Source organism: Hetaerina americana, unplaced genomic scaffold, assembly GCF_022747635.1.
Source record: "Hetaerina americana unplaced genomic scaffold, ioHetAmer1.1.p SCAF_6, whole genome shotgun sequence".
Classification (NCBI taxonomy): domain Eukaryota; kingdom Metazoa; phylum Arthropoda; class Insecta; order Odonata; family Calopterygidae; genus Hetaerina; species Hetaerina americana.
In genome coordinates this window covers 35,549,678-35,621,766 of record NW_027287205.1, presented here as the reverse complement: position 1 = coordinate 35,621,766, position 72,089 = coordinate 35,549,678, and the positions used below count along the sequence as shown (strand labels likewise).

The window sequence follows — 72,089 nt, the reverse complement described above, 5'->3', positions numbered from 1 at the left end:
TACAAACCATCTGGGACTATGATCCCGGAGAGAAACACACTTATACACTGCCTAAAGATATTACTCGCCTATGAGTCTTTACTATGTCTTTTAATTTTAAATTTTCTTCATAGTCTTAAGCCGCTTCACGGCCGGACGGATCTCTTCCTCCGTCCTCCAAGTTATTTTAGTATTATTTTATCCGCTTCACGGTCTTGCTGTCACCCGCTTCCTCAAGCCCAAGTGTAATTTTCCGCTGTGGGAAATGGGCGACCCTCGCCACCGCTTCCATTTTGTACCGCTCTATGCTCAGAGTGTGCCGGTGGGCAGTTAGTGCTGTTAGTGACGTACTTTTTTTTTTTTTTCTTTTTTGTAAAAAGCCGTTCCCTGTCGGCTTTCCTTTCTTGTTAGATTAAGAATTCATATTTTATTCCTAGTTTTAAGTTTCACTTTCTCGCAAACCGCACTTCCACCTCAGCCATGTTTCTTTCTTCAATGCCATGCGTTTCTTATGTACAATGACCGGTAAAGGTGGGACTTCACTCACCGGGACGGTTTATACTTGCCCGCTTGGGCAGTCAATGAACTTTTTTGTAAGACAATGCCCCCACTTTCTTCACTCTTTCATCCATCGTCTGTGAGTGATGGTCTTCAACTTCTTGTGAGAAACATTGACTAGTTTGAATATTCCTGTCCACTTCACAGCTTTGTCTTATAGCTACTGAAACGGACTACTTTTTCCATAAATAGGATTGTTATATCATTGATTTATCTGGCTCTGTAACCTTTCAAATGATGGAACTTAATCACACTATGAGCCTCTAATTTCTCATTGCCGCTAGTCATGTGAATCTACTGCTTCCTGAAACAAATAAAATCAAATTAAATAACTATACCGTACAGCGTTATTTACAAATGGATCAATAACTAAGCAGAATAATTTGTATTCAGATATCTCCACTATTTCGCAGCAATAATTACTTAAGAACGTTACACCCACGTATACATCATCTCGTTCAAGACTGGACTGGTTTATTGGGCCCTCGGTTCCTATATTTATGCCATCTTATGGCAGAAGTATCCTTTGCTTGTATTTTTTGTTCCCTTACCGCAATTTTTTTCCATTAACACCATTATTTCTTCGTGAATTAGGCCGACCTTTCAAATGGAGGAACTTAATGACACTAAGAACCTCTCATACATCGATTCCGACTTCCCCATCCTGCTGTGTACGTCATTTATGTGTATTCCTATGGCTTTTCCTTATACCTGTTTCCATGAAAATTAATATTTTTTCACCATATGGCGAGTTTTCTATGTGTGTGTGGTTCACGGTAGTTCAGGGATAAAGCGCTGGACTACTGGCCGGAGGGCGCAAGTTCTATCCTCGAGCAAAGCTCTCTAGGTACCATCAGCTCCATCCAAGCCGTGTGATTTTTCGGGTACCAAATTTTCCTGGAAAACCGTAAAAGGGTGATTCGTGAATAATATTCGGCACACTTCTGTAGCTAAGATCAGTCTCATTAATGGAAATTTCTCTAGTACGCACTCTTCTACTACAAGAGACTTAAATCTACGATTTCCCGAAAACAATTAATACATAGCAAATATAAACAAAACAAAACAATGTATTTATTTTTTACTTGCGTAATGCTTCTTTGCTTCAAGCTATGTGATCTATTTTAACTCAGGACTTTCGCGTCGTATTTTTTGACCTTTTCCATAAGCTCCCTTTCCCTTGTTCAACAAGCCGGTTAGATTTGAATACAATGTGTATATTTGTGCAAGTACTTGCGAGGATATCTTATACATTTATTGTACTTCTTTTGAAAAAATCAAGGTAAATCAACGATTGAAAATAAATGTAAAATATTAAAAAGCAATAATATTTTGATAAAAAATAATATTTAAGTGAAAATAAAACAAGACATAACTTAGTAATTTAACGTACATAAATGTTTTCAACAGGAAATAACTAGAATATAACAGATTATTTTGATACGGAACACTCCCATTCGACACCCTCACTAAGAACGATTTTTTCACCATATCGCTTAAATATGAACTTGTCTGGAACGAACGTCAGAGCATACGGTCTATAAAAGATTCACATATTGCACTCGTTAATTATTCCTATTCCGACCATATGTTGTGGACCGAACTGGAGATGCAAAATATAAGCACAGGTTTTCCAAATTCAATTGATTTCGAGAGCCCCTCTTTCCAATCGGGTAAAAAATGATTTTGGCGACTCATAAACACTTGAATTCCGCGATTCCTCGGGTCTAATTCTCGTATGCACGCCATTCTCTGTACCATTTCCTGTCCCTTCCGTTGTTACAAATATACTTTTTTTCCTTGTTTATCTAGAGTTCATTCGTTCACACATAGGAGGAATATTGGTAAAGTGGCGAGGACAAAAATTAACTTATATTTGCCGTGAAATTACCAAGTAACAGGATTATACCAATGGCTGATGGCTTTGTTGATAGATTTTTTTAACCTAACAATAAAGTAAATGGTATGACGATGCTGTTGAAGTTAAATATCAGCAAATAAGTGCTTTTAAAATGTTATAACAGAAAAAAAAGGTTTAAATTTTGTTTCCTCAGACTTAGCACATTTTAAAATATTAATATTTAACGAAAAATCATTCATCTGTTAAAAGGAGTAGTTATTGTCAGGTAATTTACCAGTTTAGGTAGATTTTTGATGGAAACAACCACCGAGTAAATATTTTATTACTCCCAACAGAACAGAAGCCAATATCCTGCTCTGCAACTAGTCCCTCTTCATCTCCGTGTGCCTCTTTCCTCGATTTATCCCGTCCAATACACCTATCCCATTCCTGCCCTTTTCTCGTTTGCCTAAGATTATCCCCTTTATCACAGTCTTCAACATCTCACTGCCGATCGATTTGACCTTTAACCTTTTTTCTTTTTGCCATTTTTTTCAATTTTTGCCTGTTTCCTTATGAGCTTGGACGCAAATGTAAGCGCTTGAGCAACACAGCATGAATAACTAAAAAAATTAGTGCAATAGGTAATCCAAAATCATTTTGGACAAACGATTGCTTCAGACTATTCTTAATGAAGGAATTTTTTCAAGGTGTTTTCTAAATTCTAAAAAAATGCATAAATTTTATACAATAGAAAATTATTCTGTTTTTATACTTGGTGTGTCGTAGGGTAAGTTGGCTACTTCCTCACACCCTAGCGGTGGCTTGACAGTTATCATGCACATTATCAACATCGACATCGGCCAAAGAGTTTTTAAAGCGGATGCCAAGGGAAATATGCTATTCTAAATAGCACTAAGATTCTCTTAAGTAGCATTGTAAGTTATTTTTTCCAACTAAGGTCACGAAACATTATTCAAGACATGGTAAATTTGAGTCATATGGTTTCAATGCGTATGCTGGTATCCACAACATACAGGGTTCGTCCGGAAAATAAGTGTACTGATTTTTTCCCGCCGCTCCAGGCGCGCCCAGCACCGCTCTGACGGGCTGCGATTGGAGGGGGGTACGTTGGCAAGCGACGCTGAAAAAGGCAGTCGGCTCTGAGCTGTGGTGTAGTGAGGAGCTCTGTTAACGCGAACCTCCACGCTCGACCCACGTCACGGAACGCGATGCCGAAGCAGCGTTATTCCATCAAATTTGCGGTAAAGCTTGGGAAATCGTCTACCGAAACTGTCGGTATGATTGACCAGGCTTACGGGGAGTCAGCCATGTCCAGAAACATGATCTTTCGGTGGCACAAGATGTTCGTGGAGGGCAGAGAAGAGGTCGACGACGAGTCTTCGAGAGGTTCCCGATGATGCCTTCGCGGGAGCGTTCCAGGAATGGGAACGCCGCTGGAACAAGTGTATCGACTCACAAGGGTCCTATTTTGAGGAATATTAGCTTAAGATATGTAAAAGTGTAATAAATTTTTTTTCCTGAGCTCAGTACACTTATTTTCCGGACGAACCCTGTAGTATATTGGAACATAAAAGGGGGAAAAAGAAGAAATGTTTAGATTACTGAGAGAGTTTTTCACTGTGCAGAAATGAAGAACCAGTTCTTTTGAGAATACCTGTATATTCGCCGTATTATTCCTGGATGCATAGAAGGAGGGAAAATATTCGATAACGTCAAATGATGAATGTATAATTATGAGAGATGTGAGAAAAAAAAATCTAATGCCGGAAGAAATCTGTAGACATCGGTAGAAATTAATTGATGGAAGATTTATTTATGATTTTGATTTAAGATTAATTTATAGAAGAATATGGATTATATTCTACCCGTCGTCAGACAGAAGAAATAGCAAGGCATGTGCTGTCTAAATTAATTTAAAAATATGGTACTACTTCATTTCCCTCTCAACCAATCAATTCTATAAAAAATAATTTGAGCAATTTGATATTGAGAGTAAAATATTACGATAATATTCATTTAAATAGTTTTAAAAACAGCATGAAAATATTGACAGTTTTTATAAACGCCACACGTGTTTAAAAGTATCGACGTCTTCACCCAGTATATTTTTTTAACTTGGTATTTTTTATTGCTTCCCTCATTAGGATGACACTTAAAGATATGAAATGGAATGGAATCTGCGATGAAATTTGATTTAGAATTCGTTCTATGCTAATATTGAGGCGTGGTGGTCCTCTTTAAATTAAAAAAAGGGGGTTTCGAACATTCAGTGATGCACGAGGGTTGGTCAATAAATAACTGGCAAAACTAGGTAGAGGCAATAATAATCAAAGTAACTTCCCGAAAATTATGTCACTTTTCTCATGCATATTCACCCTGTACATTCAGAGAAAACCACCCCATCTCCATAGCATTCCAGCAGCAGAGACGACTTTTGTTTGCAGTCGCAGTCAAAACAAGAGTAAACTCTACGGCCTAAAACGGCATCATCACTTCAAAACGTCGTCCCTTCTAATGGTTTTTTAAGGGGCCCGAACAGATGGCAGTCGCTGGGGGCTCCAAATCGGGACTCTGGATGTTCCAAGCGTTCCCAACAGCTCATGCGTTTGTTTCGCTGGCGTTTGTGACTTATTTATTGACTTACTCTCGTAATTATGCCAGTGCTACTTGAGAGACCTGGGTGCGAATCTGGGTGACGCCTGTGGGCAATCTCAGCTCCAACCAAGTTGTAGTATGATATAGCGTGTTACAGAATCTTACTGGAAAACCACAGTCAGCACAGGGAACTGGTAACCCTTATTGCACTCCTCATATACGAATTCCCAATGCCGTTGGCGTTAAAAGGTACTATTAGGGAAGTGGTTAAATTGCATCGAGGGCCAACTTTTGGATTTTTTACTGGGGTGGTGTTGGTAATGATAATAAAAATATTAAATATATTATGTGAGTACCATAAATAAATAGCATTGCCAGTCTGGCAACTCGCTCTGCAGGCTTGATAATATTATTAAATGGTTGTTGAAATGTTTATGGGAACACGAAAATAATCAAAATGTCAGAGCATAACACAATAAAAATAAGCTCAAACATGAATGTAGCACAAATTATTACCTCTACGATACTTATAATTTTAATGAGATTATTCAGTTTGCCAAAATTTAGTAATAAAAATTTAAAATTTTATTAAATGATTTTTAATATTTAAAAATACTTTGCAACCTGGAATTCACAAAAACTTTTTAGCATATTTAGGTTACTGGGAAAATTACCATTATGGCGTTCGCTGTGCAAATGACTACAAATATTGGATGTACAGCGTGAGAGCATCACTCTTGAATCCAAAAAATGATCACTGCAAATCACTGATTAATGTTGAAATTGCACCACATCATATTGGGTTTATAATGCCTTCAGTATAAGATATTTTGGTTACTCTTCCATCAGAGCAGCTTTTTACGACATTCATTAACATTTATTCGGGCATTTCAGAACTGTACAAAACCCTATTTACTCTCACGACACATTACACAGAAATCTCATTGCGTTAGAAATATTGAAACTGAGAATGGTGTCAGTAAGAATGACCAAATTTCATATTCCCCTTTTTCAAATTTTTAAGATAAACGGATTACCCCGAAATTTACGGAATGGACAGAAGGTCGTGACGGAATTTGTGGAATACGCACAGAAATGACCAAACGACAGTGGTAAATCATAAAATTCAGACGGGCGGATGAGGATACGAGAATGCCTCACAGTGGTCCAAAATTGAAAAAAAATCATGAAAAAATTCATATTTCGAACTTTTTATCCTTTGTCGTAGCATATTTTACTATTACTCTAAAGCACATAAATTATAAAACCATAATGGACTTCTTTTGTTCCAAAATGTGAATGAAAGCTCAAAAAAGGCCAAATGCCAAAGGTCATTGTTATGCAAACTCCCTATTTCGAAAATTTTCTATCGATATTGGGTTATATTTGCTTCAATTTACTGAATTTCTCAGCCATTAAATCAGCTGAACACTTAGATATACAGGGTCGGTCCCAGGAATATAAAGAATGAATCTGAGAAAAAAAATTTATTTCAGGTTAAAGTACAAATTGCTAAAATTCTTCATAAGAGCATACTTATGTATCGACAACTTAATGCCAGTGCCGACAGTTTTGGTATGCTTCTTGGAAGGCATCAACAGAACCCTCGTTCAGGAACTTCGTCATGACCTCTTTGACATAATCCAGTGGTCCAAAATGATACTCTGAGGGGTGTTACTTGAGTCGCACTCAAAGACCCATGTCTCGTCATCAGTAGCCACCTATTGTAAACTCGGTTCACTTTCACAGAGGTCCAAGATATCCAAGGCAAGATTGTCACACAAGCAGTCTCTTTACATCACCTTGGGGACCATCCTGACTTAACTTTCTCATGGATAAATCTTCTGTAAGAATGCAATGCACGGTGTTTTTCTGAATATTATACTCTGCTAACATCCTGACACTTGGGGGCCAATCAGAATTTAGCATGTCTCACACTTTTTGCACATTTTTATCACACCGTAATGTTGATGGATGTCCGGGGAATTCCTCATCCTCAATCTCCTCGTTACCTTCCTAGAACATCCTGTGCCATAAAAAACCATCACCTGGGTCATTGTCTCCAAACCCAATTTTCCAAGCCTAATGCACAATTTTATTGCACATAATTGCTCCATGGAAAGTGGCATCGTGAATTCGTGACGTGACCCTCGAGCAGGGGCCTTGCCTTGTAACAATCTTCACACACTAAATGTTAACTGATGGGGGTCGGGTCGTTTTCCCAAGATCTCCCACAACCTTTCCCAACGCAAATTACCCTACTCCAGTCATCTGCATTGGGGGCAAATATTAATTCTGCATATTTTTGGGATAGACTCTTGTGTTTCATCGTAAAGCCCTTGCGTTTAAACCCCGTATACCAATATTAGTCATTTAATTCGTAGTCTACCGACCAATGTACGTTTTGGATGGCTACAACCTATAAATTTATACAGTTATCTATTTACTTTCCGTAGCAAATCTCCAAGCGTCTCTCTAGACAAAAAACACAACCTGACATTCGACACCACAGTAAGTCCCTCTTTGATTCCCTTAATGAAAATGCTCTGCAATCATCCTGTTCTGCTTAATTTGAATTTTTTCCAAAAGTTCTCTCTAATCCCCCACAATACTATCATTTATTAGTTCCTTTTCCTTCCCATCAATGGTACTTTTTTCCATCCTTCCTTACACCTGCATTTCAAATGACTATAAACCTACCCTTATTATCATGCTTTAATTATCTTGTTTCCGTGCCTTAAAAAACACTCTCCATATTAAAGTACTGACCAGCCGTTCCTTAAAATCGTTACTCATCTACCCATCCTCCTTGTGAAAGGTACTTTGACTATCGTAAGTCACATTACAAATATTTCTTCGGTTTGGATTTAAACTTCTTATCTTGTGTTAATTTTATAATTTTTAATTATTAATTTATAGTACCTTATTTTTGCTTTAAGGTTTATTTTAGTTTCATCATAATGTCGAAGACCAGTGAATAATACTTTCTTGCTTGTCGTGCCCTGGCTTGCGTGTTGTTGGATGGCTTTCGTGCTGCATCCCGGGGTGCAGTTTTTTGTTTGTTGGTTTGTGGTATATGTGTTTGCATGAGTGTTGGATGAAGGGATTTTTGCATGCGTGTGTGCGATACTGTGGGTGTAATTTTCCATGTTACTGTTTTGCATATGGTATTGTTCCTTTTTACGGTATGTGACCTAACACCCCCCGCCACACGCCCTTGCGGCGGCTTGCGGGGAATTATGTAGATGTAGATAAAATGTGCAAAATTTAATATTTTCAACGGTTTGTTTTCGATCTAGAACCGCTGTACGTAGAAGCAAAAGATGCATAACGCGAAGCACAGAAGCACCGAAGGCAGGTGAAACGAAAGAAAAAATGGACAGGAAGGTGGAGTTGAGGGAATAGTCGAGATGAAGACGGAATGCGACGGACACATCTCCTGGCCCGCACGTGTCGACGCCGCACGCTAACCCATTTCTAAATGAATGGTGTCAATAATTTCGGCGCTCCATGGTCGTCCCATTTTTTTCCCCTTCTCTCTTCTCTCACGAGGGCGTTCGCCCAACTTGCTTCTTTTGTTTTTATCCCGCCACTCGACTCGGGGATTTATTTCGCATGCATGCACGACGGCGGGAGTAACTGGCGCGAAGTGACCCGCTCGCGAAAATTGGAAAAGTTTTTCGCATTTTCCCTCTAAAGCCCCCCCCCCACCCCCAAAAACACCAAACCACCCCCACCTACACCTTTCCAAAAACTATCTCAAAATCCACCAACCTTTGTTTTTTATCACATTGCCCAAAGTAGTTAAAACGGACGTGAGAAAAAAATGAAGAAAAACTTTCCCGATGATTTTTCATAGCGTCGGTTTAGAGGGAAACAAAAGAAAAACCAGTAACGAATATGCGCCGGACGAAATTATACCAACTCTTAGGGAATAACATTCCTCTTTTTCCGCGTCTACTCCGTTCAATCAGCTAATAGCTTTCTTATACGTACTTTTTATCTTTCAGCATCTTCTCCGTCAAACTCTCTCTTTCCCTCTCTTTCTCTCGGTCATGACTCAAAAGGAAGAACAGAACTCTTTAAGGATAAAAAACAAGAAACTTGCTAATCGGATTACCAGATTTTAAGTTTGCTGTTTTTTCCACTTATACGACGAGAAAATTCATCGACAAAGAATAACATCTATCAGAAAATCTTTAATAGGAAAGATTTCTTCCAAAAGAGAAAGACGGTAAACCCCGCTTAAATCCATGTAAGTGATAAAGTTTCCCAACAGTGGTGGGTAAAATATACTGAGAATGAACAGGATGCGATGAATACTTAAAAAAATTATATTTATTCGAATCCGAAATTGATTTGCGCTCACGATGTCTTATTTTTCCTTAATAAGCCTCCTAAAAGTTCAGCGAGTAAGAACGCTTTGGCCCATATTAAACGATAAAAGGGGACAAAGCCAGCCTATATCCAAATTTAAACCGATAAATTTAAATCCATATTGAAATTAATAAAAATAAAAATTAAATACTATGGAAACAGTAGGAGAAGTTAAATGTCTCAGTATCGAATCTAGGAGAATACACAATGACATCTCTGCTTTTCCATGCTTTAAGATTGAAAACATCTGTACTTCCACATTTAATCACTTTTATAACTATGCTAGTAAAAACAAATTTTTTCGAGCTGAAATGATAGTTGTCCGTAAAAAAAATGGTCTTTTATAGCAAAGAGACCGCTTTTTTTCGGACAACTATCGTTCCAACTTTAAACGGTTCTTGAAAATAGCGTATCTGCTAAAGCGAATACCAACGTAATTCCAAGTTTCTTGCTTTGCAAACTTTCATTTGTGCATTTACTAGCTAGAAAACCTTATAAGAAAAGACTAGTGAGTATTTCGATTTGGATCGTAGCTTTTTACGTGCCGAAAATTGATCGTGATCGAAAAAGACGATAGGCGTAGGTTGGAAACTTTTGAAACGTTAGTGTAGAGAAAGCGATCAAAGGTGAATTGGAAGGAAAGGAAAACGAACGAGGAATTGATGGTGAGAGGGCATTGTTATGATAAATCAAAAGGAGGAAGGGAAGATGAATTAGGAGTGTTTTGATTGGCGATGGGATGTTAAAGACTGTGAAAACGTTGGGCAAACGAGGAAGGGGAAGGAATAGGATTTGGGATATTAAACCGAATGAATTGAGGTAGATTGTATCTAGTGTAATGGTTGTAGTCAGGTTGTGTTCTGATAGACGTAAATAATAATGTAGTGTTGTTGCCTTTCTCCATCCAAAACCTATCATAAAATGTACATTACCACTTAAATGCATTTATGTATATTATTATGCATGTAGCTATAAGAGGACCACATTAGCAACCATAGGTCATGAAGGTAATATTTTTAGGAGCGATATTCACGGAATAATAAAAGAATACTACAATGGTTCGTTAAAAGTGAATACTAATATTTTCCATATCGTACTTGTGGAAGCTGAACCACTGAAATAAATGAATTATTAACGCCAAACCTAGAATAATTTTTGGAGTGAAATTGATTTGGGAAATATCCTTTGATCTTATGCGAAATAAATGGCCAAGCAGTCATACAATGAAAACTGAACTAATATCAGCACATGGCAGTATGTTTAATTTCTCCATTTAATATTTCGTAGTAGCAGTGAGACACTTCGTTTTCCGTATCAGTAGTTCTTCACAGACCGGATAGGAGTTTCTCAGGCCAGCCTTTGTTCAATGCATGGATCCATTTTCACTGAAATTGATCCTGATGAAAACTGAACACTCGTTTCATACCTATTCAAAGTGGGATGTAATTATGGATAGATATCCTGTTACTTTCGTTATTTTAGGAATTCAGGAAAGTTGTGTACGACCGAAGAAGTTGTTGATGAAGAAATAAGATGGTTTCACAGGATATCTGCCACATTTTTTTCTAGAAATATGTATGTAGAATAGTAGTTGTGAAGAGGTTAATTAGGAAGGAAGGATGCAATTTCGTTTATTAATGAATTTAGTTTTACTTTTCTTATTTAAGTTAGATTTTAGGGAAACAAATAATAGCCCTAAAATATATCGGAAATTATATCATCCGGCTGTAATAACTGAAATTCGATTCGATTCGAATCTTTCTCTCGCGATTATGCCAAGGCTAACACAATAAAGATGAAGCGACCATAAAGACCTTAGAAATAAAATTAGAAACATAGTTAAGTTGGCCGAATCTTTTTATGGATATGCGTAGCTTTTAAAAATGTTCGGCGGATGGGATCAATAATACCGTTGATTCGAATACGAAGGGGACAAATGGCATTTTATCTTGTTAGTTAAATCCGTATTACAAACATTTAAAAAATACTGAAGCAGGGTAATCCTGTGTTGGGTGCAATGATGCCGTATTTACTTAACTCATTGATCTACAAATTTTCTCACATGTGGGATAAGATTCTACAAATCAAAGTGAATACAATCCTCCTTAAATAATTTGAGATACTTCCAAGTTTTCCGCGAAGTCAACGGAGGTTTTAATGGAAACAGAGACTTAAACGTATAAATATTTAAGATTGATAAACGATCGGGTTTATGGCATTGACTGTAAATTATACATGTATTCATTCCTAGACCTATACAAATTGAGAGCTTTGAGGAATTATCTATAAAATCGGACGGTATTAGGATTATTTGAATTAAGGAAAGGTGGGTAATGTCATGCCAAATAAATTGGATAGGAAAAGAACGGCTCTTTTTATTTTTACAGACTGGATACTTAAACGTACGTCTAAGCGGTTGATTATTATAATTAAATCTTTAACATGCCGAGCTTTTTAACGATTGACTGTAAATATTCTTACTATAGTATAATAATCATTAATAATACAATTCCTGAACCAATATAGTGATTAAAGTTGTATGCTCCTACAAAAATACCTTTTGCGCGAACACGACCACTTAATCTCGCACCTTTCATCTCCCACGTTGTCTCGTTTTTCGAATTCATTGACACCCTTTCAGTTACATCACTGCTCGTGACAGAAGGGCAGATTGCATTGATGAAGGGAGTGGAGAGGGGAATAGAGAGAGGGTTTAATTGTGGATGGGGGGTAAAGACGAGGGGAAAGGATTAATGAGATTCGGGCGGATCGTAGGGTAGTCCGAAAGGAGGGATTAAGAAAAAAAAATTGAGGGTGCCATTAATTCGGCCAATAGAACGAAAATCAAAGAGAACCGGATGAATCGCTCAAGCGCCAATTAGATTACTCTTTAAATAATTGATATTTTTTTAAAATTCACAACCACCTAAATAGGAAAAAAATATTGTCCTCGTTTTGAAATTGGCTGCGGGCGGTGTGTGTGTGTTGGTCACTCCCTCGGAGTCACTCGGACGAAATATTGTCGGAAGTTCAATTTGCATTTTATGCCTGCCTGACCATTTATTTTTTACAACACGGTGCGGATTACATCAAAGTATTTTTTCTAAATCAATTTCACTTCAAAAAGTATTCTAGGTTTTGCGTAAATAATTCATTCATTTCGGTGGTACAGCTTCCTCAAGTACAATATTAACGGTGCTCTAATTAACTAAAATTGAGCCAAATAAATTATAACCCTCTAGTAACCTAATAGTGGACCTAGGAGGCATGGCTAGTCAAAGCGTAAGATATCAAGAAATAGTACCGATGTATTCTAAGAGTATCTATAACGATCGTTTCCTTAAATTGCGTACCATGTAGATTCCCTCCTAAGTTATCATCACTAGTCATGGATCATAATAATCGTTTGACAAAATTCTGTACTTAGTACTTCGTTCCTAGTACATGCCTCATGAATTCTGATCCAAATTTAAACATCTCCCCGCGACAACTTTACGGGAAAACAAAATAATATTTTTGTACCTAAGGAAGGTGAAAATGGAACAAATTTATGGAGACTTTTCGCCTTCAGATTTTAGCCATCTTGCAATGTCCCTTGTCATTAGCATTATGCTAATGTTATTGAATTTCATTTTTATTTAAATAATTAATAAATTTAGGGTCAATCTACAATAATTTGAAATAATTTGCATCATTACACTTGATGATGCAAAATAAACTTTCAGGTGCAACGTTTTTTGAATATATTCCGTTTCCATAATTTAACGAATAAGGGAATTCGTTTAATTATTGGAAGGTAGTGACAAGGCATTCTAAACTACACTATGGTATAGTTAGTTATTCCTTTCCCAATTAAAATATGCATACGCGTATTTTAATTGATTTAACCGTGAATTATTTAATCATGTAATATACTCTGAATTATCATCTATTGGTACTCTATGAATATTGATGAGTAAATTATTTGTTTCTAAAGGTTGAAAATTGAAAAATAATAACTAGTTTAAATTTTCTACAGTTGATAAAATCGATTTCGGAGCTTTCATCAATTATATTAATAAAATATGCTTAACTGCATTTATGAAACAAGTGTAACTTTCTCCTTGTGTCGCTCCATGTGATTAACAATGTTTGAAAACTGCAATCAATTAATTTATACATATTAAGAATAAGAGTGTAAAGGCCGTTCTACTCGATGCCACATCAGTTACTGATATCTGTACTGAAATCAGGAAGCTTTGGCCTCTCTTTTCGACTTCAGATTTTTTCGTATTCTCACGTGCTTCTCTTTTGATCTTTCGTTCGTCGCCACTGTTTAATTTCAATGCCTAAATTTCAATAAGTATTTAGAAGTCGTAAGGCTAATTTTATTTGCCAAACTATTACAACAGTGTAAACGAAAAAGGGAAACCTGTGAAAGGAATTAGTTTCACATGATAACGCTGAAGAACGATACTGGTGTTTTGACGATGCTAAGCAATGATCAGCTTAATTAAGACCTTGGAAGTTATTTGCACATATACCTCCACCGTAAAATTTGATGCATTGCAAATCTTTATGCGGCTTCTTTGTCCATGGGCGCATTTTAAACGGCGGATAACGAAAACGGACTAACTAAAAAAATAATATGGATTCCAGCGCCATCATCGGCTATGCTTTCTTTCTGCCTCGGATTGGGAATGTCCCTGGTCTACATTATGACTCAATTATACTCATAAGTGCTGCATTATCAATGTTACTTTTCCATAAACTATGTCTTCATGACTAGACAAAGCAATCAGATGAAATCTAATGATTCGTTGACATTTTTGCGTAGACATTTACGTTATGTTGAAATGTGCTTTGAATTTCTGGGGGTGGAAAAAATAACTAATTCCTAAATTCTTCTACCTCACTTATAGGAGATAACTCGCAAAAAAATAATCGAAATTTAAAAATAGGTTCTGCTTAAGTACTCCTATATGTAATACCTAGAGAAAAAATCTGGTTGATTCACAGTCATCATGCATTTCTTTTAATGCTGTTAAAGTCACAATCACAGAACTCACTGGAAATTATCCGACGCATTTAATTATATATCTTTGCTCAAAAATAGCTACCACAATGCATGAAACGAATAATGACTTAATTAATTTTCTGAATACATCCTTCAAATTATACGAGTAGTATTTTTTATTGTTTAACGTTATTGTACTTGTAGTTAGCAATTCTATTACAAAAAGTACTCTCCCACCGCTATGATTACCAGTCATTCTTTACACCTTACTGTTTACACGATAGAATTCCACTTTTTGGCCACTTTACTTTGAGGGTATGAATTTCCCGAATCGTTTCCTTGCATAAGCTGCATCTTTATTTTTGGCGTTAATTGACCGAAATGAATGGCTGGTACCCCTCGAAAAGTACACCTTTGCCGCTGGAGCACTAGGAACACCGGGAATCCTGTCTCAAACATTTTTCGGCCAAGGTGACTCATTTTAGTGTAAATGTGTGAGTGAGAATGGGAAAGAAAACGCAGCATTAGGGCTAACCCTCAAAGGATCAGGTAAGCACTTCCGTTTTCTAGTATTTTATTGGCCACCTTGTATATTTCTTGATGGAGTGTCGTTTTTTGCGGCGCAGAAATAATTGTTGTTGAAACAACATGATTGGCATACATTGTAGGCATTTGGCATGTGGGAGTGGAGAAGGATGGAAGAGTTGAAGTGGACTGAAAGGAAAATAAACGAAGAAGTTCTAGTCATGGTTGGGAAAGAGACGAGAGATGACTGTTTGGAGAAACCTAGAGAGGTCAGGAAAGACGGATGCAGAGCATTTTGATTGGCAATGGGTCGTTGAAGACTGTGGTACAAGGGAGAACGTTAGGCAAGCAAAGAAGGGGGTGAAGTTTAAAATAGGCATGCTGGACGGAATGAATGGAGGTAGAATGTAAGTGGAGTTGAAGAACAATTTAATCTCACGAGAAAAATGTCGGGAGGAATCACAAGGAGGCAAGAAAGACGGATGCAGAGAATTTTGATTGACGACATCGAAGCCCGTGATAGAAGCCCAGAAGACGTTAAGCGACGAGGAAGGGTTAGAAATAGCATAAAAATTTTGTATGGAATGAAGGGAGGAAGAAGAAAGGGAGAAAGGAATTATGCGGAATTAAAAAGGGTTTACGGTAGCGACTGGTGTCATGTTGTGGTTTCTTAGGAGAGGAAATAAAATTTATGCTGTTTCAGTTTGCGTTCATCCAAATACTACCTTAAACGGTAAAATAAAAAATAATAATATAATTACTTCATTGGTTTATCCCCTTTGATTATCTGTCTTCATTGCAAAATAGAGACCTTTCAGTTTTAGTTCATTTCATTATTCATTTATTGAAGGAAAAAACGGCTAAGGATACAAGAACGGCAATTGTGAGTTATAACAAGTTGTTCGTGATTTTAATTGATCCCCATTAGGACTTCGTTTTGAAAGAATATGTTGCCACGGTGTTAACGAGCGGCCGTCGTGGTCGTAGAGGTTCGTATCTCGACCACTTTCGAGGGAAAGTCTTCCTCTACCGACCCAGTTCGGCTTATTGAAGGAGGAACCATTGTCTTCGCGTTGGATAAGCGAAGAATAGCCGCGGTTTCCCCACTGGCCGTGGAAACTTTTAATAAGCTCCTCTGCGCATGGAAATGTGGCTACCCATCCTCTGCGGCAATTATCCCACTTCCGCGGGGAATATTTCCGTCGCTAAATCAAGATAATGAGATCCGTAATTGGAGCGGAGAGTGTTGGGGGAGGAGGAGAGCAAATGGCCCAAAAATCAACTCCCCTTCGGTTGCTTAGCGACAGTGCCCACATCTTTCATCTCCAGCATCTCATGTAGCAAAGTGGGCATTCATGTATAGTTCAAGTCGGTGCAAATATTATTCTCAAGAACGGTGGTAGTTAGTTTTTAAGCACTTGATAAGGTGACTAAAAATTAAAACAATATTTTTCTTCTGCGCATGATGAAATTTTTATCATGTGCATTCTTCTTGAGTTTGATAAATGGTTACTAAATCATTAGGTTCCGAAATATTTTCTGTATTTGTGTCTCATGCATCGTGCGTGACTTTGTTTAATCGTGCACTGTGCATGCCTGGTGTGAATACACTCCCGCCTCACACCTTCCTGGTGGCTCGCAGGGTATTAGGTATGTGCAGATGCCTATTTTAATTTAGACTTATAAAAGAAATTCAATACTTTTTAAATGTTTCAGTTTATTTATCCTCGTAAAAATACCCAGCGGCGTTTTAACTAAGTTGTAGTGTAAGATGCGACAGGACTATTCCATAATTACAAGAAACGTGGGGATTGGTTTGGTGCGCCTCCGAATGTACATAACTTCCATTTTTAGGGCCCGGATTGGAATGCTAGCTAATTCAGGGTTTTGCAAGTGCATTCCGATCCATGCTTGGGGTGTCTTTTTCAGCAACGCTTGCAATTTTCTGACTAGCTGAAGGACAAACTAAACAAAACAGTCTCGGGCTTTTTCTTCGTGGAATTCTCCCTAAATGGAAGGTGAAATAGCAAAGATTTTTCTCTCTATCCTCATCATGTAAGAATTCCACCAAGTAAAGCCCGACCCTATTTTTTTACTATTCCTATTGTTATGCGGATTTTGCAAAGTTTTTTTTCTGGCCTCAGCATGGAAAAATAAAGCTACATCCTCAAAAAACCTAACCGATTGAATCATATATCCTAGTTTTTCTGCGCCTTTTTATCAATTTAAATAAATAAAGATATACATATATTCTTCCAGAATTATCGGAAATTTTTAAGTTCAGTTAGTGAAATAGGGGTATCGTTGGTATAGGAATATCGTTGTGTATATGCATGTAACACGCGTGTTGGGACTGGAAAAAGTCATTCCCGAAAAGAGTAATTTTGTGAAATTTTCCTATTCGATGGTATAAAAGCTATGGTAAATGGCATCAAGAGAAAAGAGGGAAGAGGATGCCATGGACGTGCAACGTTACCAAAGAATGGCAAAGGTTAAATGGACTGAGCGAACCACTAGTGAAAAAAAAAATCATTCGAAGACTCGGCGGAATAGTCAGTTGAAAACGCAGCAAAAAGGGAAGCGACAATCGAATTGGACATACTCTCCAAGTTAGGATCTGGCACGCCTTGGCAAGCGAGTCGGGTACGAGGCTAAAAGGGTTTCCGTCCCACTTGCCGAGACCTGGACCATCTCCCTTTGAATTTATAGTACAACGCAGGTTTCGTGACCTTGGTAAGCTAATTACAGGGAGGCATTTGCCCACCCACACTTCTGAAATCTACAATCCAAGCTGGTTCGAAATAAAGTTTGCCATCCCCTACTCTAAGTCTCTCGAGCACATTAATAATGGAAGGAGGGATGACCCGGGAGTACCTGAATGGAATGCATTGAGGATTCGCTGAGAGATGTGAATGCTAGAAACCAATCAGGGATGAAGAGGTCAAGGCCTAAAAGGGAATGCACTGGAGAGCTTGAGCCTTTGAATTAAATTCCGCTTATATGTTTCAGTGCCCGAGATTTGATGATCGCAACATTTATAATGGCAACGCGAAGGCAGTGGGATTTCTAGGTGAAGTACAAGGGGGAGATATAATTTTTTGGTTCCCTTCCCTAGGGGTAGGGGTCCAAAAAAAGGATTAGAATTCGATTGAAACCCTTGGAGAAAAAAAATAATAAAAATAGAATCGCGGGACGCAAGAAATATTTTACGTCCGAGGGAATTGGAAACGTCGGATGGATCCCGGAATGAGTGTAGATGGAGTTGGGGGAGAGAGTGAGTGGTATGGGGGGGAGGGAAGGGACAACTACAGTCGACGTACGTTTAATTATGCAACGCCCAGAAGGCAAATAAACAACACACATCTCCACCCGACCGAAACGGACGGCGGGTGAGTTCCGTTTTTCGTATTATTTCTTTTTCATCTTTCATTTGTTTTCTCTTTTCGATCGTGGCGTTGTCTTTTTTTATTTATTTATTTATGTCCCAAGCCACTACCCTCTTCCATCAACCGATCGTCAGTGGCAGAAGAAGATCCGTTTAATCAAGCAATCGTTTTTTCCCTTGCCATGGAATATAGCCGCGGAGGAGGGACGGAATAAGAAAAAAAAATGTCTCCATTGAGAGCGGATGGAAAGAAGTGAGAGGGGAGGGGTATTTTATTTGGGTGAGGGAGGCAAGGGGATTGGGGGATGAGTGGAAAGTGAAAAATTCGACTTTTCATCATTAAAGGCCCGTCCGGGGAATGCGACCGCGGTCGCCGCCGGCCACTCGAAGCCGCGTTCGCTGGACCTCTCCCCTTCCCAAGTACCCACTCCAAAACCCACAGGAAATCCAGAACCCTTTTAATCACGCAGGTTTTGGGGAAGTACGTACTCCGGGACGGAGTGGGAAGGGTTTGGTATTGGTGGTGGATGACTTTTGAAATGATGCCAGTAGTACGGTTCGTATACCCGCCCATTCATTTTTTATATGACCCGTGCGTTACTCACATCGGCGTGCTTGCGTCATGGTAATTATCTTAAGGGATTTAAAAAAATTTCCACAACAAGGTGAAAATGTCAACCCTGCCCTGTTCACACACCAAAGTGATTACTTGGACGAGGTGAATAATGCATTTTCATTTGATAAATATTTATACAAATGCGTTCATTCTTTAATGTCCACGGGTATTTTTATCGAAACTTTTTTCCAATTTTTTTTAATGTGAATTTATTGTAATTCTCCTTCAGGTTGCTATTTTCAACGGCTTGGGTACTTTCAGATCTATGAATGATTAGATTTTATATAGTTTCAATTAATCTTATCATAAAGAAACAACTGAATTAATTGGTAAACGAAAGGAAGATTATGTTAAGTAATTAAACAAAAACACGACGGGGAAAATATTTTTTTTGGGCCAACATTGGAATTTTGAAACTCTATACCAATGTTTTGGTCAATTATGGTGACAATCAACGGAAGTGAAAATTCGAGAACGTGGAAGAAAACAGTAACAGAGTACTTCGAACACCATGGGCAGTGCTTTGCTACTGTTGTCTTACCCGTGGTCAAACTCTCACCCCTGTTGATGGTCACCTAGTCGACCGAAATATTGGTATAAGGTTCCAGAAAATCAATTTTTGCCACAGAATTGGTACCTTACAAACTCACTGCCAATAGTTCATATTTCGTTCCACCTGTCACTTGTCTACAATATCTTTCATAAGTGACTATTTAGCTTTAAAATGTTCTGATTTCCGACGAAGACACACACCATATGTTTCTTGAATTGAAAATTCAGACTCGGAATTAATGAAGTGGCATATTAATACGAAGTTTATCCGTTATTATTATATTAGGCTAAATTATATAATATTGCAACCTCAAGAAATTAAATAAGATTTTTATGACGGAATGGTTAAACGGAATAAAGGGAGAGGTGAGTATACGGAAATGAAGATTATTGTACTGTTCAAGATCACGGTGTGTTTTCCTAGGAGAGAGAGAGAAATGTATCTTTACATCCTCTATTTCCATCCAAAACCTACGATAAACGTTAGAATACCAATAATATCAATTTGAAGACGTTATATTACATGGAATTCACAAAGCAAGTGACGCGAGTAAACTATTCATTTTTCAGGGGAAAACATTAACACCAAACCATTAATGTAACATATATACGTATAACATGAGTTTTATTCTAAGAAGCCACAAAAAAAGTGTATTGCTGCAGTGTAATAGAATTACTACCTTGTTTAATTTTACTGGTGACATTAAATGATCTGTAATTAATGAGAACTGAAAAATTCTTCAAAAAACTTAAATTATTGCTTCAAAAATTAGCTACATATCTTTGTTTAGCCTTCTTATTTTAAGAATACGAGCTACATTAGCATTACATAATGAGCGCACGAACAATGATATTGGTCTAAATCTGGTTTCCCGGGCTAACAAACCAAATTTCACTCGGTAATCCGTCTAATGTATTCTCTTCATTTTATTTTGAAGAAATATGACGCTTAGAGAGATAAAATGAGACAAATCATTACAATAATTCATTGTAGCGTGTACCTCTTTAAGTTTGACCTGTCTCATTTCCTTCGCCAGTTCTTCATGTGTAATTCCCGCATATCTTCATGTCGTGCAGAGAACCGACGTCTTTCTCGGTTCGCCTATTTCCTTTTAGCCATTTTTTTCTGATATTGCGTATTTGTTGACCTGACTCCAAACCATTCGTTCAAAATGATCGAACCGCTGTCGTAGAGCACTTTATTCTCACATAAACGACGCGTCAAATTCTTATACAATACACTTATCCAACTTTATATTTCCCCGAAAACAATCTTCAAGCGCTCCACACTCACTACACATGATTGGATAGCATTTTGTGGGAATGCCAGGACTAATTTCAATCAGAGCTCATATCGGGGATAAAAAAGTTTTATAATCATTAATAAATATCAGGATGTTGTCAGGCTAACGTTTTTAGCGAGACATATTTCTAAAACAATGTTTTTAAAGTTTTTATCTGTTCTCAGCTGTGAAAATATTCGATATTTCTTTAAAAATGACGTAAAATCTATCAAGTCAACATCCATACTAGTAAAAGAAAGGGGGAGAAAGAATAGAAGGCATAATCAGTTAAAGGAAATAACTGCGGGTATTCCTGGAACGCTCGTCAGCCATGACTTGAACCCATTGGCTGACTGACTAATTAAAACTTGCTCATCCACAAAGTAAAGTAATTTTGGAAATTCCTCACTGATATTCTCTTTTATATCTATTTTCTTCTCTGACTCATACACCATTTTCTCCAAGTAGACGTTGAAAAGCACATATAATAATGGGTTCCCAGTATTACCCATTTCCCCAGTGTTGCCCATTCCGCCTTCTAGACGCACTTGAACAGTCTAATAAAGGTGCAATTTACAGATAAGTCGCCTATATCCTCAGGCATGCCGTGTTCCTCTTCTACTATCATTCATTTTATCCAATTCACTCTCTCAGACCTTCTCTCGAACTCTACGAAACCGGAAAATACATCCTAATAGTATGCTATATTCTATGATCTTATATTAGTGACATCATAATGGCTATGGCTTCATTACTGCTGCATTCCTTGAGTACTCATTTGCACTGCTCTCCATCCTCTTGTCATCTTAGTACCACTTTATCTGAGTGCGAAATGAAACGAATTATTCCTTTAGTCTCCACATATGGTTAAATATATTCCTTTTTTTTGAGATAGAAACTGACTTTAATCAGACAAAATCTTCCGACCAAATTCTTCTCTCATAAATGCTACGAATGAACCCAAAAACTCTCTTCTTTCCACGTTCTCCTAAACCACAGAAGTAGTTCGTCACTGATGTTATGTATCCCTTTTACCTTATTAGATTTTAATTTCCTTTAATTTTTTTATATGCAAAACTACATATCTAGTCTTATTTAATCCTCATCTAAGTCACCTTCTATATATATATATATGCCTAACTTTGCTCGCCTAGTATTTTAACTTCAAAGGTCCTATGTGGATTGTTTTCATTTCTCTTGAATCTCTCCCAGTTTAGTTTGTAAGTTTTCTGCTATATCTTTAATATTTTTTAACCACTTTACCTTCTAGCTTCATGATATGAGTAGATACTAGTAGATATTTCACCTTTCTGTACAACGAAACCATTTCTCTCTTCTCATATAGTATGTCTCAACAATTTCTCGCCCTGCATCATTCAAATAATTTAAAGTCCTTGGTTTCTTGGTTTTTGAAAAATTAAATGCTGCATTGAACACAGTAATCAACCCAAAGGTCGGTTTGGTAGGTGATGGTAGAGTTCACCCAGTACTAAGCCCTATACGGCGTGTGAAATTCACACATCAGAGTAAGGGGGCCACTTCCTTTACCTGTGCCGGTTATGGTTTTCCAGGAAGATCTAGTACCCGAAAAATCACACTGTAGCTTCGGTGGAGCTGTAGGTGCTCAGAGAGGCTTCCCCGGGAATCGAACCCGGGCCCACTGGCCATCATTTCAGCGCAAAATACTGTATTATATCGATGAAAAATATCTGGTGTTGCATGATTGGGGTAATTTCACCCTAAAAAATTAATTTGCTGTATGTGTTTTTGTATATAAGCTACTGTATAACCAGAAACATGTATGAAATAATAATTATGTTCGTATGTTTGATGTCCTACCACCCATCACCTCACCTTCTGAGGCCCCTGCGAGGTATTGTAAAAATGTAGTTGTACATGTGTATTGGGGCTAATATCATGCGCCATTGGTGGTGGGGTGTAGTGTGAATAAAATTGTAGGTCTAATGTATTTGTGAATTGTCCGTCCTGCATGAGTAGAATACGACCTGGTAATTAGTGACTGCGTTGCATGCGAGTCAATCCGTTCTAATAGTATTCCTTATTTGTCTTCTTATTGTAGCTAATGGAGCAGTTACCAACCGAATGATATTCGTTATATATGCAACGGCTATTGCATGAATGGTGCTTAGTCACCATCCCTCTATTTACCCTTTTGGTTTCTGCACGAGGTGCCATGTGTTTGTGGAAGAATTGGAGTGGAAGTACATAGAATGGATGCTGACCTAACACTTCATGTCACCACACATCCTCGCGATGTCTTGCGACGTAGTTCATTGATGTAGATATCCTTGACGCCTCTCAGATATTTCTCGTTCTTCAGAATGAACTTTATTCCAAAAAGTTTCATTAAATAGCAAGGCAGTAAAATTAATATGGATAAATTATGCTGTTTTTTTAAGGGACTATTAAATAAAATGGTTTTTAAGAAGTCAGGAGCGCTGTATAGGGTGAGAAGATTTTTTGCCACCATAAAACGCGACCGCGTCTTTAATATCCTAGGTAATATTTGTATTTAAAGAGTCAAATTTTCGGCAAGGAGAAGCTTCCTTTAGCGCAGAACTCTGTACCTTCAACCTCGCGTCACCAAATAAAAACCACTCTTAAGAATTACTTGAGTTTCTGACATAATATGTATTATTTTTCAAAGATAAAGCCGATCTCCTGAAATTCGTCAACAGGTTGCGTTAAACTCGCCACCCAATATCAGTACAGCATAAATATTTGTCTCGTGGATTGAAAAAGATTTTACAGGAATAAGACCAGGACCTTATGGCTGATAAAGAATAGATTAATAAACATTTCATGTGGAACTTTGTATTATAGGCTCTAATGCTTGGTCGTTTTGACAAGTAGATAAAATATTAATCGGTGGGTTTTGATACTTAGGAGAGAAAGAGAATGCAAAAAGTGAAATGGGTAGAAAAGAAAACAAACGAAGATGTTCTGGGTATCGTAAGGTAAGAAAGAAATTTGATGTGAGAAACTCTGAGTATTTTGAAGAATTTTTGACCTGAGGGTTTGTTGCAGGATGTTTTATTCTGAGGTGGGATGTTGAATAGGTTGATAGAGGGTAGTTTGGGAACGAATGTCGGGCAAAGGAAGCATAGGAACATCCATCTACATTATAACCAACCAGCGGCCGCAAGTACTTGCTTGAAGTTGGGGTCATACCTTTGGCCATATGCCAATACCCTAAACGATTTATTTCTGTGCATCTGCCGCACAAATATCGTTCGGTAAAGCACACCGATACCAAACAATGGTGCCTTAATTTCACCCCTTCACAACCACACGTGCCTTAATAGTGGAGTATCATTATCGCAGTAAGGAATGAAAAAGAGTAGAAAAATATTAAACCAAACAAAGTCACTGATCCGGAAGGAATACCCCGTATACAGTTCAGTTGCTTGCTGAAGGATCCGCATTAAAAAAAATGAATTTGCTCATTGACAGAAGGTTTAGTACCGGACGCGACTGGCAGCGCGCTCATATTTACAGACCCATCTATCTTGCTCCTCTGCACACCCGGCGAAGGGAAGAGCCCCTGTAAATACAGACCGATTTCATTAACAGCGATATTTTGCAAAATCCTATTACATTTGATTGTTAGCAATATAGTTGACTCAACTCACTCAACATTAAGAACGCAGTATGTGGTAACAATCACGATTTTAGGAACAGTAGATAATGTTAAATACAATTGAGCCTTTTAATTCATGCTATTCGGAAATCGGGGAAATGGAACAACCTGTGTTTTCCATAAAACGTCAGAGAAGGTCCCTTAGGAGAAAGGATAAACTAAGATATTAATTAATTACCTAGAGAGTAATCAAATAACCCAGGGACTCCTTATCTAACCATAAACAAAAAGAAACCATCACCATTAAAGTTAGACGTCAGTTCAGGAGTGTCGCAGGAAATTGGTATAGAGCACCTCCTATTACTGATATGCATTAACGACCAAATTTTTCACGTTAGCAACAATCTTAAACATTTTGTCGATGAAAAATTTATTTAGAGGGAAACAAGGAGACCAGAAGATACGGGCTACTCTCTAGTAAATTAGACCAGATTTTGGAATGGTGTGAGTAATAGTGGTTAGAATAAAGTATTAGAATATGCACAGCTTCGAAGTTTTGGATCAAGATAAAATAAAAATAAGTCGTAAATTATAAAATATATAGGACCGAAGTAAACATCTTATACCAGGCCAAAGACATAGGCGTTACACAGAGATGAAACCTTCATGAAGTGTACACATTGGAATATATACATTTACGTCTACAAAATTCCCTGCCAGTCACCGTAAGGATGTGTGGCGGGGGGTGTTAGGACATTACCTGTAAAGTATACAGTAACTGCATGCGAAGCAAACAAAAAAATGCCAATGCACACCCTCGAAAACGCATGTATTCACGGGAAACCTATTTTAATTTATATACATGCAAATACAAACACAAGCAAATGCACCTAACGAATGTCGATTTACTTTAATGTTAATCTCATGACTTTGATTTTGTACTATTTATAACTATGGTCTTAAATGCAATTTCCTAATTTTTTATTTCCCTGGAAACAGATCTACGATGCAAACTACATTCGCATCTTAATCTATACACTACCTCCTAAACCGTCGTAAGAACCTATGGCAGAGGAAGTAAGGTCAAAGGCCATATTAAATTTACTCCAACACTTCCACAAACACATGGCACTTCGCTATCCACTGAAAGGGTACGTGGAAGGGGGGCGAATACTGTAAATATACCATTCATGCTGTATGCGTTGCACTTATTGCGAATATTGTAATATGTAATGCAGTCACTAATAACTAGCTTGAATTCTACTCATGCAGGGCGGGCAGTCATAAGCCTGCATAAAAATATCTACCATGTTTTGGAACGACCTCCCACCACCCGTATACATATATCACGTCTCCATCACTTTTCCATCGCTACATTTTTCAACTATAAGCTTGATGAATGCCTGCTTCTTTAGATCTCCTTCGCAAATAGCGCACACGTATCGGATATAAATAAAAAAATTATATCCACGGTTATATTATGGGCAGTAATCAAAGCTTACATTAATCCAGCAAGTTTTTATGTTTTAAATGATTCTCTGACTAATTGAGCTCTGATAAGCATTTACGGTTTGCTCGTTAATACTATCACGATAATTCAAGTAGTAACCTGGTAATCAATTAATTGCTTTAATTTACTTAGTAACGCTAAATGATGTTGAAAGGAATTACATGAATTGCAATTGCAAAAAGAATATTGTATATATCATACCGATAGTAAGTAGTCAGGCAAACTATGCTATCAGATTTTTGTAATGTATGTTAATTATGTAATAAAATGTCCTTGATCTGCTGAAGAACAAAATTGTCTGAAAAAAATAATAGAAAATAGAAGAAAATAATGAAAACATTGCATCCCTGGTGGGGTTCGAACCCACGTCCTTTGGATTAGAAGTCCAACGCGCTATCCTCTGCGCCACAGGGACCCTATAGAATGTTGAGGGTATTTTTATTGTATTCTTGGTAACAGGATATAGCAGAGGGGAAGAGTTGAGCACCGGTCTCCACGTTTCCCGCATAAACATTTAGGACATTAATCTCTGAACTGGCTTCGTTTTACATTCTCATTGATCTTCTTCATGTTTTATTTAGTTTCTTTACTCGTTTTGAAAACATTTTTCTTGGATATATCAACTTGCCGGTGTCTTCGTATTCACTTCTGATCCCTCGTTAAGCTAATATTTCACCCTTTCAGTCAGGACCATTGAATACCTTATTTATTTTCTTACCTTTCATGGAACTTAAACTGCCCGATTTATTTTATATCTTTTAAGATATTCTACCTTTTTAAATGTAAGTTTTGTGCGGTCCAAAATGGCTACTTTACGTCTAAATATCATGCATACTTCTTCATGTTTGCTCTATATTTTTTCTTTAAATTTGCGTGTTCTTATATTCTCTAAAAATACTACTCCCACCCTTCCATACAGCTTACCCAACGTTCTCCCTTCTTTCGCGGCGATTTTTATACACTTATCATTCAATATTTTCTCCACCGAAAGTCATTGCCTATTTAAGGGTTATGCCAGCAATTTCCTTTCGTCGTCTACTCTATTTAAAATATCGGTATTTGTCTACTTCTCTGCTCGAGTAATTTTCTCCATGACACTCCCTTCTTACGACTAAAAAGCCTCCAACCTACTCTCCACTACTGGCCTCAAGGACCAGATCTCGCATTCAAAAGCCACTACACTCCATGCTAAAGTCAAAACTGGGCGTTTATCATTTATAAATGATGTTCAACTTCAAACTTCCCTCGTCGATTTTAAATGATTTATCTCCTTTGTTAGGAAAAGCTGTGTAAGTGGAAGGAGGTTGCCCATGAGTTATCTTTTCTTAATATCTCGTATATAGTAGTATATAGCATAGTTCTCCAATGAAAATGCATTAACTCAATCCTCTTTGTGATCTATATCAGCAAAAATTTGATTCTACTGGTAAAATTATCCCTTACCCTTTCCACCTGGTACTTTCACCCCCTGTGGTACACCTATTTGCTGAATCGCGAGGTAATTTTGTAGACGTAGACATTCTGAAAAAAATTAATTAATTAATGGAATGGCATCGCTTATGTTCAAAATGGAACTTATATGCATTTAGTCAGTTGTTGCACCTCGTGTATATGAATGCATGTGTGTAGGTGTGTGAAGTTTTATATATTTGCATCAACACAATGTCCCGCAAGCGGACGCGAGGGCTTGTGGCAGGGTGTGTTAGGACACTACCCGTGCAATAGTATGCCAGTACATGTAAATGAAAAAAAACATACTGTTGTATACCCACACAGACGTATATATTCGTTCAAAACTTATTTTAACACACACGCATTCAAGTACATTTACATATAACTAATAGAATAAAGCACATGCATTATATGTATACGCAGCGTTTCATCTTGTTTCCCCTCGTAATTCGATTTTTTTCCATTATGATTCCTGATTTTCCGTGGAAAAGACGAATATTTATATCTATCTGTACTGGAGTTCATCTCCCCCATCTTATCTGTATGGTCTAACTTTGCATGTGGTATTGTTCCTTTTTACGGGTGGTGACCTAACCCCACCGCCACACGCCGTTGCGGCGGCTTGCGGGGTATTATGTAGATGTAGATGTAAACTTCCCAAAAAGTGTGGGGGGCCATAATAATTCCCTTTGATCATATTTAAAGTGGTATGTTCCGATTATTGTTTCAAATCTAAGCCTCGCTTGTTCTCATCACATCTCAAGTGGCTCCGAGCCTTTTTCTTTTAAAAGGCCCGTCACGTCGTTTTACCCATCGTAACGATTTTTGAGGACTTACGAAGTTTTCCGCTGAACTTGATCTAATTCAATCCGCATGTATACTAGCTTTCCAATCTTTTAAAATTACCACCCTTAACCGCCATCTTTAATTCCCCTCCCAGAATTCCCTGCACTTTCCCCCTTCCCCCCTTCCCAGACTCCATGCTTCTCTCAGAAAACTTTGTCTTACTTGAAGAAGGCCTCGGAGAAGGCTGTAAGCTCAAGCAATCTACAATGTGAATATCCTCTATGTGTTATGTGTTACCTGTTCTATTTTGTGTTCTATTGTGCCGTTATATTGCTCTCGTGAGTGCTTCTATATCATATACTATATATATATATATATATATATATATATATATATATACCTGTATATATACATAGACAAACACATATATAATGTAGATGAAGCTAGCAATAGCAAAGAAAGACAAAAATACAGAAACACACAATAGAGATAAGAAAATCATTAGTTTTGGAATGTTTGGTGGCACAAGCCACCTTTCACAAGGCAGAGAATGTTAAAATGAAAAAATGGCAAAATGTGTGGCAGAGGCTGCATGCACCAAGTGGAAAGGGCTTGGGTATAAGGGAAAGGGCGTTGAAGGGGTTAGGGAAAGAAAAAGTAAGTAGTTCATGATGGCAGGCTCCTTATGCTTCTTAATTTAGAGTGTACTGCACGGACACTCCCCTTTACTTGTTTATTCAAGATTTTGGACTTACGCCCGAGAACGCCAAATGGTGTCGACAATAGGACCCCTGACGTCACAGAATAGGGTGCAGGAATAGAGGGTAGAGTGACGAGAGTCTCCTTCCCACCCCCTTTACTCCTTGTCCTTTTAACCACATCCCTCGTGCCCTCAAGGTCACCCGCTGACCACAGAAGTGAGAGGGAGTGGAGGGAGGCGGCCAGCGCAAGTACGTCACACGGCTGCCCACTGACGTCACCGTCCACCTCCCCTCATCTCTCGTAATTTTATCGGCAGACCCTCGATGACGTCACGTAGTCTCACGTGATCTCCCACCCAATCTCCCCCTCCCACATCCAAAATTCCATTTCCGCTCTATGTTCTCCCCAGGATGCGCGGAAGATGAAAATTTTTTGTGATGGCCCTGGATGAGGAGCTCCACTCACACGTAGATAATTGTCCTGTAAGCCATAAGGGGGAAGGGGGGACGTCAGCAACTTACGGAAACTTTAGATCGATGGCCTTTGGGTAAATTTAATATATATGTACATTCCGGTAAATTACTAAATATCAATTGAAAAAAATGTTGATTTGCCATGTTTGATTTTGGATCGCCCCCTGCTATACACGTTTTCGTGCTGCATCCTGGGGTGCGGTTTTTTGTTGGTTTGTGGTATATGTGTTTGTATGAGTGTTGGATGAAGGGATTTTTGCATGCGTGTGTGCGCTGCTGTTGGTGTAATTTTCCATGTTGTTGTTTTGCATGTGGTATTGTTCCTTTTTACGGTTGGTGACCTAACACCCCCCGCCACACGCCCTTGTGGCGGCTTGCGGGGTATTATGCCGATGTAGATGTAGATTATAGCGGCGGCTTGGAGGGTGCCATGTAGAAGAAGTAGAAGATAAGAAATCCACATCTGCATTTGCACGAAAAACCCCTTTGTTGCCACAAGAGTGAGTGACCGGGGTTTGAAGGACATCAGTCCATAGATACAGTATTTTAACTAATGCATGCATTTAAATATAATCTAGCTAATATACTAGAGCAAAGATTCATGTATGTACACATTCAATAGTTGTTTTTTAATTAGATTTTTTAATGAATGCGTACCGTGCGAGGGTAACAAAGGGTACTAGAATCTGTGCATGATGGGGTGCTTATCCCTCTTATTTTATTCCTTTGTTCGAAAGAAGCCACAACCACAATGATTCCTCATGAGTTAGGCAAGGGGAATGGATCCTGGATTGGATGTAGATAAAAATAATTTTGGCCTAACCTTATTCGATGGCGAGATTGACACGGTATAAAGGAAACATAATCAAATAAGTCTGTGGAAGTGGACCACAATCCCGCGGAGCTACTTGAAAAATTAAAAAAATAAGGGAGGAAGAGATTTTATGCCTTAAGTTTAGCATTGAAGACAGCGGGTATTTATTCAGATCACTTTTTGTTCCTACTGCAATAAAAAGGGAAAGGAAACCGCATGTGAGGACTACAGAGCAATAATTTTGATTTCGCATGCAGCTAAAGTGGTTTTTAGGATCATCAATAAGGGGATGGAGAGCAGGGCTGTTGATTAGTTAGGGTTCAGGATGGGGAGAGTAGTACGTGATGCCGTAGTAGTAATGAGGTCACTAATGGAAAAGAACTTAGAATATAATTAGGAAGTTATTGATTTGTACGCAGATTTTGAGCAAGTGTTCGTCAGAGTCAATTGGATAATTAATTAATGTATTGCTGAAAATAAGAGTAATTTGGAGAGTTAGGAGACATCCAGAGTGCTAAGGTGTGAGTGGGGGATGGAGAGTACAGACGGGCAGTTTTAGGAGGAAGAGAAAGGCAGGGTTGTCCATTATTATCTCTGCTGTTCAACGTATGTGGGGATGAAATGGTTACAGTGGGAAGGGAAAAACTGGGGACAGGAATGACAGTCGGTGAGGATGACATAGAATCATGCTATATCCCATCTGATTTTTTGTTTTCTGAGATTTTTTCTGTTTTACCGGTGGTGACCTAAAAACCCTCTTCACAAGCTTGCGAGGTACTATGTAAATGTAGAAAATGTTAATGTTCAAGCTTTATTTAGCCAGTAGGCCAAGGTTTTGCAAACATTGCGGAGAGCGTTGGAAAGTCAGAGCGATAGGTTTGAGAGGAGAATCAAGGTAAATGAACCTAAGGTCATACGGTTTTACGAGAGTAAGAGGAATGCTAACTTAAATAATAAAATAGGAGTTTAAAAACTAGAGCATGGCATTGACGTTTCTTGGAGGTGTTCTTGACCAAAATGGTCGTGCAAAAGAGCTTTTATAAATAGGAGAGAATTGATGCCAGCAACGTTAATCTAAATATACACAATGTACCGCAAGCCGTCGCAAGAACCTGAGGCAGGGGGTATTAGGCCACCATTCTACGTACATTCACTCTATTTCCTCATATCACCTGGCACTCCGCGATCCACCAAAAACCGCGTAGTAATGGGGCGACCGAAGGCCAATCATGCAGAGTTCTTACATATATTACAAGTATAAAACGGTTAGCAGCTATTCCTATGCCTAGTCAAAGAGGACAAGACAATGTGTTGAAAGAGGGCAGGCACATATGCTATTCAGAAACTTATTACCAGTTAGCATTCTACGCATTCCGAGCGGTAAATTCACAAATACAGGGAACGGCAACATATCTACCTTTTTCAAACGCAAAACGCTTCCAAATAAGGAATTTATGTACAATAGGTTTCGCCATAAATATATATTTATCTACACCTCGCCTGGCGCAAGGGCGCACGGCGAGGGGCATTGGGACTCCAGAATTAGATAGTGCTTTGTGGGTATTAAATCTCGTAAACCCCTATTTTCGACAGCGAGTGCCAATTATTTTCTTGAATGTTCCCCCTTTTATTCTTGCCGCAAATAGTTTACGGAAAAAATGCATACTTAAATCTATCAGTTCGACAATCTAACCCTTGAACGTTAAGTAAGGAGATCAAGAAAAGGCTCGTCAAAACATTAATGTGGAGGGAGTGTGGTTTTGAACGGCGTAGAAATATTATCAATAAGGCAAGATAATAGACGTAGATTTGAGATTTGTGATGTGTGCATGTGGAGAAGGATGAAGAAGGTGAAGTGGACAGAAAGGAAAACAAATAAAGTTCTGGGCAGAGTGGGGATTTTTGGTAGAAATCTAAATGAAGCAGGAAATATTCAGTGCGTTTTGATTGGCTATGGGATTTTGAAAGTTGTGATAGAAAAGAGAAGGTTGGGCAAGCGAGGTAGGAACAAGAATAGGATAAGTATGTTGGACTGAATGGAGGAGGAAGTTGGTGGAATCGGAGTGGAACACGCTTTGGTGCGCGATTTCAGACTGTGTTTTTGGTTAAGAGCGGGAGGAAAGAAATTTTGTACAATTGATTTGCCCATCCAAAATCTAACTAATAAGTAAAATACGTACATAATAGTAGGAATCAACAGTAGAATATTTTACAATTACTTCCTCTATCTTCCCCCATCATGCTTACTCTCCTCTCGCACTAATTTTTAATAAATCTACCACATGTTTCTCTTAACCATTTCAAATTCCTCTATTAACGGAAGCACGTCCTAAAACAGTGTGTTTATCATGGTAACTCTTGAAATTGTAAGGGGTTGCAAATAAATATACACGATGGAATTATTTTGTGTCGTTATGTATATTGGATAATACGTCAATTTTATCTATTCGTGTGCTCTGCATTGCTTGCAAAGTAAGCAATAGAATCCAATATACATTCGCTTTAAAAAACTCTGCGTCATTAAACTTTTGGTTGGGAAATGCAATGCGATGGTTGAAGAGAGGTGCTATTTCGCTGTGAAGAGGCCACCTTTGGAATACGCCGCAAATGATATCCTTGGGATAAATATTTGATAAAAGAATTAGTTAAATTTCAGCGAGAATTCATCATAGTCTTCAAAACCTTTTACGAATATACGAGGAATATGACAGGTTTTAGAGGAATTAAGCCGGCAGCCTCTAGAGACATGAAGAGAACGAGCGAGAATTTAAGATAAGGTCATGACACATGAGTTTAACTATGGAACAAAGGGCACCAATACGGCCCCATAATATTTGGGGATGCTAATATTTGAATTACAAGTGAGGAAAAGAATACACGTTACGTATAAATGTGATACATTCGTTGATACATATTTAAATATGTTAGTTGCCAGTATATATGAGCAACGTGTAAGTTAAAATGGGTTTTGCACGAATATACATGAATGCATCTGTGTGGGTGTGAAGCAGTATGCTTTTGTTTGTTTTGATTGTGTTTACATTCGGTTATACGGGTGGTATCCAAACAACCCCCATCCCCTCGGCAACATAAGAGGTAATGTGTGGAGGTAGATGTACAATCATGTTTATGCAAATTGTATTTAGGCTCTTTGAGAAGTAAGTATTTCAGGATTCACTTGTGCGTTTAATTGTAGACATGTCCACGTATTCAATGCTGCAGCAAACCACGTTTTTGTATGAACTGGCGGCGTAGCGTGTTGATGCGGTATATGATGAAATTTGACTCCGTTTTATAATATGGTTACGAAAAACACTTATCTTTTGAATCATTAATAATGAAAATAAATTAGTGGGAAATGTTTTATTTAGTGATAACATTGTGGATCGCATGGTAAAATATGCGTGTTTATAGCATATGTCAAGCGAGGAATATTGTTAACGGTTGTGGTATTTTTCACAATTGCAGAAAAGATTATATACGATTATTCGATAATCGTAAATTATCTTTTCGTGTTTACGTACTTTGAAAGTGAGAAATTAATAAGAAAAGTCTCTCAAACGATAACTCTGGAAATGTATTAATAGCTCCATAGCTCGATGACAAGAGCAGCATATTTCAGTATTCGAGAACTTATTCGGTGTTCTCAAACATCAGTGTGCCAAAGTATCAATGCTACTGTGGTTTGGTTTACAGTGAATCATAGAGTTAATATTCAGCGTAACTTTCTCTCCGCCTATCATTTCTATTCTTAGGGGTCGACTGCTCTCTCAAGACACCCACTCATGCGTGAACTTTCACTCTAGTCGCCTTGAATATTTAATAAGTTGCAGAAGGAGGGTGAGCCTGTATCTGTTTGAGTGGGCTACCGCGCTGTTAAGTCCACCACTCCACACTCTCTCGCTTGTCCCTAGAGAACTTCGCGCGAGTTTTAAGTCAGTTTTAGGCCCGATCAATTCAAGAATGCAAAATCCAGAGTTGGTGACCACTTTCTCGTCTCTCGCGCTCTCCGAAGTAATTTCCGACTTCCTCCAACTTACAGGCGACTCTTTTCCCAACTCCCCTTATCTTCGCAACCCAGGCTTTCAACCCCTTCCGCAACCCCGTTCCCTTCTCCCCTCGCACATTAATTCCTTCGTCAGTCCAATGTCTCCACTCCCACTTTCCCCTCCATGCTCAATTCAAAATTTGCGTCATCTGACCTCGGTAGATCTCCCTCCCTCTCCTCATGGCCCAATCTGATTTTTTTGCTTCATCTAACCAACCCCTTTAGGTTAGTATTGAGCATTGTTATGCCGTAGTGAAGTGGAAACTCAGCCGAAGGTAAGCCAGTATCCTCGTTGGGTTATCTGCCACTTTTTCTATTAGCAGTAAGTTCAAAGAAGGTCTTGGGCTATCAGCTTTGTCTACGCGAGCAACCTTGACCATGATTTGGGCAGGGGTAACATTAATGGCATAAATGTTTTTCATTCTCGAAGTAAGTAAGCGTCAAGGGTATACTGGATGATTGACGTTGTGTTTTTAATGTATTACGGGAATTTCGATTATTTGGAAGGAATTTTATACATTCGTCCATATCAATCTTATCATGAGCCGCGTTGGTCCAGAGGTAGAGCGTTGGACTACTGACCGAAGGGCCAGGGTTTCATTCCCGGTCACGCCTTTCTGGGCACCCTCAGCTCCACCCAAGCTTTCTCATTTTTCGGTTACTAGATCATCCTGGGAAACCATAGCCGGCACTGCCCCCCCCCCCAACCTTATGTGTGAATTTCATCCGCCGTCAGGCTTAGTAATGGGCAAATTCTACCATCACCTACCAAACTGACCTTCGGATTGATTACTGCGTATATTTTTATCAATGTTATCCCCTTTAAAGTAAGATGTTATAAACTTAACCCAGTGCTTTTTCCACTCCTCGAAACACTTCTGGAATACGATCTCTGGTAAAGATTTTAGCTCATTCAGCGATGCGTTTTCAATCCCATCCATTCTCGTAAAAACACGGATCTTTAAGGTACTCTTTATTTTTGGGAACATAAAAAAGTAACATGGAGCCGTGTCTGGTGATTGTGGAGGTTGGTACATCATTACAGTGCTGTTTCTGGCCAAAAGCTCACTAGAAAATGATGAGCGGTGTGTGAGTCGGTGCATTATCTTGCTGGAAAAGCCATGAATTGTTTCGCCTCAAACCCGGACGTTTTATTCTGTTTGCTTCACGCAAACGGCGTTCAAATTATCATCTTTATTGATCGCTTGACCTTGTGGCGATAACTATGCCGTGAACTAAGCGAAATTACAAATTCCCGTTGCTTATAGAAAACACCTCTTGTGCTGGTGGGAGCCCCTTGATTCACGATTAGAGCAGGTAAAACTTCGAACTTTCAGAGAGGGGCAAGTCAGTTTTTTTGCGACACTGGTAGAGATATAATATCCACGAATCACATTTTTAGATTGAACCACCGCACTGAGTCGGAATAGATGCAAAGAAACCGTCGCCGACAGATTTGTTAAAAATTGTTATGATAAGAACACAAGTGTGACAGTTCTTTTAGGGGATTTGGGCTGGAAACCACTTGAAGTACGGAGAGAACAAGCGAGGCTTAGACTTTAACAAAGGTTCAGAACAAACGAGTTTAACTATAACACTGAAGGAATTATAATGGCCCCACATTACTTAGGTAGATTAGACCACAAAGACAAAATTAGGGAGATAGATTCCAGTACAGATAGATACAAATACTCATTCTTTCCCCGAACGATCAGAAATCATAATAGTAAGACACCGAAGTCACTTTAGAAATATTAAAAACATTGAATTTCCCAGTCGGAACAAAATTAAACATTGCAAAAATACCAGGTATATTTGTAGGTGCATGTGTATGTTAGTTGGTAGTTTGAGTGTTTGCATGTATGTGGGGTGTAAGTGTTCTTGCATGAATGTATGCCATGTTTTTTTTGTGTATGTATGAATTTGTGGCTTTTGCATGCGGTTTTTTTTTCTTTTCTAAATTACGGCTGGTGTCCTAACACCCACCGCACACCCCCTTGCGCCGGCTTGCGGAGTATTAAGTAGATGTTGATGTAGATGTAGAAATACCCCGCCATTTACAAAGAAGTCATGCCGCGTGGGTTGCAAGCACCAGGTGGAAATTGTGAGAGAGTGAGAGGATGGTTAAGGGGTGAAGCATGGGAGAAAAATGCCCACTAAAAATTCCTGAAAAGGAAAAGCATGGTAGCGCAAGCATATTTACATGATGGACTTTCTTTTAGAATCTATTTTTACTCAAATTACCTTCATCATTTGGTACATTTCCAGTGTTGCGTATTTTAATGAAGAAAATGCAGTACCTAATTTCAGTGAAACTTCAAGTATGTTGTCTGTGGATGAATTCTTTGATTTTATGGGAAATTTGTGCTTTGGCAACTGCCATCCTTTGGAAGTGATTCTTTACTGATCTTTTTTTGCTGAATATTGTACTATTCCCTCATAAAACTTTGATTTTGATTTCAGCTATGATTTGTAAATACGATATTGAAATATTAAGGTGGTATATGTGCAATGTACCTTTCTTCATAATCATATCTCTATTTTCATCGTTACTTTATCGATGTAAAATTTATAATTCAGTCCAAAGCAGAAATATTTGGCATGAAATAAATTTCTCCGCAGATTTGATTCAGAATACATTTATCAAAAACATGATTGTTGTCTATTTCAATTCATCGCTCATTTCGAATGTAGAGCCCATAGGGCCACTATCAAAATGTAAGTGTAAAAAACTAGTGGCAAGAAAGAGTCATTTTGATGATATTTGCCTAAAAACTAAATGCTTGCTCCTTGAGTATGTGATGTTTTACATTTATTGAGGGCAGGAAATCCTTCACTGGAGAAATATTCTACCTCTTCCAAAAATATATTCGATACTCTTCAATAGGAAATACAAAAATGACGTTAAATTTATATTTCTGGTAATCGTTTGGAAAAGGAAACTGTATCGAGGGAGTTGCGAAGGAAACAACCAAAAGTGCATTTTATTGACAAATTTATATACAAGATACCCTACCAAATGGTCCATGACGTCAGTTGAGGGGGAATGCAACTTCCATGTTCCTTAGTATTTTCGCCAGTGCCTAATCATTTGTAACTTAGCATTTCCTTTTGTGGATTTGTCGAGAATAGTTCAAAGGAAAGTAGCATGTTTGAATCCCCATCTCTCTCTTATTTTCGGACAAATATCTGCCCTGTTTTGTGATTAACTGGGGGGCTGAGTTATATTTTCAGTAGCGAAGATTATTATTATATTAAGGTATTATTATTATTGGCATTCTACCGTTAGGGGTAGACTTGGATGGAAATCCACAAACACATTTCAAAAGCCTCCAAATCTACGACCATCGTCTTGCTTCAACCATATTTCCCTTTCAGAGCAAAACTGCGGTCCGTGCCTAAGTTTTAACGAGACCTTTGTTACAATCCTAAATCAGCGATTAGTTTAAATACAAAAAATCCGCACCCAAACAGACATACATATATTAAAAAATTTCTTATGCTATATAGACGTTGAAATTGGCGTTTACTACTCAATTTATAGAGTTATTGAGCTGGTGGGTCTAGGAGAAGGAGGGATGTCTGGTCAATGTGGTGGGGTCGATGACACACACATAGATATTCAGGCCCATTCCTTCGCCCAATTTCATTCCATCACCCTTGGCTTGCTTCATGGACGATGTAGTCGGAGTACCCGCAGCCTCGCTTACCAGGGGCAAGGTTATATCGGGCCAGCTCGCGTTATATGCTGGCCCCATTCGACATCTCCGTAGGAGGAGTTGGGTCGAAGAGATGTGTTGAGCACAAAAGAGGAGGCGAAGTGAGAGACAAGCCAGGAAGATAAGGGAAGCAACGTGGTGTGTAATGCTCTTAGCAAAAGGTTAGGTGTTGACGGGGATGGGAGAGTGGTGAATGTCAAACCCCCTTCCCCACTCGACCCCACTCTGCATTCCCCAAGAGTTCTATTCCTCATCCCCTTCACGGAGTGAAGCACTCGCGGACCCTTTCAGAAGCCTTTGTCGAAACAAAAGAGCGCTCGCTCTAGAACATACGGGCGGACGCATTCCTCTCCTTGCACTGCGAGGCAGATGGATGCTGCGGTTTAGGTGCGCCGTATAAGCTTTTGTTTCGGGGCAGGGGAAGGTACAGGACGAGGTTGAAAAATGATTACGGTAAGACGGAAAAATGGGTTGGTTGTGTCCCGGTGATGTGGCAATTGGGATGCGCTGGCGGGAGTTGAAATCGAAACCCTGCTCATAGTAAGAAAGATTTTTTTTGTGGGCAAGCGTAATCGGAAAATTCTGTCTCGTTTGAATCAACAAAATACCCTACAAGCCGTCGCGAGTGTGTGTGGTGGTGAATCGCCAGCCATGTATGCGTAATCATTACATTTCTACACTGATATTAGTTCGATCATCCTCTCGAACAAAGTTGGTCTCCATGAAAGAAGATACTGATATGCAAAAACACTCAGTAGCAGGAAATAATGTTATGAAAATGTTAAAATGAATTTATGATGCCGAAAAAATATTTACATCAACATGTTTTTTTGTGGATGTATAAATTTGTGGTTTTTGCATGCGGTTTTTTTTCTTTTCTAAATTACGGGTGGTGTCCTAACACCCCCCCACCACACGCCCTTGCATCGGCTTGCTGGATATTAAGTAGATGTAGAGTACCCCGCAAGCCGCCGCAACGGCGTGTGGCGGGGGGTGTTAGGTCACCACCCGTAAAAGGGAACAAAACCACACGCAAAATCAACACATACGTGAAAAACTATACCCACAGTGGCGTATAAGTTCAAGTAAAAATCATTTCAATTTACACACATGCGAATACATATACTATCAACTGACAAATTACAATTTAGGATGCAGTAAATAATTTATCCAAAAATTTGCAATCTAGAATTTGAAAAGTAAGAAGCCGAAATTCCACTATCACATGGACAGGCAACATTCAACGATATACTCGTATATACCATCAATTCTAATTATCTCCTACGCGAATGCTGTCATCTGTTTTGATCTCTAATGTTCCGAGGAAAAAACGACATTTTAAATTTATCCGTTCTAATGTCTATCTCCCTGATTTTACGTTCGTGATCTCAGCTACCATAGTCGGGACCTGCAATATGTCTTTAACATACTCAGATAAGAGACCCGCCTCATATTTACGCGGTAAAGTTATCCTGTAATACCTACTGTACCTACGGTCAACTAGTGGCTCCCATCCTAATTCTTCAAGTCTCTTGACACTACTACTTTGTTCATGACAACTTTTCATAAACCTAGCTGCTCTACCTGGTATTCGATCTAGTTCCGAAAATAAGATGCCCTCTATGGACGCTGTGACAGTTTATCGTAAAACTAATCCTCATAAACCCATTTCAATATTTTTTGTTAGTATTTATCGTATGAATGTTAATTCCTTTATTATTATTTCCACATACTAATGATTTTAAGTAGATCGTACCCACTCATTCTCTTTTCCAAATAACCTCTCTCTCATTTGTACGTCTGTCACATGCACGAACAAATCTCTCACCTGCACGACTACATCAATATACAGGCGCAGTGAGTAATCCATAAAATTACTCGTAAATATTTTTAATTTTTTCCCCACGTCTGTTATTTCAATTCCAGTTACCAATCCCTCTCATATTCCCCGCCACACGCCCCTTCGGCGGATAGCAGGTTGCAGAGGCCGACCTGTATTTTTTCCTTGCGAACGCTTATTATCTCCGATGTCCTAAGGTGGAGTGGTTATGACCATTTTCTTACCGAACTCACTTTTAGACTATGAATTTTAAGATTTATGCGGGAGATGTTGACTGCTCGTAGGGCTAGTTAAGACAGAGCATTGCGTTTTTACGTCTTTCAATACCCTGCATCCTGTATATAAATTCACTAACGACCATTATCTTCTTGCAAATTCAACTTATTTTTGTAACTGCCTAAGAAAAGAAACATGGAGGAACGATGATTTATGCTGGCCAAAGGAATTCCAAACACGAGATTTCTCCATTGAATAATCGATGTACCATTCAATCAGTATTTCTGACGATTCCTCGATTACCCTTGCACGTGGCATTGCTGTTTTCACGTCGGCGTTGGATCGATAGAAAAGCAACACTCCTATTTTTTCCTGGTCCCTCTTAATTATTGAACATCTATGAATTTTGACACCCAAAAAAATCGTTCATTGCAATTGAAGTGAGTGGCATCGCGTGAAAAACACAGCGCACACTAATGATCATAAATCTCAGAAATGGTTATCTCTGGATTGCTGTTAATTTTAACAGCAGTAAACATCTACGAATGCATCTACACAATATCCTAAAAGCTAGCACAATGGTGAGTGGCGGAAGTTGTTAGGTTACCAGCCATGCATGCACAACCGTTAATGTTTAACGTCTCTCCATTTAAATTAGGTTTGTTTATTGAGTAAAAAGGCTAGCCACCGCTAAATTTCCAATTCTTATACAATCAGACGCAACGTCATATCCTTCATGAAACTATTCTTCATAACCGCAACATTTCTGCACCCCGTTCAGTATGCCTATTTTTTACAGGCTATACCTCGCTTACCCAGAATTCTTTATCGAAGTCTCCAGCATTCCATCTCCCACAAAAATACTCTGTACCCCTCTGCTTATATTACCTAATTTGGATTTATTCCATTGATCCTGTCACCTACCCTAAAATGTTAAGATCATTCTGGATTATTTCCTTTCCGACCATTCAACTTTTTCATCTTCCATGCTCGCACTTCCCTCTTAAGCCTGCGAACTACGCTTATCACTATTCCTGCACTGCCAAGTTTCCGAGACGGACGAAACTACGATTTTGGGGTGGTAGAAGCGCCTGCTGACAAAGAGGGTCCCTGTGGCGCAGAGGATAGCGCGTTGGACTTCTAATCCAAAGGTCGTGGGTTCGATCCCCATCAGGGATGTAATGTTTTACTTAAGTCGGGCGAGGCGAGCTGTACTGTCCATGAGTTTAGGGTAAAAATAATTTTGATAAATATGCGGCGCTGAATTACCTTAATGCTTTTATCGAAATTTCCTGGAGTCTTTAACTTCGCACTTTTCTTCGGGATAGTCGGTACTGGGCCGTAAAATCGGCAAAAAATGGCCTATCGGTACTCTTCAGAAAATGCTGGGAAGTACAGTGTTGCTAAAAACTGCTGACCCTTCTCCAGGATAGCTGTTTTTGGCCAGGTAGGGGCCCGAAGGGCTAGGTCCTGCAAGCTGCCGCAAGGGCGAGTGGCGGGGGTGCTGGGAAACTATCCGTAAAATCGAATGCAAATACATGCTAAACAAATAAAAACATTCTATTGCACACCGGTGCAGATCTGTCATACAATGCTTATTTGCTTCCATATTAACTTATTTTATTCCTGTCCTGTACAATTTTTTTAACTTGCAAAAATACATATGCATACTTCAAATACATATGCAAGCAACAAGCAACGTACGCAAACACTTTCACCATGAATTCACTAAATGTTAACGAAGCAGTTCATGGATGTATTTGAATATATTTTCACTAATATAAAGAAACAGTAGTGCAGAACACCTAAAAACATGAATGCCTACCAATGTAACATAATGATTGATGATTGAATACGTCATTAAATTTTGCTATTTAAGGAAATACTTGTATATGATAGTCCAGAGGTTAGAGCATTGGACTATTGAGCAAAGGGCCGGGGTTTGCTCCTGGGGTCACCATTGCCCCATTGGCCTCATGCAGGCTGTTTGATTTTTCTGGTTCCAGATCTTTCTGGCAAACAACAGGAAGCACAGGGAAAGGAACTGCCCCCCATTATCAACCTGCTTATTTGTAAATTTCTTACGTTACGACGTTTTTGCTATGCAACACGTCTTTTTCAGTGGTCGAATCTACCAATATTCGTGGATTGTTTAATAATTCCTTAGACGATTCTAAATATATCGCTTGAATAATCGGAAAAATTTTGCTTTTATTTAGCCTCATCTACAACTAGACCGCTCTTAAAGTTTCGGATATACTTATCTTACGCGGGGTTTCATTTTCATAGTCGATTGAAGCAACAGTATTTTGTTTACTTAGAAAAATGAAAATAAATGAGTTTCGTGCGGTGATTAAACACTAGTATTTGAAAAGGTTAACACCATAAATGATCAAATATTCGAGTTGGTTGAAGTTCATGGCATGTATGCGTCTGTATTTACGAGAGTTTAAAATTGGATAAATGAGTTTAAACGTGGCCGTACCGTCTACTACTGATTAAAATCGTTCGGGACTACCAGTGGAAGTTATTTCCTCTGAAACGATTGACAAAATCTTCGAAATTGTTTTGAGTGATCCACGAATCCAGGTTTGAGAAATAAATGAGGTCACATGTATATCAAAAGGTAGTACAGTTTTGCACGAGAAATTGAGTGCGAGAAAAATCTCGGCAAGTTGGGTGCCGCGTTTGCTCGCAGTGGGGAGTAAACGAAATCGCGTGGTCAATTGAGAGGATGGTTTGGCGCATCTCTTTTGCAATACTGACACATTTTTGCGTCGATACATAACTCTGGACGAAATATGGATACACAACTTCACTCCAAATACTAAGGAAAAGTTGAAACAGTCGGTTTATAAAGGCGAAGCCAGTGAAATCGACCGTGAGCCGTGAGATGTACGTGGAATCATTTAAATCTGCTACTTTCAAAAGGGAAAAGCAATAATTAGAGAGTGTCAAGTGCCAATATTTGCATCGTTTGAGTGAAGAGATTAATTAAAACCGTCCTTATATTGCAAAAAATAAAATTCTCTTCCATTAAGAGAATTCACGGGTGCACACTTGCGCAGTTTAAACGGAGAATATTAAAATTAAAGTTCGAGTGAATACATCATCCCCATTTTTATCAAATTTGGAATCCAGTGACATTTTTTTGATTTTCAAATGAAAAAACGGCTCAGCGGAAAATAATTCACGTCGAAATAGGAGGCCATCGCTAACACAGATAGCTATTTGGAGAATCCTCCGAATTGGTACTCAATGAACCGCTTTGAATAGCTGGAGAAACGCTGGAAAAAGTGTATCAAACTAAAGAGGAGATTATTTTAAAAAATATTTGCCAAAATAATTGGTTTTTCCATTTTTTCTCAAGTAATATTTGAGCGACTCGCGGATGTAAAATTTGGAGGACGTAGTTGGCGTATTTTCTAAAGAGGAAATCACAATTAGTACTAGGCTGTAGGGGGAGCTATCTGTTTGGAAGGGCATGTTGAGGCAGAGATAGGGTAGGCGTAGGATTGCATGTGGGCGAATGGACGTTTCCATGCATCCGGTGTTTCCTTGCGTTTTCGCATTGCCGTCATAACCCGTTTGTAGTAGTGCCGGGAGGAAATAGAACACGATGATGACTTATACGCTGTGTGCCTTGATTGGATATGAACAAATGACGGCGTCGGTTTCCTCTCGCATCCGTCGCCGAAACCTGAGATGAAAGTTGAGGGATCGGAAACTCCTTCGTCGCCGAAACCTACCCAGCGGTCATCCGCGTGCTGATTGGCTGTGCAGCCTGCGGCGCCACCAATGGCCTGAACGGGGAGGAAACGGAGTATTGAGTTATAAGAGCGGTGGATAATCCAAGATACATACGTATATACGTACTACGTATATGCGGATATACTTACTACAGATATACGTACTTGTATATACGTCTATACTATACCCGGTGAGTCGCTGAAAGGGCGTGTGAGGGGTTGGGGTGGCAAGGAGTTCCTTTCACGGTACTTCTGTGGTTATAGTTTCCCAGGAAGATCTGGTACCCGAAAAATCGCACAGCTTGGTGGAGATGAGGGAGCCCAGAGGACTACTACATCTACATCCAAACAACACCACGCAAGCTGCTGCAAGGGTGAATGGCGGGGGTTGCTAGGTCGCCGTCTGTACAACGGATTAAAATCACATGCAAAACAAACCAAATCATGCCATTTCACGCACGAAGAGGCGTGCGTATACATTCATGCTAAAGCCATTTTAACTCACGCACATGCGAATGCATGTACTAGAAACTAACATACACAAGAGCATGAACCTGTAAATATACCTTATGCCTACGTAGCGTTTAATCTTTTAGTTACAGATAAATCGAATGCCTTTACTATTTCTATAATGACTTTGATGTCTTACTATTACGATTTCTGATTTTCTGGAGAAAGAACGAATACTTGTATCTATCTGCAAGGGAGACTTTCTCCCTTATCTATTTTTTGTGGGCTACTCTACTTAAAACAAATAGTATGGGGCCGTAATAATTCCTTTTGTGTCATTGTTAAACTTTTTTGTTCTGAACATTACCAAATTTTTTATTCTCACCTGTAATCTTCGCATCGAAAGCGGCACCCAGCCTAATTCCTCTAAAAGGCCTGTCACACATGTCCTCTTATCGGAGCAATTTTGAACGAATCTAGAGGATTTTATCTTTATACTTTATCTAATTATTTTAGCAACATTTTCTCCCATGGATTCCAAATGCGGCCTAACCAAAGTGAAATAATACCTCTTTGAAATTTCACATTACACTTCTTCACCGCTCGTTCAATTAAACCGAGATACTTTAAGGCGAACTCAAATATTCTCTTCATATGTACTCCCCTTGAAGGCGTGGTACTGACAACCCTCACAAGTTTAACTTGATCGGCCGTAGTTAGCACTGATCCCTCTGTTTCATAATTTATGCCCTATTCATCAATTTCCTTTACTCTAAAATTTCAAAACTACGCCTTTGCTTATGTGACGTACTAATTCCATTCCTTACACCAATCCGATGTTATGTCTAAATCCCTAGAGAGCTGCTTGCAATTCACTCGGGTCCTTGTATCCTTATGTACCACCTTTTCGTCCGCATTTCATCTAAGATTGCTACAAATACCTGAGCTTAAGTCGTTAATGTATATTAGGAATGGTAGCGGCCACATAACAGGTCCCCGAAGGACCCAAGAAGTTATTTCTATCCCTGGTGAGCACATACCATCGATGACGACTATTTCTATTTCGATATGACAAGAAGTCCCTCATCCAATTTATTAGTTTCTCATTGATATTATAGCGTTTAAGTTTGTGTTGCAATTTATTGTGCGGGACTTTGTCGAAGACTTTCTTGAAATCTTAATATACTGCAAAGAATAGTGCTGTTTCCTCCTGATCTGAGTATATCGTGAATAAAGGCTCAGTTATGTTTCGCAAGATCTACTCTTTTTAAATTTTCCTGGCTTGTATCGACTTAGTTTCTTCCTACTATCGAGATATCTCATAACTTCATTGGCAGTAATGTACATGAGATCGATGTTGAAGAAATGGTTTATTACTTCTAGCATTTTTGTGGTTTTAGCCCCCTTATAGTGGACAATAACAAAATGATTCGTAAATATCTACAAGAATATTCCTCTTGGTATTTTTATTGTACCTTGGAACCCATCGCTAGGGTATTTGGCAAGGAGTGTTAGCACACCTGACTACTTTTGATCCAAAATACTTTCCTCCCTTAGCACGGTCGGATAACGTTCTGATCCCTTATCTTACGAGAAAGAATCTTTAATTTATCGATTCAACAAGTAATCTCTCTAATTTTACTAACATGATCTCTCCTACTGTGGTACTATGGGGCTAAAAATACATTTTTAACATCATTGCTAAAAAGACATCCATCCAGTTAATGCAAGAGATTCAATCTGTAATTTAGCCATCACTCCGTGATTGATTCCAACCTAGCTCCTCTAATAATCTAGATGCGCTGCTCAATTTATCGTAGGGACGCTTAACAAATCTAGCTCGTCTACGTGGAACGTGACCTAATTTGCTAATCAACCAAGCTTCATAAGGGTCCCATGTACTAGTTGCATGTTCTAAATGTGGACTAACGAGCGAAAGGTAACATTGCTCTTTAACCTTCTCGTCACATTTACCCAATACTCTAACAAATTCTAATTTTTAGTTAGCTTGTCCTCATACTCCCCGTAAATGTTTCACTCAGGAGAGGTCGTGAGTGAGAGTAACACTCAAGTATTTAATCGAGTTTACACTTTCCATTTCGGTGTTTTTGATGCAGTAGGCGTGCGGGAGGGAATCGCTCTTTTCCCAAAAATTCATCATTAAGCACTTTTTCAAGTTTAATTCTATTGGCCAAGTGTCGTACCAACGTTGTACAGCAAATACGTCATCTCCTAAAGCTACTTTATCCTCAGGACTATGGGATCTGTGTAAAACACTGCGTCGTTGGTAAATACCATTACTGTATCCTACTATTAAAAATTGTGTTCGAAACGAATCATGAATGCCTAAATTGTGTTCAAGTCCCTCATTTTCGGTTTAATTTTGCACTTACCTGGGGTTGAAATTTCATCGAAAGATATCTTATACGTATAAAGATTTTTGGGTGACTTATCGTCCTTCTATGATATTTGAATGGGCATTAAAAAGAAGATTCAATTTTATTCTAATATATTGGGTATACATACAAGATGAATCTTTCATTTAACTTCCCCTAAGTCTGAAGGAAATGTAATGCTTGCCTAAGTGCTATTGATCGAGGTGCCTTTTTCTGGCGTGAGGAGAAACAGTGGGGGGCCAGTGACGTGTATCCGACCGCCTTCATGCATATTCATATATGTATGTGCATGTTTGCAACTTTCCAGCCTTTACGTTTGACTGGGCACTGTTTATATCTCTGAGCTGTGAATTGGGGGTGAATTTTTGTTGGTACCTCGCCACAACAAGCCCAATGACAGGTGAAAGTACCGTGTCCATTTGCAAAATGGGTTCCTTTGTCCCCATCGTCTGTGAGATAGTGAAACTTGATTAATGACTTGGGTTATAAATAAATTGGCGTGCATGACGTGCAGGCGCATATACATGTATGCATCTGCGTATGTGGGAGGGAGATATAGAGGTATTCTAAACGAGGCCTAACTAGCAAAGGATTACGGACATATTACGAACTGCTATTCCGCTCTATGATCTCTTCATTGTTTAATGAAAAACTAATCGCACAATAAAGTTATGATGTGTTTCATGTACAGGGTACGTTCCGAAAGTAATGAAATTGAATTTCCCCATTGCGCTCCCATTGGTCAACCTCCATCACCTGATGATGATGCCTTGGAACGAAACCATGGTTTTGAAAAGTACAAAGTCCAATGGAAATTGCAAAGTTAGTCATCATTCACCTACTGTTAAATAGGAAGCAAAGGCATGTTGTTATAATAGTCGAAAAGAATGTAAATAAATGGATACAGTACTCAACCCAATAGTAACAGTTACCCAATATTCTTAATTAAATAAATAAATAACTCCAATAGCCGTAAACAGTTTTACCTTTCTAAACAAAGTACAAATGAGATTAGCTGGCTAACGCCACAAGTCAAGGATTGGGTAAAAGGTATAAAGGAAAGGGGTAAGAAAGGTGTAAAAGGCTCACTTCGACTTGTGTTGTCGTGACGATTAACCTTCAATACGCTGAAGAGGTCTACTTTGTGGCGAAATACGCGTATTCGTATTTACCTTTCTTATCATTTTCAATTTCATTTTTCAAAAATTTCATATTTTATCAATATCATTTTGCTTTTTGCACACAGTAGGAGAGGACGGAGAAGTAGTCTTGGAATGGAAGTAGAAAAAATGTTTCATCCCTGGTGGGGTTCGAACCCACGACCTTTGGATTAGAAGTCCAACGCGCTATCCTCTGCGCCACAGGGACGATGTTATAATTGAGTGAAAAATGTTATAATAATATTAGAAAATGTCTAATTTATCATGACTATTCCTTCGATCTATTATTATCCTATCCATGGTTTCCCTAAACTTCTCTTCTTCATAATAGTTAGCACTGTGGAATATGATTCGATATCATCCCAGGCATAATTCCGTTTGGCGCATTTTTTGGCATTACCTAAAGCAGATATTTGCCCTTTAGTGGAGACGATTGTCGATTGGAACAAGAGAAAGTTTTAGGTCATTTTGATCGGCGATGAGATTTTGAATACTATGATAGAGGGGAGAATGTTAGGTAAGCTCCGTAGAGGAAGGAAATAGGTGCGAAAAAGATTACGTCGAAACCGAAGTCATATCTAAATAAAGTTCTATGGAGTCACGACGTTATTATTTTTCATTGCAATTTTTTCCCTCAACCGTCAATAGACCCTCGGATCAAAGTGGATCCTATCGCTCTCATGTCGACCCCTGGGGTTCAATATCGATCTATTGGGGGATCTATTCTAGTGTGTTGTAGCCTAAATATCACGCCACATGTGCCAGTTTTTTAGGCCTAGTTCTGACTCTTGGAAGTGTATTTCCTTGAGTATTCTGTAACCTAGCCTGCTAGGCAAGTACATCGGTATTAAGGGCAGGAAGGGACCTCAGTGGAAGGGTAAGTTAGTTTGGGAATCCGGTTTTATTGCTCCAAAACCAAATACTTCGAGAGTCAGGTGATATACCATTGCCTTGCGTCTGGTCGTAACTCTAATGAAAGACGAGGCAAACAATTCTCAGAAGTAATCATTTCTCCACAAAATTCTTAACTGCTACTCCAACTCAATTCCGAGAACTAGAATCGCAAGGAATCGATTGGCGCAGACTCGGGTAAAGGAGAAGGGTTTCATGCTCTAACTGTGACACGCCTAATGACTTAGTTCGCGGTGATTTCTATCCTCGGCTATTAAAATCAACCCTCGGGGTAATTACTTAGGGGCAGTAGCCGAAGACCTATCTTTTTGAAAGCGTATACCTATGAGAAATCGACGGGAAAGTTTTATGAAAAGATTGTGCGGGGATATTTGATGAGACTATGAAGGAAAGACGTTATCTTTCAACAGTTATATTAGTTGCGAGTTAATACGTGGGATTTATACGAGATCGGAATAATTACCCAATTAAACCACGTGTAGGGGAAAACAGCTATATTTGTGAAGAGATGATAAGGTAAAATTATTGGTGTGATCGGATTCTGAGAATGATAGAGCTAGCTGCATTTTACTCGCAGAGCAAACGTTAAACTAGGAACTAAATCTCTTAAATTAAGCAAAAAAATTCCTTTTGTTTTTTAGAATAAACACTTAAATAACTCCGTTGTAAAACTTTATAACAGTTTCTTCAAGACTACCTTCGACTAGGTTACTTATGAGAAATTGATATCGAAGGAATCGAGAAAAAAATAGATATATTTGGTATTCTGAAATGCTAAGAGACGTTCGCCAAAAAGTGACGCATTGGGTCAGGAACTCATGGGTTACCTTTTCAACAAAATGTAGTCGCTGATGGTTTGAGTCCATCAGAGATAGACGCCACTTCAGGAGTGCCAAAAGGAGGAACCCCGGGACCATTCAACTTTCGTTCATTACGTATAGTTTGAAAAGAGCCATCACTCCTCTATTTACGTCTAATTCTATCCTCAGATTAATGGTAAGATTGCAGTCTGCCCTGAAAAAATACTGGCGAAAAAATTTGCTAAATTTTTCCATCATTCTGGAAACACCTATCCAAAATTTTAACGTAATAACCAAAAACATAAGCGTTGTAAAATTTCAAGGGCTTGAAAATTTTAAATTTTAACGTTTAATTTTAAGCAAAATTCTGTTAAAACTTTTAAGTGAAAATAGTTAAATTTTTCAGTATAGTTAAACAGAAAAATAACAGCACACGTCTTTTTATACCAATTTTACCCTGGAATAAAAAATAAATTTATCATCAAAATTCTGTGTTTTTCAAAACTGCCATTTTGAAAAATTGTCCACAATTTGACTGTGTTATCGAATTTCGGAAAACTTATGCCGCACGTTACACACGACGCCACTCGTCCCTCCGGCGGCTGGCGGGATACCGTACTGTGTACACGTACGATGGATGAATAGGGATTGTCGAGGTAGAATATATAACCGCAATTTGCAAAATACCTTCTTTACCGGTGAGGAAAAGACATTAAAACAATGGCCAACGAAGTCTCTCAGGATATACCTTCCTTTTACCACGTATTCTTTATCAACACATCATGATAAATAGACAATTTTTATTAATTAGTATTTCAATGCTAAATTATAGCAGTATGCCGTGCGGGTAAACACAGTTATTTTAAACTTATACGAGATACAAAAGTTACTATCATTCTATTTGGATTCCACTGCTTTGGTATATTTGATATTTACAACTTCTCTCATGATCCCTTTGTTTGTAATTATAAACTTGTAGATAGAGGATTTCCTGGAGTGGAAACAGCCTAGAGCTGCATTTACATGGTACCATGCAGATGCAGGTTAAATTCCAAAGAGCGAGTTTACGAAAATAAAAGTATTGTTTTTCTGTGCAATACGCGTTTGTGGGGCCTTAAACTTCCTCTTTTACCATACACTTCATCCAATCCGTCTGCTTCTCCGTATGAAAAAGTAAGAAATATATTTTCCTACCCGTGGGTGTACGAGATCTCTATAAGAAACTTTTCACATTTTGGTTTAACTGTCTTAATCAATGTGAATACCTACACCATGCAACCGTACCTAGTTAATGATGAAAATAAAAACAAAGGATATCTTTCAGCTATTGTATATTTTCTGACCAATTTAATTGGTATAAAAATACCCTGAGTGTATGCCACGAACAAATGTCACAACTTTAAATCGAAAATAAGAAACGCTTTATTATCCTCAAGTTGAATGGGACCCACCTTTGGATTTGCACAGAGTACTTCTCCTCTTTTTCGAAAAGGAAAAACATTAAGGGAATAGTTTTTCGTCCTGAAACTCCACCAATTCCTCGCTTGCGACACATCACAAATCCATTATTAATTTCATATTCGGTAGGAGGATTTTGGGGAACCCCTAATCCTCTTTCATCGGCCTCCGAGATATAAATCAACCGTTTAATATCCCTCCTCCATTCTTCCGTGCACTCTTTCTCCTCACTCTGGGCCAACGACTCCCCTTACGCCCCACCGAGCACTCCGTTTGTATGGAGGGTGGAGTGCTCGGCTCAGCCTGACCTGAAGAAGGTCTCAGAGAAGGCCGAACGCCTTAACTATCTGAAATGTGAGTGTCCATACACGCGTTATCTATTTTATTTTTCTATTTTATTGTGCCGTCCGAATGTTATATTATTCTTGTGAGTGCTTCTACGTACATCATCTAAATATACATGCGTAAAAAATATATAAAAAAAAATTTTATATCTCATTATTTATTTAGTATGCATTATACATTATTATATATATATATATATATATATATATATATATATATATAATGTTTAACACTTATCACTAGTGGACACAGACAAAAACACACAGAAACAAAAGGAATCATGGCGAAAGTTTCGAGTGATGATTCCCAACCATAATTACACTTACCATTTATTTTTAACAATTCAAACTCTCCTCTAAATAAAATTTTATTTGGCCTCCATGTGGATGGTAGTTTTGAACAAACATTTAATGAAGATCTAAGTCTTCCGGGATTTATCCCGCGTTTGTCCATATTTCTGGGACAATAGTGTCACCGGCGTTGCAGTTGGCATCTTCAGGAAAGAAGTGATTGTTGCTCATTTTGTCCGTCATTTATACCTCTACTCAGAAGCTTTCTGATTAGCCAATTCTTCTCGGACGATCTCGGGTTGTCTTTTCGGGTGATCTCTGATTGTATAATTTTTAATTTGAACTGGGTACTCTCTACTTGGCTGAGCGAGTTATTTGGTTGAAAACGCGCTTCCAGGCGCTGGAAAGCGTGTAACTGTATTCTCTATTGAATTCATTGGATTTATTGTGGATTTCTATGGCTTTCCGCATGAGTCATAGGAGGTTTGCGATTTTATTTTGCGATGAGTTCCTCGTTTTCGAAATTAGTATTTTGGGTCGGTGCGGTCTAGGTGTGCCCTGTGATCGTAGAGAGGCGTAGTTGTCTATTCATCGTTGCTCTCTGAGGTTCCTGTTAACAGCTCTTTGGTACCCTTGAAGTTTATCCAATATAGGACCTTCCACGCCTACATTTCTTGCCATAAACAGGGTGCATTTAAAAGTAATGCAATTATTTTAAAAAAGTAATTTATTGAAAATATTTGCACAAACACTTATAATTCTTCCATGTGCTGTCCTTGGACCTCTACGCATTTTTTACAGCGACTCTGCAATGACCGTTACGCGTCCTGGAAAGCGTCTTCGGGGACCACTCGCAAGGTACTCGTCACGGCTGATTGGATCCCCTCCATGGATGAAAAATGGATTCCTTTCAGGGCTGCCTTAATCCCAGGGAACAAAATAAGTCTGCTGGGGCGACGTCAGGACTATACTGGGGCGACATCAGGGCAGCGTTAGCACCGGTGTTTGGCCAGGAACTCGTGGACTCGTAGCGCTTTGTCGTGATGGAGTGCCAGGAAGCGTAGATGTCTTTTCTCGCTCTAATGACCTTTTTCAGAGTCTTCCCAGGACATCCAGGTAGTTGGCAGTGTTAACAGTCCTTGAGGAACAAACTCCTTTTGGACCACTTCTTTACTGTTGAAAAATACAATGAGCATTGTTTTCACTTTTGATTTGCTCATTCTCACCTTTTTGGGCTTTGGGTCGGTGGGCTACTCAAAGCTTTGGCGTTTTGTTTCTGGGTCGTGCTAAAAAACTCAGGTTTCATCACCAGTGATGACGTTGTCCAAATAGTCAGGTTCATTTTCAATTCGTTGCAAAAGTGCACTTGTAATTTCCACTCGGTTGGTCTTTCGTGACATGGTCGGCGCACAGAGGTTTACAATAATTGACATCCTGCCGCTTCCACAGCTTGGAGAGCACTGAGACCGGTTTCGTGGCAAAGCTTAGCCCCCCCCCCCCACCCACTCCAAGTGGTTTGATCCCACTCCGACCAATAGGAGCGGCGCGGGAAATTTGATTGCATTACTTTTTGAACCCACCCTGCACACCAATTTGCATATTCTTCGGTGGCCGGACCTTAGCCTTAAAGAGGAGTACAGATGTCTTCTTGACACAGTTATGCCGCGTAACTATATTGTGTTTGGCGAGGGTTTTAACCATCTTCTCCATCATTACTGCCACATAAGGGATTACAACGAAGACATCCTTCACAAGTTATACAGACACCTTTATTCCCCGACTCATCTTGAAGTTTGTGAAACTCTATATGTGTTCTGCAACGATCTATCTTTAAGCTCTCAAAACTTCGCAATATTTCCCATAGAGGTGACTTAAAGGACGAAAATATCACAACCAATGAGCACTTGAAATCACTTCTCCATGTTTTTTGAAGAGAAACATTTTTCTCACACCTTCGTAATACGCAGGTGCGAAAGTAAAAGTCATAGTATTTCCCGAAATTTCAATCAGAGGCCCATAAATAAAACTCAACTCTATTAATATTTAAAAGAAAAATTGAATCCGTCATTGAAATCGTATGTTTCATATCCAATACCCTCCATAAAAAAAGAATAAGTACTGGGCATGATGAGGGAGGTGAGGCAGGGGGCAAGTTGAAGAAGGCACAGAGCATTTTGATTGGTGATGGGGTGTTGAAGACTTTAATTTAGAAGGGAGGGCGTTTGGCAGTTGAGACAGGGATAGGAAAAGAAGCAGGCATTTTGGACGTAACAAAGGGAGGAAGGAAGTATCTAAGAGGGAATTGAAGAGGGATTTCCTGTAGGTAGCCCGTTGGGTCATATAAGTTGAGAATTAGAAATATGGCAGTCAGCCTTAACCGGTAGACTTTCATTAATAGTGATTCTCCTCAATGCTGTTACGCATACACGTACTACTGCATTCGCATGGACATACAGCCCTCTGGTAACTGTTCCCATATTTCTTAGACTCACCTAATAAGACAACGTGACGCCATGCGCTAGAATACATCTTTCTTTAATTTATTATTCTTAACTGCCTACCTTCATGACGTCTAACATGCCTATTTTTTCTATGCCTCGTATGTAGGACGGAAACAAAGGAGAAAATATGACAAATTTATGAACGATTTCTTTTATTTGTCATCAATTGTAAATCTTTGTATTAATTATTTGTCTGTAATGCTTTGCATTGGTAGAATTTGTTCTTGCTTTCTTATGTCAATAGGTACTGAATCCGTTGTAGTTCTTAAGTCTCCTTATTGTTTTGTAACTTACTACTTGCACAAGATATTTAAAACTTCTGTTAATTTATTATATCTCTGCAGACGACAAATTTTTTCACAACTTTGACGCCTTGAATTACCGCCGAGAAAGCTTGTAAAAGGATTCCCTTTGCTCACTGGGAAAACCGGCTGGTCCGTGGCCGATGTTCCTGGGTCCTTTGTCGATTGACGTTTGATTTTCTCCGAACTGATTCACTCTGGATGAACTTTTTTTGAAGCACCGCCGCCACATATATCACTCATTTGGCGATTAATTTCAATGTAGTTAAATCATGCAAAATGGAGAAATTGGATGATCGAGTTGCTATTGAACCCTGTACGAAGCCATTTTAAGTATTGAAAACACTTCTCGCCCTAGCGGCAGTTTCACGAATCCTATGCATGTACGGTGAAGCCATATAATTATGTCTCTTATTAATAAATATTTCCAAAGTATTTTAAGATATGTCACATTAATCTATTTACCACCAGCCTCATGAAAAAGTTGGGTGATCTTAGTACTTAATGATCCATTTTTAGCCTCGGCACCGCTCTTATATTTTGAATGGCACTGGTATTTTTTATTTAAACCTATTTTGAAATAGAATCTCTCCATTAAATCTTTCCAGTTCATTTTTCCCTCTCTCGTCTTTCTTTCAATTTTTAACACTTAATTGCAATTTTGTGAATAATCATTCAAATTTCCACTTTTTAGATCGAGTGTTTACCGATCTATTTGGTAAATAGATTGTTGCGTTTTGACAAAAAATGAAATTTGAATTTCGAAATTTGCACTTCGAAATTTGAAATTTCGAAGTGCAAAAATGTAGTTCATAGTATAATAGTAAATAATTAGTCAAACATTGTTTAACAATACCCATACCATACCACATTTAGTTATTCAGTTTACTTTCACTGATAACCAATTCTATTTAGGTTTCTCTGCGATACTATGTAAACTTTCATTTGCGAAAGAGGGAAAAAGATAAGATATTTTCCGCGGGGTGAATTTTAATTCCCGACCAAGACATTGAATAGGGATATATTTTTAAAATGGGCTCAGGTGAAATATCGTTAGATATGTTAAGCTTGTTGTGTGGTCATATTTAACAAACATCTTTATATTGTCCAAAATGCTCATTGAGGTACTTGCATAGATAAGTTGAGTAATTAGTAGTAACTGGAAGGTTACACTCCAAGCCATTGAAATAATGGTGGTGTTATGCAATAATTTGTAACGGGACACATTTATAAACGTGTCCTCTCCGATTCTATTCTTCAGCGCACGAACCGTAGGCCTTAAAATCCCGTACATCTTCCCGAAAACCCGACAGAGGAGAGTGAAAAAAAGGCAGAATAAACGGAAAAATGTGTACTCACGTGCGAGCGTAGAAATGCATACATTTAAGTGAAATAAAGAAAACTTCACGCGCTCTTTGGGCATTGGGAGGAAGGCGAGAATATAATGACCAATTTATCTTTCCAAGGTTTCGCGTGCTCTGTGTATCCAGCTCAGGTGCAAGGAAGGGATTATTCCAAGAAAGAGGAGGTAAAGGGAGTGAGAGAGAAATAGGGGAGGGTTTTCTCGTCCATTTCTGCCCCACTTAAAAACCCCTCCACTCTTCCGCCACCCGTTAATTCTTTTTTAAAAAGGATTATTAAATGAAAAACTGGGAGCTCGCGGGAGAATAGAATCGGTTGGAGTTGAGAGCCGTCTCGCTTTACCGTAGTGTTGGTGTTGGGCGGTGGTGTGTTGCTGGTTATTTATATATTTCCCTGGGGGACGCTTCATTTGCTTCCCGTTTCGCAAGGATTTTGTACGTCCCAGGGAGTTGTGTGTGTGGTCGAATGGGGGAGGAAGCGGTGGGTCGAATGGGAGGTAGTGAGTCGAATGGGAGGACGGTGGAGGGGGTCGAATGGGAGGCTTGTTTAGGGTCGAATTGGGGAGGCGGAGGAAATGAGTCGTCGCGGAGTGCCTTTGGATTATCGCTAGCCATCGTGGGTGTAGGAAGGGAACACCCCAGTTTGTACCGGCGAGGGGGATATTAATTACTCTCGGCGCCCTTCTTCTCCCATGGACGGTTTTTCTTCTCCATTATTCGTGAGAAATCTGAGTTTCTTTTCGGCTCTGCAGTTTTCTGCCTCGAGACACTTCCCCAACGGGTTTATCTTCTACGTGGTGACGCTGCAATTAGGAGCTTATCCTCGTCCGCCTATGAAAAAAAAAATATTTCGTACAAACCATCAAAATTTGATGAATTACTCCTCAGAGTTTAATTTTTGCGAAGTAAGTTTCTTCCCTTTTTGGCGTAATTTTTCAGCAGGAGTAGTGGAAATGAAACTTTGGTTGAATGAATCTTTTTCGGTTCATCGTCGTCACTGGCTATCATTCAGAGGTTCGTAGTAGCTCTCCAAATTATTATCCTGTTCCTTGTCCAACTTTTCATTACCTCACGGCTCCTTTCACCGGCATTTTGCATCACCTGCTTCTCGTAATTCATCATTAACCTTCTTCTTAAATACCGCCTCTCAATGTTCCATTATTGACGGTATTCGCGCCTCAGAATATGTCCAATTACTTTTCCTCTTCTCTTTTTGAATGCCCTTTTTAAGCTTCTTCTCATTTAACCTGCAAACCCGTCGGGACCCTCTTTTACGCATTACAATGTTTATCCATTTTATTTAAATGTTTCGTCCCCAGCTTCACATTTCCAACGGCTATAGCTTTCTTTGAATTACTACCCTAGCGTGTGCATTGCTTTATTTTTCAAATCTATGGAAAACTATGCTCCATGAGTGAATTCTAAAGATTCGCTGCCTGAAGACTATGGTGGTACGACCTATTTTACGCCGATAGTCCTTTCTACTTGTTACAATGGTATCTAAAATTACGAAAATTGAATTAACACAGAGTGAAGCACAAACCTGATTACACGGGTAAATTGTAAAAAAAAACAAAGATAATTTGAAAAAGTTTTAATTACTGAAAGCTAAATTCAATGCCATTTTATTTTCATTAGGTTTTAAAAATTATTTCATTCAGGTGATGACTTTTTCTCCTTAAGAGGTTCCAAGGTCCTTGGTCAATCTTAGTAAACCTCAGCTTTGAGATATCCCCAAAGAAAAAAATCACATGTGGTCAAATCTGGGGAGCGAGGAGGCCATGTAAACTCCTCTCGAAAGAAGATCAGGTGCCCGGGAAATTGTTCTTACAGGATTTGGCGTGAACGACGGCGCTTCATCGCAAGACCACAGAATAGTAGCGGGTCACATGGAGGTTAACATTTCCTTGCAACCATCTGTATGTTTCACCCAGTCTTCTGAACTCAATTCTCGAACAACCATCATCTTGTAAGGGTGTAAGTGAAGATCAAAGTGTAAAATATTGCCTCACCGTTCTGAGCGCTATTCCTAGAGCAGCAGCATGTTTCCACGAGGAGTACGATGGAGACTGCTCAATGGACGCTCTCACTGCCACGATGTTTTCAGGTGCCCGCACACGTTTAAGCCACCCAGCTGGTTTTCTAGGAAGTGCAGATCCTGTCGGCCGTTCACTAGTTATCCATGTATGACGCGAACGGTAACTACGGCCGTATGAATATTATGGGAAGAATCAACCCCAGCCGTACTCTTATGTCATGTCCTAGTAATCCATTTCCTAATGGTTTTAGCATCAGGAACCATTCCATGACGAGTCACATCAAACCGCGACCACGCTATCATAGTTTTTCAAGAACATTTCAACTACGAAAGCCTTGATGCTTACCAAACCACTGCATGGTAACAACTAAGATTGGCTTTGTGTCCCCCAGATAGCGCAACTACTTTCACTCCGCTAATTTACCTGTGCGCTCTTCAGTGATTTTTTTAAACTCCTGCTTCACCTTGTGCATTTTTTAATTCTCCATTCACTATTGAACTTGCTGACAGAATGAAATAATACTCTCAGTGCTATTTTTAATTCTAAGATTGGTTGAAGGCAATATTTCCATATTCGTCACAGCTTCTATCTACCTTAATCCATTACCTATCCTCCTTCTTATATTCCCCTTTTATTGGTCAAGGGCCATTACGTGTTTCTTGATGTTCCCCACGGATCCTTTTTCTTCCATTTTCCATTTTCCTTTCAATTTTTACCCAATAATATGTCAATCTTTTTACTCCAATTGCAAAACTGATGACGGGTATGCTATTAAAAACGACAAGACCCAAATTAAGTGAGTGTATACTTAGTATTGACGTGAGCATTAGCACAGGAGAATAAAATTTTTCACGTAAAGAGAAGTTTTCCATGAAGAAATAGCATAATTCCCGCTAACTCCTACTCTCCCCAAACTTATTCACTAACTATACACTGGACCTTAGGTGTGTGTCTATACGAGTACACACGTATGCATGCAAGATTGGATATTACAGTAGCTTTAAGGATGGCGACCGACAGCTAAAGGTTGACTGATAGTTTGATGGGGCAATAAGGAAGTGGATGAAGTGTGGAGAGGGATCCGGCGTCGGTGCTGGCCTACTCTTAGGGGTAGTCACCATTGGGTCACAAAAATATAGCGTCCCATCCGACGGAAAGCCCACTCTATTTGAAATGCTCTCCGCATAACTCCAATCAGGAACCTCGGAATATATCTCCTCTCATCCTCGTACCTAAGGGGTTGCCCCACAAGCATGAACACATTTTTCGATATCCAGAAAATTTCAGACAGCAATGAAAATCAAGACCGGCGCATTTGGAGAGAGAAAAATGTCGGGGATAATTCGATCTTCCGTTAAAGGTAACTATAGCTATGAAAAGATGCGAACAGATTAATTGCATTAAAATCCATTTTGTCTGATTGTTTAAATATAAAATAATTTAGTTCACTCGCTCTGGTACGAAAGCAGTGATTGGGGAAATATATAACTTTTTAATTTCAAGTGCACTTGTATAATTGCTGAATTAAAGATTCAAACATTCCATTCAGTTGAATATATTAACATTCAAAATTTAATTTAACATAATCATGTCGTATTTAAAAGTTAAAGATAATGTACTTTTTCAGTCCATTAGATGGCGCGCTAAAGAACGATAGGTGTATTAATGGGCGTAAATATAATATTTTTGCAATTTGCAAATTGTTTTAAATTCAAATCGAAATTCATTTTGTAATTAATCATAAACCACTTTGAATTGCAGTCACTGCAAACATTTCTTCTTTCTATAAGACATAACGTTTTCCTTTTTAAAATTGCATATTTAAACTAATCACTTGTATTTCCGTAAATAATTTTATTAAAATACAATTTGGAGGGAGAGTGTTATGAGAGATATACAGAAAGAGAAAGGGGAAGCCTCGCAATGAGACTATGCATATTCTTCACTTATAGATGCTTTCAAATAGCTCAAGATTATTTCGAAACTTAAATATCTATTGGCTTATGTTCTGGAGCGGTTACTGTGTAAGCTTTTCGCCACCTTCAGGTTCACCCAAGCTTCTTAAATTTTAAGGTGACTTATTTCCTGGGGAACCATATACGGGCAAGAGAAAGGAAGTGATTCCTTTCATCTGATCATCTCCTAATTAATAATTTGCCCTGCACACCATCCTTTAACTAATGATCCTGAGAACCACTTAAGCTGCGTGCAAAACCAAACTTATTTTTCTACAGTCCTCACATGATGTAGCCTTTATCTTTTTCGGAATTGAAGCTAGCACTGACCTCACAAAATCTTTCAGCCAGATTCCAACTTCATAGATGCTAAGAATCAGTCCATATACAGGGCCGCATCCAAAAGTGGTAGGACTGATTTTTTTACAAGAATTTAATTGACGATATACTTACATCGACATAATAATCTTCAAAGTATGCTCCTTGAGCTGCTGCACACTTAGTATAACGTTGCTCCCATTCCCCGTACGCCCGCTGGAAATTTTCTTTGGGAATGCCGTTGATGACCCTCGTCGAAGCCTCTTGAACGGCCTTTATCGAGTCAAAACGTCGTCCCTTGAGCTGTCTTTTCATCAGGGGGAAGAAGAAGAAGTCCGGTGGTGTCAGATCGGGAGAATAGGGCGGGTGCGGCGACGTGGCAACGCCGTACTTGGCCGGGAGCTGTCTGATGACGAGCGCGCCATGGCAGAATTGTCGGCACCATCTTGGCGCACACCTTGCGCATGGCCAAATCCTGTGAAATAATGCGTTGGACGTTGGATGCAGACAGAACCAACTGGTCTTCACTGGTTAAGCGTCGGTCTGTGTTCAGCAGTGTCCTCACTCTGTCCACATTCGTGTCGGTTCTTGCCGTCGACGGCCGTCCGGAGCGATGGTCGTCTTCAACGAGCTCCCTACCCTCTTTAAACAACTTGTGCCACTCAAATACTGTGGAACGGCTTAAGGCAGTGTCCCCATAAGCCTGCTTGATCATATCGAGGGTCTCAGTTGCCGTCTTCCCGAGTTTCGCACAAAACTTCACGGAATAACGTTGCACAAAATTCAGATTCATTTTGTTTTTCGACGCGGACAAAAAACTTGCTTCACTAAAAACGGTGTCCTCACTCAACGACAGCCCGCAGGCGACTGAGGTTGGTGTCGGTCTGTTGCTAAGAGCCCCCTCCACCTTACCCTGCCAGGCAGACCCCTCTCCACCACTCCGTTCGCGCCAGAGAAAATCAGTCCTACCACTTTTGGGTAGGACCCTGTACCATCCACTGTCAAAATCACCTTCAGATTTCTCAGTATGGTTTGTTATTTAACATTGAAACATTTAAAGTCAGAAACAAATATGGTCGATATTCTATGGCAAAGTTTTTCTTTTCTTGTGACGAAAACGAGTTCAGAACGTAGATTCCTAAGTATTGCATACTGGGTAACTTAATTTATTTTGCCTAAAATGCTAAACGTTTTAAGCAAGAGAGGAACTTGAAGAGACAGTCGTGACCTTATTGTGGGTGAAATGCCCTTTTGTGTAGTTCGCACGATCATGTGTCACTCACGGGCATGAGATCTGATGGTTTAAGTCTCTTCGAATACTTGATGAGAGTGAGTTACTGGTATCCCTAGAGCTCAATCATGCCATCATCTGCATTTTATACAGAAGCTAAACATTTTTTAGAGAAAATGCAATTCAAACGATTTCTGCGAAATCTTTAAAATACACAATTTCCCGACAGAATACGATATATGACCAGGCAGGTTACATAATTCGCCGGTGCCTGTAATGTTTCTTTTTTATAAAATATAATCGTTTTCTAGTTTTTTGTGGGTTATTACTTACAGCTGAGATTATTTGCACCATTAGAGACCATTGGGTCATTCAGTAGGTGCAGGGAGGGTATTTAGTAGGAATAGGGAGTGGGGGAAGTGTGGAGATAGACTCACCACCGGAATTAGCCTACTTTATCAATGAAAGGCGCTTCATTATTTGTTTTGAGATGAATATTATAAATATTCTGCATCTATTACAGTGCATTTTTTTGTATGACTGAGATAACTTTCTGCCCAGCCCTCGTAAATAATTGGCACGTCTTATTTTTGTCTGATTTGCCGTTCTATATTTTCATGGTACCCAAGCAAGCTATCTCTAGGGTGAGTGGCAGGAGGTTATCGAGCACCAAGCATGCATCATGAAAAACTAAGTTTTCTTAATTTTCAAGGGCATTGTACGAGTATGCACTCGATGGTATCAGGTTTGACAACGCGGGATTTAATTTTCGAGTGAATATAAGGTATTTTTTAGAAAAACTTTTCTCTTTGGTACAACTGCTTTCGACGCACAAGCATCATCCTCATGTACGGGAGAATGACGCCTATGTGTTGGAACTAGTCGTAAAAAATAAAAAAGTTCTTGGAAAATATCTGGTATCCTTCTTTCATTTGACAACATTTTCATGCAAAATAACTTAAATAATGTAGATCATGATGACTATAGGATTGTACACTAAGGTTTCCTTGCACAGTAATAGTCTCCTCTGCTCATAAAAGACAAGTTGGTAATGACAAGAAAAACAATAAGCTAAGAATAGTATGAATAATTACTGGGTTACTTCGAATCGAAAAGAATAAATACATTTTTCTCGTAGCGCGGTCTCTTAAAATTGATTTTTATTCCTTATGGGAAAAATGGCATCTTAAATCAATCCTTTCTCTACTTAATCTCTCTAATTTTATTCACACGATCTCCGCTACCGTAGTAATATGTGACTAAGAGTAAATGTTCACAAAAATTGCTAAAGAGACCAGCTTCCAGTTCTTGCAATGGAATTAATCTGTAATTTAAACTTCACTCCGATAGTGTTTCCCCACATAGCTCCTCTAATAATTTTTCCTCAGGATATGACATTTTACAAATCCTAGCTCCTCTACGCTGCACGCGACCTAAAAAGGCAAGCAATCAAATTTTTGGAAGTTCCAAATGCTAGCATCATATTTTTTTTTAATCAGGTCCTACTAGGAAAATATAATATTTTACTTTAACCTTCTCGGTATACAAGATTTCTACGATCCATTTTTTAAATAAATTCCTAATTTTTCTAGTTTTTCCACATAGTTATAGTTTTTCTAGTAATCCCCACGTATGTTTCTTCAATAGTGGTCGAAAGTGAGGGTAACATTTTGGGTATTTAATCGAGTCTTCATTTTTACATCGTTATCTTTAATCCCGTAGAAGAACGGGGGAGAACCACTCCTATTACATAACTATGGAGCCATTCATCTCCCCATAGAGCCATTCTTGTTCCCAGTCAGTCATACGCCGATGGTAAATTCAAATGCTTTTTTCAAATACATACTTCAGAGATATACTAATTAAATATTCACAGTTATATTACGATATGCTTTTGATTTGCTGCCTACTAATATTTAATAACGATTGGCCAACAGAATTTTATGAAGGTAAAGCAATTTCAGCCGAAATAACATTGGAATTACTAACGCAGCATTATGGTGACATTCAGTTCCCTCGCCTCGCTCATAATTTCACGAATAACAACATTCTGTTCATGAAGTTTTACCCGGAAGAGTCGTCGCGAACGTTCGCTAAAGATTGCACTGCAGTGTGCAGTCAGAATCGGCTCCGTGATTTACTTGCGCATGGAAAAAGCTTCATTCAAGTGTGTGAATATGTGAATATTGGCTAAAAATCTAAAATGGAAGAAGAGCGCCAACCAAATGTGATACAACTCGCAAAATTGCTCTGTCACCTGGCATACGTGTCATGAATGGTCCTATGAAAGCTGCTGTTAAAGGAATATAATCATCCGTTGTCATTTTATCATCCATAAAAATTTGCCTACCAAAGAAAGGAAAGCAACATTGGAAATCGTTTTGGGATCCCCTGTACAATTTTTGGTTTAACTTTCTCCCTCTTCAAATGCGTTTTTCAAGGACACGGCCCATTTTCATTAACGGGTATCTTGATTGCCTCTGTTTGTTATCTCTGTAATCCGCAATCCCATGCTGCTGTCTCCCACGAATTAATTTACCCACTGAATTCTACCTGGTTCATGCCAATGTATCACCTCTAACTTTATGTTAACCCATCTCTTCCTGCTTACTTCTCTTTGTTTCCAACCTTCCACAGCCTCTCCATCCATCCAAGTGAAGTCCTTTATCTAATATTTTTTTCCAATATGATCAATTGTAAAATTCACAAAGTGGTATTTTATATTAGGCATTTATCTTCACCACTTGAAAGATTCCCTCGTCGGTAGCTTGATGAAATCGAAGAGATCTTATTTGTTGGTCAGAATACTCGTAAAATAAGTGGAGAGAAAAATATGGCATGATACCTTCCAGCCTTGCCTTCTGTATAATTTTTTTCTAGATTTCTACCAGCGTTTTAATGAAAACCTTTAGCCGTAAACCTATTTTTTATGGTTTTATTTAGGTAAACCTATTATGTATATGTATATATATACTACCTTGATCAAAAAGTTCCCGGAATAACCACCGTGTGGCGCTCCCATCGTTCCGATTTGAGTTCTGTTTTTTTTTGTTAAATTGGTACATCTGTTGTTGATATTCCCTTTAAATCTTAGTGTCATAACTTGACATTTGCAAAAGTTACGTAGCCAAGAGTACATCTATCTCTGTGTGTGTTGGCGATTTTTTACAATTGCAGAAATGGATTTAAATTTGCAACAACGAACTTGTATTAAATTTTGCGTAAAAAACGGATTTAGTGGCGCACGGACGTTGGAAATGTTGGAAAAGTGTTTCGGCAACGATTCTCTAAAAAAAACGGTCGTTTACCAGTGGCACGAGCGGTTCAGAAGTGGTCGTGAGTCAATCGAAGATGATGAACGCAGTGGCAGACCATCGACATCGAAAGTCGGTGAAAAAATTGATAAAGTAAAAGAAATGTTGGTCAATAACCGCAAATTAACCATCAGAGAAATAGCGGAGGACTTGAACATTGCCTATGGATCCGCCCAAGACATTGTGGTTAATGATTTGGGTTTCCGTCGTGTAGCAGCAAAGTTGGTTCCAAAAGACCTCAATTTCATGCAAAAAAGAGACCGTGTTGACGTCGCAAAAGACATGATTTGCGAGGCTGAATCCGATCCCACATTCATCGAAAGGATCATTACTGGAGACGAGACGTGGGTTTATGAGTACGACACGCAATCCAGACATCAGGCAAGTGAATGGCGTTCACCAAATGAGCCGAGACCAAAAAAACCACGTCGTTTTCAGTCAAAAAAGAAGGCAATGCTGACGGTTTTCATGGATTACAACGGTGTAGTGCATCATGAATTTTTGCCAGAAGGCCAGACAGTAAACAAAGAGTATTATTTGGGCGTAATGAGACGTTTGCGTGAAGCAATTCGCCGAAAGAGACCAGAAATGTGGGCAGAAAACTCGTGGATTTTGCACCATGATAACGCACCGTCGCACAGTGCTATCATTATTCGTAATTTTTTGACGAAAAATGCAACAAATACCATCCAACAGCCACCGAATTCACCTGATTTGGCTCCCTGTGACTTCTTTCTGTTCAATCGAGTTAAAAAACCATTACGGGGAACGCGTTTTAGCAGCCGAGAGGAAGTAATGGAAAAATCGCAGGAAGCACTGATGGACATACCGAAAACCGAATATAAAAAATGTTTCGAGGATTGGATCAAGCGCTGGCATAAGTGTGTTTCAGTCGATGGGGATTACTTTGAAGGGGACACTATAGATTTAGATGAATAAACTTGTATTTTTAATTTTCTGAATAAATTCCGGGAAATTTTTGATCAAGGTAGTATATATATATATATCCCTCCCCGGACTACAACCTTGACGTGGTGGAAGGGCTTGTGCGTTCCGATGACCCCTAGAGCTGTGCTGGCGGGAGTAATAATTATTGCTCCTGGTAGGGTCACCCATGCCAGATAGGTCGAAGGTTAGGAGCCAGACGAAAGGTAGTCCACGCAGCATCTGTTCCTCAGTGAGGCGGCTGCAATGGCGTCTGACCCCAGTGGGGCGGCCAGTAAGTGATGGTGTCACGTTAAAAACACTATTGAGGAAGGCAACGGGAAACCACCTCAATTATCATTCCCAAGAAAAATATGATGGACTATAGATATATATATATATATATATATATATATATATATATATATATATATATATATATATATATTATATATACACACACCCGAGTCTACGGTCTTACATACTTCTGTAGCTTCATTCCTCAAAAGCCAAGTGGACAAACAAGCCAGGCTTGTCTATCTCTCATAGATACAATAGTAAGCTGGGGTCGTGAAAATTCTTAAAATTATGCCCCACCAAGAGTACGCTGCGAGTGAATGGAATCCTCACAAAGAAGGCTTAATTTTGGAACTAAATTAATTGCAACGTAGGATTGCTAGGTTTGTGGTAAGTTGTTATGAATAAGTGAGTAGCGTCACGAAACTATTGGAAGAATTAGGATAGGGGCCACTGGGTGACTGTTAGTTGAAATACAAGTGAAAATTACTGCTGAGATTTGAGGCAGTTTACTTATCTGAGAACGTTAAAGGCATATTACAGGCTCCGACTTGCTATGGTAGATCAGATGGCATACATAAAATCTGTATGATGTGTGGTAATTCTAATGAAATATCTCCTATAAAGATTGGTCTCTTTTCCCACCAAACATACTTCTATTTTTTGCGATACAATCATTAAATCCACCCAATTTACTCAATCAAACGCTTTCTCGAAATTTACGACACAGAAAATTACATCCTGATTGTATTCTATGTTCCACTCTATTAGTAAAATCACTACTGCTATGGCATTGCGTATTCCTTTCCCCTTCCTCTTTGCAAACTGACCATCCAAAAGTATTCATTTGTCCTGCTCTTCATCCTCTTATTGATGAGCCTGCAAACCAGTATATCGGCGTTCAAAGCCAAACTTAATGTTTCGTAGACCTCAAATATTGCTACATTTCCCATTTTTGGTATATAAACAATGACTAATCTTTCTAAATTATCTAGGCAAAGTCGTCCCTCATAATTGCTGCGAATTAGTCCACAAAAACTCTCCCTCCGATCTTCTGTTAAACTTTTAACTTGTCCCGTAGGAATGTTATCTGTCCGCACGACCCAATTAGATTTGGCTTTGCAGGCATTTTCTATCTCCCTAGCGAATAAACCTGAACCCAAATATCCTTATATAGGGTATACTCTCCTTCCATGTCCAAGCCTACTGGGCTAATGTCTTAGCCATATAGTTCCTCTATATATTCTTCCCCTCTCACTACCATCTTCCTTGGGGCCACTAATATTTTTTCCTCACCAATTTGGCTGTTTTTAATGATTTTCCCTTCTTACATCCCTGTCGGGATGTAAGAAGAACATACTGCTCGGTACACTAATTCCACCGTTCCTATGTTAACTTTCCATATCTTTACACTACGCCTTCCACCGCGCTTCTTTTGCTCTTTTTGTTACCCGCCTCAGTTTATAATTTGGCTCCTAACACTTCCCTGAACCTAACCACTGTATTTACCATACATACGTCCATATACTTCTCTCGTCTATATTCCTAATCATCTCGTCCATAATCTATGGAATATTCTTTCTTTTCTCATTCACTCTTTATATAGTTTCCTTTGCGAATTTCAATATTTTTTTTGTTTTTAGAGTTTTTTTCAAAATCTGTGAAAATCATGTGTTAAACTATATTTCGGATAATTTCTGCCGAAATTTTCCGTTAAGTCTCCGCAATAAACCGAGACATGTGTATGTTTCTTGTTTTTATTACCTTTTTTTCTTTTTGGAGGACCTACAAAGAAACAATATTTTTTAGAGAACTCTCTGCAGATTAGTGCAAGAAAAAGATTATTCGTAGAACTGGGCATACGATTTTTTGTAGTTCAAAATGTGGGAGCGAAATAAGTGATGAGCTGGACATAAATTATAAAATATAGGGTTCAGTGTTAACTGCAGCAGATTAAGTTAAATATTTGGTGGTAGTCCTAATACCATGTCTTTCATGTGGTGCATATTTTGGCAAATATGAGGATCCGTCCTAAGGAAACTCAGCACCATAAAACCGGTGCTGGGGAACTTTAATGCGATAATTAAACAGAGATTTTATATCGTCTTAAAGTCAGATTCGCCATAAGCTGCAAGTACTTGGGATTCTCGGCAGTAATGGTGGATAACATAATTGAATTAAATTCAGAGAAAGTCTTCTAAATTTTTCTCACAAATTGTTACGATAAGAAGGCGAGCGTGAGAGGTCTTTCAGAGAAATTAGTCAGGAAGCCGCTTGAGAAGCGAAGAGAACAAGCGAGACGGGAGAAAAACGTCTGCTTGAATATATACGTCTGTTTGGGTGTGCTTTAGTATGCTTTTGTTGGTTTTGCTTGCATTTGCATTCCGTTTTACGGGTGGTATCCTAACGCCCGCCGCCACACGCCCTTTCTTCGGCTTGTGGAAAACTGTGTAGATGTAGAAGTATGTTTGCACAAGTGCATTAATACATATGAAATCTAGCACGCCCGAGTCTATTAGGCTGAATAAGCAATAACAGTTTTGAACGAGCGAAGCTTAAAATTTCGCGTTTGGATAAAATTTGAAGGGCCGGTTTCAATCGGTTTTCCTATGGGAATGTAACGTGAGAGGTGAGAAAGAGTAGTAATTAAATATTTCAGCGGCTAGATTACTCTGTCCATTTTATCTTAGTTATGCAGTATGCCCATGTGATGAGGTTTCACCATAGTTTCCTGTTATAAGAGAATTTTTTCTACCCACGCAATAGCGGGATAAGATGGTAAAATATGCACTCGGATAGATTCTTATTTGGGATTGGGCACTCGAAAGTAAATATTTATAAACCCCTGTAGCCAAATTTTTGGCTCCCTAGGTGACCCCAGGGGTCTCCTATCGCAAAAAATGTGATTTTTTTCTGGAAAAAAATTTTTTATGAGCGATTCTTTGCTTTAAAAAATCTGAAAAAGTTCATTAGCATACATTTTTGTGCTAAAAATATTCTGATTTTTTTCAGATTTTAAAAATTAAAATTGAGCTCAGGAAAAATATTTAAAATTTTCAAAGAATTTTTAGCTTATGCAGGTAATTTTTGGCAAACCTGAAAATAATTATTTTTCGTGTATATTTTTTGTTCTTTTGAATGGCAGGGTTAGAATTGCCATTTTCTCTCCGGAACCTCCTCAAAATTCGAAAAACCCATCCTTTTGGTGTTTTCCCCATGTTTTTAGCACATAGACTCAACTGTATGTCAATAGGTAATACCTGATCCCGCTATTTGAAATAATGAAAAAACATATAAAAATCGTTATTTATTGAAATGACTTTAATAAAAGGTTATTCAATTACGAGACACGCATATACAAATCATGCGGGAGGAGTATTAAATAAATGGGTCTATTTGAAAAAAGCAGGATATCGACAAAATATATTAAGTCCCATTGCTAGTATATTTAGTGCCTGCGTTCGTATCTATTTTAATCTCTAATGGTAAGAAGAAATACTGATTTGTTAAATCCATACACCTGATTTTACGTACGTGATCCTATCTACCAAAGTAAGATGGGACCGGTCTTTGACATCCTCAGAGAAGTAACCTGCTTCAAATATATGCACTAATTTTCACCTGTATTTCAACCTACGGTCAGCTTGTGGCTCCTATCGTAATTCTTTCAATAGAACTATTGCCGTGACATTGCTACTGTGTTTATGGCAACTTTTCAAAAAAATAGCTGCTCTACAGTACCCTCGATCTGGTGCCAAAACTAAGCCCACCCAGTGAGGATCCCATCCACTGGCAGCATACTCAAAGTGGAGCATATTCTTCACTTCACCTACACTTCAGTCCTGATAAGCCATTCTTGACTTATTATAAGCAGGTGCCTTTTCAACATAGATATTGAGCTCTTTCGAAATATATCCAGTCATTTTAGTGACATGATTTAATCTTTATTTAACATCTCTCAACAAATTTTATATTTTTAAATAATCTTTTAGATAGTTTAATAATATTTGCACATAACCCCTAAATGCCCACAACCCTTTTAAATTTGATCCGCTGGTATTAAGAATATACTCTTTTTAGTTTGGAAATTTCTTACTAAACTTTTTTTTCATATTTATAGCTGATATATCACGTATCTCTTACAAATATTTTGGCTACTGGCACATGTGTAAACTATTTTATAAAGCACTAATTCCCATAGTTAGCAACCGTAGCTTAGCTTTGAGTACTTTATATTACGCTATGTGCGCAAGTATTGTAAAGTCAATGATGATGTTGGATAGAAACTGATGAATTTGCTTAACTACCACTACTAAAAGGCTAAAGGTGCCTTTGCTTTCGAGCAGACGCCAGAAATCACGTACGGTGTGCCCACAAACCAGTTTTCGGCTGGCGTTTCCCGGCTCGCTCGCTCATCAAAACCATTGGCACACAAAATTATACAGTGGGCGAAACAACATCAGGGGAACAATATGGCGGCCATACCAAACGATAACATTTGCCAAATGTGCTAAACTAAACAAGAATTATACTGTAATAAGGTACTAGTCATATGTACCAAGTAGCTAAATGTGTACCTACCCTGAACTGAATCATGAATGAAAATAGATTCCTCTTTCAATTGTTGTATTGCGATCGAATTGTTCGGAAATACTGAATGCAAATGGCCGAAATGTAATCGACACTCAACACTGTGAGGACTATGGACAAATTGCACATGTTAGCCATGGATAGCATTAATCGATTGGGCACACAAGGGATCTTCTTTCAAATTATTCACCGAAGGAGCAGCAGATTATTCTTTGCTAAAATTATTCTAATTTTAATATAACCTATTGACTTTGTAACGGAGCGTCGTTTTGTACCCTGCGAAACCAAAGTCAATGAAGCTAGATGATGTTCATGGATTAAAGGCTTTTGAGGGAAGTGCTAGGCATGGTAATGGCGGAGAAGATATTGTTGGGAGAAATACAAAGGAGGCAGGAAAGATGGTTGAAGAGCAAACTGATTGACGATGTATTTCGAAGAATACCATGGAGGGGAATGCGATGAACCTGAGATAATCCAAGAAGAGGTAGGAATGGGGCTGTTGAATTCTGAACTGAATGAATGAAGGAAATACGCACACTAAATTGAAGTAGGCTTTATTCTAGTGCGAATGAAGGGAGATAGATGTACGCACTATGATAGATTAAAGAAGGGCTTATCATGGAATGGATTGTGAGATGTTTCCCAGTTTTGCGAGGCTAAGTACTAAGATATTATAATAGGCTTCAGTGCTAGGAAATGTAGGGGTATCAAGCTTGTTTCCATCCTACACCAATCTTAAAATTTAAACTGACAAGTAATTGTAAATGGCTAAAAATTTCAAACGTTTTTCATAAATATTAATTACAGTGAATATATAGTGGTGGCCTTCATCCGTATATAAATGGTTTTAATAAAAATTAATTAGGTACTTTTCATGCATTCATTTAATTGTGACGAAAATGAATCCAGTTTATTAGCATCTTGCTTGTTCTTAAAGATTCTCATAAAGAACAGAACGTTACGTCATCGGGCTTCTGTAAATAGAGACATAACATATCGTAGAATTGTTTTGTTTTCTAATTATTGTAGGCTAGGGATTCGTTCAAAATTTTAAGTCTTCTAATTTTATCCCCTTTTTACTCACTAGATGGTCTGTAGCCAAGTGCTCTTGTGTTCGTTATTACACGTGTATTGGACTCCTTTGAGCTATTATACCCACAAGCGCACATTTTGCACACGTCTATAACACTATTACCGGATGTCTCTCAGCCAATTGACGATTGGTTTGGATGGATACTAAACCACGCAAGTGAAGAAAACGGACGATTATGTTCTCTTATAATAAACGACCGCATTTAAATTATTGAAAACGATTCCCAGCATAACGGATGCTATAAGAACCCTGTAAACTGTACGGTACAGCCATTTTAAGTATTCCTCGTAGTTTCAAAGGTTTTCGTCTTTTATTTACGTTATACCCTGCAAGCCACCAATAGTGTGTGGGGCAGGGGGTGATCACACATCAGACTAATATGGATACAAAATACTTATCACCCCCTAATGTGGTCGAATAACTTTATTCTGATCCCTTATCCTTCGTGGGAAAAATGACATCTAAAATTTATCCCTTCTACCCTTTACCTCTCCATTTTTTATGCATTTGATCTCTCCTATCGTAGTGCGATGGGGCTAATTAACCATTTTCAGTTTCATTGCTACAGAGTTATCCTTCCAATGTATATTAAAGATTCAATCTGTAATTTAACCTTTGCTATGTGATTCCCGACAAAGCTCCTCCAAAACTTTTGATACACTACTCACTTTGTTATAACAACGTTCTACAAATCTAGCTCTACTTTAAGCTAT

The 72,089-nt window shown here is 38.7% G+C and overlaps 3 non-coding genes across 3 annotated transcripts; 1 reads left to right on the top strand and 2 right to left on the bottom strand.

Moving 5' to 3' along the window:
- Positions 1-26,183: 26,183 nt before the first annotated feature.
- On the bottom strand, positions 26,184-26,256 carry TRNAR-UCU (transfer RNA arginine (anticodon UCU)). The gene has a single exon. It is a non-coding gene; the product is annotated as a tRNA-Arg (tRNA).
- A 14,741-nt stretch (positions 26,257-40,997) lies between these two features.
- Positions 40,998-41,070, top strand: TRNAR-UCU (transfer RNA arginine (anticodon UCU)). The gene has a single exon. It is a non-coding gene; the product is annotated as a tRNA-Arg (tRNA).
- Positions 41,071-47,781: 6,711 nt separating this feature from the next.
- On the bottom strand, positions 47,782-47,854 carry TRNAR-UCU (transfer RNA arginine (anticodon UCU)). Its single transcript has one exon. It is a non-coding gene; the product is annotated as a tRNA-Arg (tRNA).
- Between the last annotated feature and the right edge of the window lie 24,235 nt (positions 47,855-72,089).